The sequence below is a fragment of the Zootoca vivipara genome, chromosome 7 (genome assembly GCF_963506605.1).
Source record: "Zootoca vivipara chromosome 7, rZooViv1.1, whole genome shotgun sequence".
Lineage (NCBI taxonomy): Eukaryota > Metazoa > Chordata > Lepidosauria > Squamata > Lacertidae > Zootoca > Zootoca vivipara.
In genome coordinates, this window is record NC_083282.1 from 53,669,714 (window position 1) to 53,740,949 (window position 71,236).

The window sequence follows — 71,236 nt, forward strand, 5'->3', positions numbered from 1 at the left end:
AAACTTTCCTTGCCACAAAAGTCCATTTTTTTTGAAGCAGGCTTGTGCAAGAGCACCAAATACACTTTAATTGTGCTATTTGAATTTACCCAGTATGCAACTGAATTCCACCCACAAGATAGTGATAGCCTGTTAGTGTTGTATCTGATGGATTTTTACTTGGAATGCTATATCCCACTGCAGTTTAGGCATGGGAAATTATTTCAGCTACTTGCACAAAACAGCTGTGTTTCAGGATCCATGACAGTAAAGAAAGAATTAACATATAATGTGATCAAGCTAGTTGACAACGATGACATTTTAGCAACCAAAACCACAATTTCTCTGAGGAAGACTGTATATAGTTTTAGGCAGTGCTCCCCCCCTAAAAATGTTCAGGGGTACTCTCATTGTCCTACTCATATTGAAATACTGCCACTCAATGAAGCCAAACTTAGATTCACAAAATGTTTAGGGGTATGCGTACCCCCGTGTCCTCCCAGAAAAAAAGCACTGGTTGTAGAGATGGGGGTGAAATTCTATTGAGCTTGCATTTAAAAATGAACCTAATGCATTTGCACTTTCCGAAACAATATGAAAACTGAAAAACTGCCATCCTGCAAAATTCACACTTAGCGGAATTCTGTGCTGCAGTTATTCAACAAATGTTTCCAAGAGTGCACATACTAGGGGAAAATGGGCATGAAAGTAACATAAAAAATGCATTATATTAAGAGAAATTCTTGCAAAAATGTGTGCATGACTCAAAGCTTACATGGTTATTAGGAGAAAGTGGACGCGCGGATTCCCCACAAAAACCCCGGGAAGAGTATCCCGGGGGCTTAGAGCCCAGCGGAGCTCTAATTAGCGATTCCTCCGCTGCCCGGAGACTCAGTAGAGTCAGCCGAGAGCCAGCGGAGTGGAGTCGCGGGAGCCATTTTGGGCACCACCGTCACCTCCAAGAAGCGAAGCCCCGAGTCTTCTACCAGCAAGCGGCAGATTCTTCCCAAGAAACAAAGATTTGGACAAAGTAAGTGAAATCTTTAATTCGAACTTTGGAAATCCAATTGGAACTATAGGAAGAGATTCCAAAAAATCGGAAGTCGATCTCTTCCTACTGTGGATTATAGAGGCGCGAAAATATCCCAAAGCCGAAAGGGAAATTGACTGCCTTATAACTCCAAAGAAAGAAGCCTATTTTAACCCCTTCTTGACCCTGGAGCTGGCACCCCACGAGGCTCAGCAAGGTCAATAAGAAATAAATTTGACAGCTGTCAAAAAGGGAAAGAAGGAATTTTTTTTGCTAAGGACATTATTTGATATAAGAAGATGTAAAAGACTTTGAAAAATGGATAGCCAAGATGGAGGTCACCATGTCTAAGGAAGGAAATTTCCAATGTCTACTGTCTTCTAATCTTCATTCCGCTTGTGGTTAAGAAAGAATGTCAACACCCTATTCAGCAGCCTTCCGGCAGACTGTATTAAACTACTTGGAAATTCTGGGAGGAATGAGAGATCTCTTAAAGGGACAGGAACAATTTAGTTCACCATTGACGAGTACAGTGGATTACGGTCAGGACCAAGATGACATTTCTGAAAAGGAAAGGGATCTCAAAAATCAAGAAGAGGATGATGCTCAACAAAAGGGGGGAAAAGAAGAAGATGAAGAGAAGAGCACCAACACTAGCAGTTTTGGGAACTTAAGTGAGAAAGCAATCTTTGTGGAGAAGCATCACCCCCAATGGATAATGATCTTTGAAAATGGGGAGACTGGGGATAATGGAAAAGAGAGAAGTGAGACTGAGGGGTGGGAAAAGCAGAAGGAGGGGAGGACAGAGACTGGAAGTTCGATTTGGGAAAACTTGGCGTGGGATGAAAAAACGGGTAAATTGGTAATTAGGTTGGCTGAAAAACAGTTCTGAAATCTTGGCTGGATGAAGGAAATGCTGGACCAAATGGGGGAAAGACTCCGGGGGGGGGGGGAAGAAGAGGGTGTTTAAGAGAATAATGTTAAGATGTTTGGTTAGAGAGATTAATAATATGTAATAATTGACATTTCTTGTGGGGGTGGAGGAAGGGCTGGGGGAAGAAATTTTAGATTTGTGGAGTAGCAATGCTATGTTTAGACAGGTAGTTGGGTGGATAGCCACCTATCTTCCTCCCTATCGACCTGAAGCCTCTGGTGGCAGGGGGGGCTTTGGGAGGGGGAGGGAGGGGTGGAAGGAAACCCAATTACAAATTAGACCTCCCATGGATGGTCGCACCTCATGGGTGCCTCTTGTGGCAGGAGGGGGCCTGTGGGGAGGTGGCACGAAGAAGGAGGGAAATAATGTTGAGCTTCAAGAATTAGAATTGGAATTAAGAATAAGAAACCTGCCATAATTATATTTAAGAACTATGAAAATCAGGAAGAAGGGATCTGAGGAAGTCACAAATACAATGTTTAACAAAGTAAGAATTTGAAATTTTTTATTGTTTGTTTGTTTGTCTATTATGCTGGAAGATATAAATGGTTGGGGGGTTCCCTATCCCAATCTCTCCTTATGTCTCGGGGCCTCCTGGTGGCAGGAGGGGGTTCAGGAGCTAGGGAGAGGGGGGTGAGGACAAACCCAGCTTTAAAATGGACTACCTTCGACTCTCAACACCCGCAGGATCCACTTGTGGCAGAAGGGGACTTGTGGGGGGAGGGGGGGAAGGTGGGCAGAAATGTTTTTCTTTGTCTTGTCTTTTTGTGTTGTTATATAAAACTAATAAAATTATTTTTTTTAAAAAAAGGAGAAAGTGGAACAAAAATGCTGAAGGATTTTCTTGAGGATCTTTTTAAAACCACAAATTTCTGCAGAAAAGTGGAGGACTAAATTGAAGATTGGGGAAAATGGGAAATGGAGAGATCCTTCCATTCCTAATGCTTGAAATGTGTTCATGTTGGAGTTGGAAAGTTTTTGTAGATTTTCTTTCTTTCTTGTTGTTTTCCTGTGTGTTGGTGGTGGCGGCAACTGCTCTGCACTCCACTCATTGCCCCAAAGGAGGAAATACATTATCAACAAAAAGGACAGAAGATTACACAGATCGGCATAAAACTGGCAAATGTTGATTTGTATGGATAGGTACATCTCAGCATAGTGCAGAAGAACATGACTGGGTGACCTGGGTGCCTGCTCAGTCCACTGTCCAGGTGCTGACTTCAAGGCCCCTGCTCTCCCTTCTTACTGTTCTTTGTCATTAAACCAGACTTGGGTTGGAAGAGCCTTCAGATGGAGGATATATTGTCTTCTCTCTGACAGCCCTTCAAATAAAAGTCTGCCCTCTGGATAGCAGGACACATGGCCACACTAAGCCTGAATTCATTAAAGGTTGCTGCTAATTGAAGTCTTTATAAGTTGTAGTGGCAGTCAAGAAAAGCATTGAGGGCTGGGGGAAGTTAGAGGGAATAAACGATTTAATTGCATTTGGTCAGCCAATTGCTACAATCCCAGAAATAGCATTCAAATGGATAGCCGTGTACATACTATGCCTTTAAAGCACATTTGAATAACATTCTTTCCCTCAAAGAATTCTGGGCGTTGTAGATTGTTAAGGGTTGCTGAGAGTTGTAGCTTTCTGAGGAGTAAACTGCACTCCCCATAATTCTTTAAGGAAAAGAATGTGCTTTAAAGAGTTAGTACTGTATATACACAGCCTTACTATGCCTGTTGTAAAGAATGCTGTAGCACCTTTTTATAGTTTGTGGAGTGTGTGAATAGAGGATTTTCCCTCAGTGTAGGAAAATAGTGATCTTCAGACTCCAACAAGAACCCTATGCTGCTACATTTATTTCCCTATATCTAACTAAATATTTACATGAGAGCTCCGAACATTGTCTCAGAATTGTAATCTTTGTCATGATTTTCTCTTGCAGCATGTTTTATATTCCTGTATCGACAGTTTTCTTGCATGCTTCATTAGACATTTTTGGGATGGTAAAAATGATCAATATATTTTCAAAGCAAACGAATAAATTAAATAAATCACACATTTGATCTAGTATGGGTTTTTTTTTACAGCACTGCAAGAAAATGTAATTGAAGTACTCAATTCAACGGGAAGAGATACTGAATTTGTGCAGAAGAAACCACAGACTATGATTTGAATGCAATGCATCTTTATTTATCATGCTGAATTCTTTCCTTGCTGTTTATTGCAGTGGAAGGTGTGTGTGTACTACTCTGTGGCTGTTCTCTTCACGCCCAGTTGCAGCAGGAGCAGCTGGCATCAAATACAAGGCCACTCTGGCAATATTGTTGGTAGGTCTTCCCATTCACGCAATGGTAGAAGCTATTCTTGTCAGTGGGATCTGGGTAGAGGCCACTGGCTTTTCCATTGCAGAAGTTGCCCCCGCTGCCACCAGAGCTTCCACTTCCACCAGAGCTTCCACCACCAGATGGGGCTGCTGTTGTAGCCTGGGCAGGCTGATTAGCATTAGTGCCAAGGGTTGTTGCAGGCACCTTACAGTCTGAAAGGGAGATGAGAATGGTGTTAGAACTTTAGGAACACAGATGGCTGCCTTAAACCGAGTCAGACCATTGGGAATATCTTTCAATATTGCCTGCACTAGGAGTGAGGGACAAAAGTCTCATAATCACAAACCTCATTCAAGGGGAATTGAAAATTTAACGGCGTGTGGCAAAAGAAGCCCTGGCAAGGCTAGACATGACATTAATCTTTGCATCTTTGCAAAAATATAACCAGCAGAGAATGTATGTAGGATAATGACTGGGGCTGCAGCCCATGTAGAGGGGGAAATGTAACCTTTCACTCCATTGTGAAAATTCAGCTAGTATTTGCATTGAGAGGAAGGCGTCCAAAGTAAGGACTTCAGATTTTCCTAAGGACCATAGCAGAAGATGAAAGGGTTAAATTCTGCCTCCCACCTGCTGAAATCTAGGTAATTATCATCACACGCAGTGGCTTTTTCAGTAGTGGACCAGCCATACTGCCTCAAAAGAAATGAGTCAAAGAGGGCAGAGATGAACACACAATAGGAGTCAGTAGCACTATTTCACATATAGACAAAACGAAGATTTCTGGGCATGCCAGGAATTTTGTTCTGTTCTACCAACAGCAGTATGCTACTCACTTGGTGTGGTGACTCCCAATCCAGATTTCAAGGCATTCATCAGAGGGTATTTGCCTTCCCCGCAGAATGTGCCAGTGAAGTCATCCAAGTCAATAGCCCAGACCATGGCTCCTCCGAAGTTGTTCTCCAACAGCCACTTAGCCTGTGAGTTAGACGGTTAAGCATTATGTAGTAAATGAGAACCAGAGCTATCTTTCCCTTGAGTTGCTAAGATAGAGAGAGGGCATAAACGGCCTGACTCTACACTCCAGAGTTGTGGTCTAACTTTTAAAGCTGCAGTTACAGGAAATAGGTTAAGGAATTACATAAATCCTAAACAGATAGTCTGAAATCTTAACCATATTTGGAGAAAAAAATCCAGCTGAACTATATGGAGTTTACTTATATATATAAAAAACCAAACAGACTTGCATTTGCACTGTTAGAGGCATGAAACTCAGTTAATCAAGTTTTTATTTAGGGGGAAAATACTATAGAGTTGTTCCACTAGCCCCAGTTTTCTTGGGTGTGTGTACTCAGATTGCTTTCTATATGGTCATGGGAGACTTAAGGTGTTGTGTAATATTTTCATATTCTTTACAAATATATAGGCAGAGCATAAATACACAGGTGGAACATAATGGACACTACTTCCCCATTAGGCTTCTAAAAGGGAGGGTGGGGGGGAGCTTGTTCCTCCTGAGCTCTCTAGAAATCCTTCTGCTCTGACCTTTCAGACTCAACACAGTCTAAACCTGCAGTTTCTTCAAAGGCAGCTCGATGGCATCACCCTCCACAGGAATGGGGAAGGTGGGAGAAGAAAGGCAAGATGCCTTCCAGGAGAAGCCTCTGGCTATTTTTGAAGAGTGATGAATAAGGGCAGAATAGGAGACAATAAACAGGCTTACCTTGATACCAAAACTCTTAGGGTTATCATAGCCAATCCACTGATTTCCTTTATAGGCATAAGGGACTTCCTGGGGAGCATTCCACACAACAGTGGCACCCTCCTTCAAGAAGGTACAGACCTGTGGAGACAGTATCTTGGATTAAGCAAATGAAAGTGTTTGATCTAGTTACCCAAGGCTAGCTAAACTATGCTGGGTTATCTCTACTTTACACCCATTTCCAGAAATGATATGAGTGTTCGTTAGCTGTGAGCAGGAGAGGAATGTGGAAATCATAGTTGGCCATAGAATTTTATTAGGGAAACAAGGCAGATGCACAAAATTTCCTTTCTTCAAACCACGCCAGCTCCAACAGTGCAAAGAGTGGCTTGCACGTTGCAGGCTGGTGGGAGTTTTAGTCCAAAACATCTGGAGGGCACCAGGATGGCAGATGCTGCCTTAAAAACAGCACATTTTCTGAATCCGAGATCTGCCCATTTTGCTCCTTGGCACAGAAAGCAGCAAATAAACACCCATTCAAAAAACAGGAACATGAAGCTATACAGAAATAAACTGAAACTATAACTATACTGGCTCACAAGTGCAATGTCCAGATGCAAAACTGCACCAGTAGTGCATAAAAAGCTATAATTAAACAAATGAAAATGCAGGACATCATGATAACTAACAAATGTTCAGGACCACTGCAAGAACTATGACAGTTTTACCTCAAAATAGGCCAGCGTCCCAGCTGCTTGGGTGTAGGCCCCACCTCTCCCTGGCCCAGAGGTTGGTGCATCCAGGCCATGGTTAGAAGGGTTGCTCAGGGTGAAGGTGCGAGCATAGGCTCCAAATCCCACCATCAGCTTCTCAGCTGGTGCACCATTCTTCTTCCAGTAGTTCATAGCATAGTCCTAGTGGAGAGAACATTGAGGAGGCAATCAGAAGGCAAATCATGGGACAATTCTGAACTACATATTCAGCAGCTGCATATGTAGGATATTATTGATGGTAAAGAAAACTTCATTTTTGTTGAGTCACTCACCACATTGAAGTCCTTATAGGAGCCTTGGTCTTCAGGGCCTGCATACAGAGGGCTGTTCTCACCAGTGAAACCTTCCCAGGATCCTCTGAGGTCATAAGTCATTACATTGATCAGATCCATGTACCTTGGAGGGACGTGAGGGAAGCAAATAGGCAAATATATCAGTCCAGAAATTTATTTTCCTCTAAGGAAAATTTTGGACCCTTTCCTCATTTGTGTTTACTCTGTTAACTAAGCATTGCCAGTTCTATCAGAAAAGGGGAGAATCATGACTGTTACACTTTTCTATATATCAGTTTCAGTGTATTCAACATTACAATTCATTTAAATTTAGACAAATTAAAAACCGGCCATTTGGCATGCATTGATGCTGCCCCCCCAAAATGTATCAGATTTCAGTTGGTTAGGATTCTAGCCAGGAGGCATTATTATAGGCACCCCCAAACTTCAGCCCTCCAGATGTTTTGGACTATAATTCCCATCTGGTCATGTTAGCTAGGGATCATGGGAGTTGTAGGCTAAAACATCTGGAGGGCCGCAGTTTGGGGATGTCTGCATTATTATATTATATCCTCAGCCATCTCTGGTGATCCTCAGGTCCCTATCTCATTTGGTCTCTTGATTTAAATCGATTAGTAAGAAGGCAAAGTGTCTTGCTTCTGCAATAGAGTTCAATTGTTAATATTAATACAATGTAGATATTGCCAAGTTCCCAATCACTGAGCACGGGGCAGCCTCTTTGTGAGATAGATGTGCAGGGGATAGGTGCAATACACACAAGATCCGCACAGAGACTTTCATTAATCACTTCAGCATTACTGCTAATGTTTGTTTTTGTCACTGGTGAACACAATAATATGCTCCAATGTACACATTAATAAGCTGCTATGTATCTACTTCAGACCATACTAAAGGATATAAAGAATTCTGTGCTGAAACATAATTTGGCCTGTGCATGTCCTCTGACATACAAGTCACATTCTTTCCTCTTTCCTGAACTGACAAGTATAGGCACGATCCCAGGCAGATACAGTAGATGGAGAGAGGCAGGTACTCTCTGTTTAATCTCTGCTGCTCTTGTTATTTCACATTTCACTGAAGTGCTGAGCCATAGACATCACCACTGCTTGCCTGATATGTGACCAGGAAACCAGCCATCATATTCTGGATGTTTTTTTTATTGGTGTTTGGCAAAGTGAGGAGGCACCCACTCCAAACCAAGAAGTTATCAGCTTTTACCATAGTGGGTGATCACTGCAGCAGAAGTCCTAAGCCAGGGGTCCCCAGACTTACCGGCGTTTGGGCCGGTTCCCACCGCGCCAATCGCGTGTCGGGCCGGAGGGCGGGGGAGCGTGCGCCTGTGCGGGCCGGCGGGCGGGGGCGCGGCGCTTCCAGGGGCGGAAAAGCGCCAAAAATCCGTTGTGCGCATGCGCGTGGGCCTCCCCCGACCCGGAAGTGCACCAGAAATGACTTCTTCCGGGTCGGGAGAGGCCCATACGCATGCGCAGAAAGGATTTTCGGCGCTTTTTTCCCAACCCGGAAGAGCGCTGCCGCGCTGCGCGCCGCGAGAGCGGGCAGCGGCGGGTGGCGGGGGTCGTCGCGGGCCGGATTGGCAGGCTAATTGGGCCGCATCCGGCCCCCGGGCTGTAGTCTGGGGACCCCTGTCCTAAGCTATGGTGCGATTGCCATAATGACCAATCTACCCCAAATGCCAGTGTCTTTCCACTGTGTACGCCTGTCTCCTCTTAGGAACATAGGAAACTGCCTCATATTTATACTCCTTCTTTGGAGGTCTTTAAGCAGAGGCTTGACAGCCATATGTCAGGAATGCTTTGATGGTGTTTCCTGCTTGGCTTCCAACTCTATGGTTCTATGAAACCATTGGGCCAGCTACCTCGGTATTGTCTATGGCAGCTCACGATGAGCCAAGATCTCCACATGCAACTTACTTAGACATCTCTGGGATCTGGTAAGCAGTCTCAATAGTGCCCACACCAGCAGACACAGCTGCAGAGATCAACAGTCTGGGCTTGTTGGTTTGAGAAGCCTCCTGTTCAAAAGCTTCATACATTTCCTGTTATTGGAAGAAGAGAATTGTCACAAGCTACTCCAGGCCTGTTGTGACAGGAGTGCCTGGCGTGCTATGGTCCATGGGGTCACGATGAGTCGGACACGACTAAACGACTAAACAACAACTCCAGGTCTGGATCAAGGGTAGGGGGCAAGAGGGGGCAAGTGCCTCAGGAGATAGGTTGGGATGGCGGAAAAACTACAGACTTGCTTTGCCTGCTCCTGTGTGTGCATGGATGTGTGGGATGGTGGTCAAGGGGAAAATAATTATTTATCCTTTTCAACCTCTCCCCTGCTGCTGGAGTAAGCACACTAGGAGTGATAAAGGGAGCAGCAGTGCAGACTTTTGCTCCTAAGAGAAAATCTGTAGCTCCGGCACTAAGCTACTCTTTTAAGAACACACACACACTCTTATCTGAGTTTTTAAAATCTTCGTTGTCTGGTTGGTAGGGCATGAGACTCTTAATCTCAGGGTTGTGGTTTTAAAAAAATGTTTAAAATGCTTGGCTTTGGGGACATAAGGAAGTGATGTTCCAGAATGTAAGGCACAGGATAACTAAGTACATTGGGTTGTATTCAATATAGCACGAAGTAGCTCCTTGCATAAGCAGAATGCCTTCCACTTGATGGAACTTCCTCCGCTTCCTGTATCCCCCCCATCTGTTCTGGTCCCCCGTCCAACTTTCCTGAATAGAGATGGGGATGCACAGGGGGTGGGGGGAGTGGGCACAAGCAGAAGTCATTCCACTCATGCAATTATTTAATCAAAAACTGCAATCACAGTCTCACTTCCCTTATATATCCACTTCTGGAGCTCTCTACCCACCATTTGCCTTAAACTATGAGCATCACAAAAGCTGTTAACATTTCTGAGCTGAAGATTATTGGGAACACGAACAGGGTACTCAGCTATATTAGTAAAGAAAAAGTGTTTTATATTTCCCATAATAAAGTTCACAACACATTTTCCTGAAACAGTTTTTTTTGATGTGTCTAGATCCAGCCCAGGAAGGAATGAGAAAAAAGGTAGGCCCTATTCTACCCTAAAGACATGGAGGTGATATTATATCTGTTTTAGCAATTGCGTTGCCTAGACAAATAGCACTGGGTAACATTCCAGAACAAACCTCCTTTCGTTGCTATATTAGTCACCTAGATACAGAGAGAGCACATTGTCAAAGCCAACCTTGAGCAAGACTGTGAAAAGTTGTTGGGTATCAGCGGGGCTGCCTCTGTTGCCAGGGTACTCCCAGTCAATATCCAACCCATCAAAGCCGTACTTGCGCAGGAAGGAGATGGCAGACTGAATGAAAGTCTGGCGGTTCTGAGCAGAGGAAACCATGTCAGAAAACCTGCAAAGAGAAAGGTCAGAATTATCAGTTCCACAAATCCAAAACCATAGAGCTTAACTAGATCTGCTGGTGGTGGTCTGAGCTAGCTTTCACCAACCTAGTGCTCTCCAGATACTTTGGATATTGCAAACAGCATAGCCTTTTGAGATTGTTAAGTTTTGAATTCCGCAGACTTCAGGAGAGATGGGGAACCTTCAGCTCTCCAGATGTTGCTGGTCTCCACCTCTGTCACCCCTGACTATTGCCCATGCTGACTGTTGTTGATGGGAGTTTTGGAGTCCAACAGCAGCTGCAGCGTCATAGGTTTCCCTCCCTGAACTAGAGGTTTTGATTTCCTGTTCCATAATACTATCCCTGGTTTAGATAGGAAGGGGATATCTTCAGTCACTTAACCTTAAAATCCAACTATTTATTCTTTCCTGATAATATTCCTCACATCTCTAAAGGCATGCTAATTTCCCACATGTATGGTATACAAAGATGTTAAGTGTGATATTAACTGAGTTATCTCGTTATATTTCCTCAAAAACCCTGCAAGATAGGTTAGGCTGGGTGACAGTGACTTGCCCAAGGCCACCCAGTGAATTCCATAGCTGAGCAAGGATTTGAACCCAAGTCTCTCCAGTCCAAGTCCAATCGCATTGGCTGTGAACCGGAGTTCCCTCCTTTGTGAGGAACATCTTACATTAATCTTCACTGTTTGGACTTGAAGATACTTTCCTGTTGTTTCTGGCAGCATATCCAACATATGCAGACCCTTTCTTGTGGTAAAAAGGTGTATCTATGGATTTAATCCAGTACAGTGGTACCTCTGGTTAAGAACTTAATTCCTTCCGGAGGTCCGTTCTTAACCTGAAACTGTTCTTAACCTGAAGCACCACTGTAGCTAATGGGGCTTCCTGCTGCCGCCGCGCCGCTTGAGCACGATTTCTGTTCTCATCCTGAAGCAAAGTTCTTAACCTGAGGTACTATTTTTGGGTTAGCAGAGTTTGTAACCTGAAGTGTTTGTAACCCGAGGTACCACTGTATAGAGATGTATGTATGTATCTTGTGAGATGAAAGTTGCCCCCTGCCCCTGGAAGTTGCTTTTTCTGACTACTTGGAAGCAGAAACATGGAATCTACTTCCAGATGCACACAAGGAGCTGGAAACAAAAAGAGAGATGCAGGGAACATCCTCACAATACACAACTCTCACACACATCTACATACATGTGACTAGATTTGTACATGTAAAAGTGGTCCTTGGCTTCTTTAATCTAGAACCATACTGCACTAGTTAAGGAGCTGGGAGAAGGGAAAACAGTTCTCAGGTGAGCTAGTTTATGGGCCAGGGAAATAGAACAGCTGATGTAGAGCAAGGTTGGAGATGGTGCTAAACAATATGTCCAGGACAGGGCGCCTGCACCTTTAGAAGAGGAAATTCCAGCAGTTGTGGAGGTTCTCTCTTCTGCCCAGCTATTTTTCGCCTGATCATCCTAGTGCTAAATAGGGGAGGGGATCTCCTAGAGGACCTTACTTTTGGGTACCGAAGTTCCAGCCTCCAACAGACAGCAAGGTTTTCAGGTCAGGATTGCTGTAAACACAATATTTGGAAGGTCATTAAAGAGACTCTGAACCATATGCAAACAGTTACAAGCGGGCTGTCTTTAAAAAGAAATAATTGAAATACCAACATAAACTTTAAAAGTAGGGATAGATCCAAAGAGAATTCCTGTGCCCTTTAAGAATTGCATAGATTGTTAATATAAAAATGCAACAGATGGTGAGATCTAATTGGACATTTGCTTCTCATTCCTCTCTACACCCCCTCAGAATCTGGGGAGTAGTGAGAGTTTTGAAGCAAATTTAGGGGGGAGCCTGTCCCGGGCTGCAAGAAACCAGAAAGCAAATTGTAAAAGTGTGCTTCTGTTGTGAAAGTGGGCAGAAAGTTGCCTGGAGAAAGGAGCACACACACCCATTTATTACTTTCTTTTACCTTCTGCATCAAAAATGTCTGATTTTTTTCTAATATGAAAGACAGGTGTATTATTGAAACAGAATAGGAAATGCCAAAATTAGGCGTAACCCATAGAAAAACATGGACCTAAAGTTGCATGGAAGTTCATGGGATTTAAATTTAATACTCAATCCCCATTTATTTCACTGGAAATTAATTCTCTTGATTCTGCACCTTGTGTTGAACGTTGTATGTAAACCGGCTGAATCTTACTAGGTTTTGAGTCCATTGATGCCACCGTAGAGAGCCACATCATTGTACTCGATGGTCTGGATCTGGTTGTTTGCCATGCCCGCGAAAGCATAGATGACATGAGTACATAGGCATGGGTCAAGATCTTCGGGCATGTAACGTGCAATACCAGGTCTATACTGGCACCAGTTGGTGAAGTAGCAGACAATATTGGTAGATGCACCTGCAGTTTGAAAGATTAAAGTCAACCAACGCATTCAAATTTCTTACTAGAGGAGAAGCTTATTTTAGGTATTGCTTTTTATGGAATACAATAAAATAAAATAAAAATAAATTTGATACAACTTACCCAGCTGCACATGCAGCAGGAGAGCCAGACCTATGAAAGAAAAGTGCCATTGTTAGTCAAACACCAAAGCTAGTCATGAGTATTTCTTAGTTCACCCCAACTACAAGTCAGTGAACAGATCTACACTACAAACTTGCATTGTCTGCATCAGTGTCATGGCTTCCCCCAACAGAATCATGGGAAGTGTAGTTTGTTAAGGGTGCTGATCAATTGAGAATACTTTGTTATATATCCCTAGGCTTTCTCACTGAAGTGCAGCCCAGCATTACTCCTAAGCCTGTTTAAGTCAATGGTGTTCTCATGAGGTGGCTTTGCTGTATAGATCTCTGAAGCTTTAGAAGCTAGCCATGGGTTTATCCTGATATATTGCAAGCAATTTTACTGACTTGATGAGACAGACAATTCAGTTTGTTACTGTATATGTTATGGTCCTGTCATAGATGTATGGAAAATAAATACTTGGATTCTGGGATCCTCTTCATAATGGCATAGATATAATGGGTGGAAATTCACATTTATGAGAAAAACATGAGGTTCCCCCAAACCTGTTTCCTAAATAAGGCAGCAGTGGGGAACAATTCCAGATGTTACTGGACAGCAGCTCCCATCAGTCCCAGCCATCATTGCCAATGGTCATGGATGATGGGAGTTGTAGCCCAGCAATCTGCCCCACCAGTCCACCTCTGTCCCACTCCTTCAAGTGTCCTCCCTCCACATTGATGTTATCTCAGCAAATGCAGGATTGGGAATATGTGGTTGCTGAGATACTGTGTAGCTTTGCCCTGACTCATTTGTTGCTGTAAAAAGATATTGTGCGTCACCTACCCCAGTTCCACACATTTAAAAAAATGTTGAGACTTAAGCGACCTCCTGAGAGATTTCCCTCAGTTTCTTAAAACTCTAGAGAAAGGAATTCCAAAACTTATTCTAATCGATGCCTGTCTTTACTGTTGGAAGCATTTCTTGTCATCCAACCTAAAAGCATCTGTTATAATTTGTCTTTATTCTCATGTTTTTACTAAGAGACCTATTTTTTCCTAAGCCATCACATTTTCTAGTCAATTTATGAACATTTTCTAGAATGGCCATCAAATTACTATAGCTAGGTAGTCTTTAGATGTACGTGGACAGAAGGACTACCTGAAAGTAAGCTAGGTCAGACTAGAATAGTGTGTTGACGAAGGCAGAGAACAACAAAAAGAGAGAGATTAACAGAGAGAAACTTTTGCCAGCTCAATGGTAAGTTGAGCCTGTTCTACTCACCAGTCAGAAGGAGTAGTTTGCCCATTTTGATACCTGTGTACTAGGTTGTTACATCTTCTGTTTCCTTTTTATAAGAAATATTCAGTTCCCACCTCCTTCTGAACACATGTGACTTCAGATGCCCTCACCCCCCAAAATTAAATAGAAAGTTAATATGTAATCATTGGTTGTTCTTTTAGTCGTTTAGTCGTGTCCGACTCTTCGTGACCCCATGGACCAGAGCACGCCAGGCAGGCAAGGTGATGTCTCTGCTTTTTAAGATGTTGTCTAGGTTTGTCACACTACTAAAGTAAGTTACTATACGGGCAGCCATCTTCACCTAGGAATATTATCTTTCATCCCAATCTTCTGAAGTTTGGGATTAAGTAGGCATGCATTGAAAGAGGAAGGTTATTTTTGCATCCCAGATCCTAAATCAATGTTATACCCTTCCACTCAAAATTTACCAAAGATATTGGGTATTGGATAAGGAAGGCAAACATATGTATCAGTAAGATATGCTTATGTAATTACAGTGTTGAAAATGGACCGCTTAATTGCAGAGAAATGACATTGGAAACAAACCCATGAGCCCTTAGTGAGGCATGAGAGATAACAGCTATTGGGGAAGCAAATTAATTATTGGTTCAGGCCAGTTTCTAATCAACTGCCACCAATAATTAAAGTACTATGGCTGTGCATAGGCACGCATGTACAAATTCCGTTCACCCCAAAAGCATATCATCCTCAGTAATACATATTTTCCCCAATTTTAATTAGAATATAAATTTAAAATAAGCATTTATACATACTCAAAATCAACTCCAAGCCATAAGATTTCCAAGTGGAATAATTTGATTCAATAACACATTACAATCGGATATAAAAAGATTCCAACTTTCAATATTATTTAACCTAATCCTATTTCTTCTTTCCTCTCAAATCTAACTAAAGGAATAAATTTCAACACATGCAGAGTAGTTTCAATTATCTTAGTCTATTTTTAAATCAAGGTTGTAATTCTGTAGTTCCTTACCTGGGAGTAAGTCCCATTTAACTAATATGGAGTCTTATCTCTGAGCCGATGTGTCAAGGCGGGTTGCACTGTTTAGAACCATTTGATGCTTTCCATTTATATGTTACTTCAGTTCCAGCCATTATTAAATTAGCAGCCAACACTCCTCATGGTGCAGTGTCTGCCACGGAGAACCCCTCTGGCAATTGTCACTCCGTGAGAGAAACAGGGTCTCCTAACAAGTCTCAGCACATTTAACAAACTATACAGTTATTCTGGCCCCTGGGACCGGGTATCTCATTTCTTCCTCTCCCTTTTCTGGCAGTAGAAATACAAATAAACAATGCATTAGCTGACAGTCCACTGCCCTTTCACCACACCCCAAATCATCTGCCTGAGCTAGTGTGTTACTCTGCTTAATGGTAGGGCTAGTGCTGCTGCATTCACGTTGACAGTGACGGAGTGTTTACAGTGTTGCATCTCATATTTTATTTGCTGGTCTCTAATTTGTAGCTAAGCTGATGTTGTGAAGGGCCGTAGTTCAGAGGTAGAGCATCTGCTCTTCATGCAGTAGGTCCCAAGTTCAATCCCAGACAGGTTTGATCCTCAGATGGAAGAGACTCCTATCTGAAATCCTGGAGAACCACTTCCAGTCAATACAGACAATATTGAGTCAAATGGGCCAATGGTGTGATTTAGTATAAGGCAACTTTCTATGTTCCATTGCGGCACTTGAATAATGTCTTACATCCCCTGCCATCAGAGGTTGCTTAAATAATGGGAGTTGTCAGACAGAGGGATAAAAAGGCTCCCTGAACATGCTGCTCACAGTCACCTGCTGCCATTGTGTCATTCTCCCTCCCCACCCCAACTCATCCTTCTTCTTCCTGCTGTTACTACACCCTTGTGCAAATTAATTGAAACAAACAATGAATTTAGTAGTTTGTTGTACAAAACTCACATATGCATGTACAAAACTCTAATAATAATAATAATAATAATAATAATAATAATAATAATAATAATAATATAATTTATACCCCGCCCATCTGGCTGGGTTCCCCCAGCCACTCTGGGCGGCTTCCAACAAAACATTAAAATACAGAAATATACGTACATTAGTAACGGATATGACCTCCGCTATTTTTAAGCAGCATTTGAACACGGTTTGGCATGTTGTCTACTAGTTTCGAACAGTCACTGTTGCTTTTCGGATCCCTGTACCACACTTGAATCAGCGCCTCAATGAGCTTCTCCATAATCGTACAGTCTACAGCACAGAGGCGACTTTTGCATATAGCCCACAAATTCTCAATGGGATTAATGTCCAGGGAATTCCCTGGCCAATCAAGTACCTGTATTTGCTGCTCTGTCATGAATTTCTTCACCACTTTTGATGTGTGACAGGGGGCTAGGTCTGCTGCAATATCCCAGTACCATCAGGGTTGTTTTTTCCAGCTCTGGAATAACTCTCTTTTGCAGAACCTCAGTATATTGTGGCGAGCGCATCATTCCTTCTATTGGCTACAAGCTTCTGACACCATAACGATCAACTGACTTTTTGTGTTTGTTTTGAGTACAGGATTACGAGTAAGATAGAAAACATGCTATGTTTCAATTAATTTGCACAAGAGTATATGTAGCCAATCAGATTTTTCTACACAATTACATCGCTGAAATTGAATGAAGTCAGTTCAAAGTGAGTGCAATGCTTCCTGAATTACATTGCTTTCACTCTGAATGTACGAACACTTGTACTGCTTTGAACCCCATAAAATTACTAGCCTGGGCCAATTTTGCAGAGTATGGAAGAATTAATAAGAAGCTAAACTACTTGATTGCTGACTACATGCCTTACAAATTGGATCTACATTTCTGATGCAGGGCAAACCTAGCACATTTACAGGTAGGTAGCCATGTTGGTCTGATGCAGTCAAAACAAAAATAAAATAAAATCCTTCCAGTAGCACCTTAGAGACCAACTAAGTTTGTCATAGGTATGAGCTTTCGTGTACATGCACACTTCTTCAAATACATTTAAAATGCCTCAAAGCTGTATAACATTGCTCATCGTGTACTTGATTATCTTTGCTGGAAACAACATATGCTGTAAACATTGCTTCGAAGGTGCTTCTTTCAGAATTTGACTTTTTTCAAAAATGCTTTGAAGCTAACAACAGCAACAAAACTAAACAAAACAAAAACCCTTACACCTGGACTGCTGAAATAGATACTTTAGCAGTACTTTAGCAATAGATAAATGAAATAGATACTTTAGCAAGGGACAGTTGCCAAAAACACCCAGCTGCAAAAAAAATCTACCAGCCAGCTTTGAAAAATGCTTTCATTCTATACAATGGACTTAATGCATATTGAATCAAGTCAAATAGCTTCTTTGGTCCTCAAACCAGGAGGGAGAAAGGTTGTTTTCTGCTGCTCCAGAGAAGTGGACACGGAGCAATGGATTCAAACTACAAGAAAGAAGATTCCACCTAAACATTAGGAAGAGCTTCCTGAGAGTGAGAGCTGTTCGGCAGTGGAATTTGCTGCCAAGGAGTGTGGTGGAGTCTCCTTCTTTGGAGGTCTTTAAGCAGAGGCTTGACAGCCATCTGTCAGGAATGCTTTGATGGTGTTTCCTGCTTGGCAGGGGGTTGGACTGGATGGCCCTTGTGGTCTCTTCCAACTCTATGATTCTATGATTTTATGATTCTATGAAAATGTGATCCTCCAGATGTTGTTGACTTCCAGTTCACACCAGCCCCAGTCAGCATGTCCAGTGATTAAGGATGATGGGAGCTGCAATCCCGCAATATCTGCAAGACTACAGGCTCCCCATCTCTGCCTTGAAAGAAAGAGGCAAATGGAATTGACCAGGGCCTTTGAAGGAATCACACCTTAGAAAGCAAACATAACATTAAGCATTTGTCCTTGGAATAAAAACATTTACTGGGGGAAAATTAAGATAAGATATAATGTTATTTAGGACCTTGGCAAGTTTTGGTAATTGGCATAGTGCTGAAATAACCCCAACTTGTACAGAGAACATAAATAGGGATTGGACAAATTATAATGATAATTGCTTAAACCCTTAACAAATGTCTGGATACAGAACTGCACTTGACTGCAGTTGAATACTGAAGATAGCAACAAATTCTCTCATCCAGATTGCATACTTGGGAGAGAGGTTGCATGCACATAGACTTAAAGTACATCTAAAGCAACCCTGTCCCCAAGAAACCTGGGAAATATAAACTACAATTCCCAGGTTTCGTTGCGGTAAAATGTGCCTGAAATGTATGGTGTTGTCCTCTTGGTATGGTGCTGTCCTTCTTGGTAACAAAAATAGCACTGTGTGGCATGGTTGCAATGTTATGCACACTTACCTAAATGCAAATGTGGCACATTTGCAATAGATTAAGTCCTGCAGGTGTTTTGTGCAAATGATTTTGCTTGATTGTGTGGAAAGGACCTGAGAGGCAATTTCAGCCTCCATGGGTGGTATTCAACTGGATTTTACTCAGAATAGATCCATTGAAATTAATAGATATGACTCAGGTTGCTTAATTTCAGTGGATCTACTCTGAGTAAATACCAGTTGAATACAAATATGTGTGCAAAATGCTTGTTTGTGAGTGTGTTTTTTTTTAAAAAAAATTGTAGGGGGAAATAAATTACATTTACACATTGAACATATTTTAAATCAGATTAATGGCACAACTTTGATAGCTCATTTGGTTAGAGTGTTGTTCTGATAATGCCAAGGTTGCAGGTTCGATCCCCATAAGGAACAGCTGCATATTCCTGCATTGCAAAGGTTTGGAGCAGATCCTCATGGTCCCTTCCAACTCTATGATTTTATGAATCTGTATGCCACACCTCCTCACCCAATACATCATTACAAGACATACACGCACAAACACAATTTCCAAGATAACTATTTTGCGGGATAAGAAAAGAAAGCTTTCCCTGAAAAAAGACAGGAGAGTTTTTTATTGAATGCATTATTTATATATTTGGAAAGCAATGAAAGCACCACCATTACAACGGTGAGTTCATTTTTAAGACAGCTAAGAATAGAATTAACTAGTAATGTCATACACCCTTCGTCCAGGGACGAAGTGATGAAAGACTGCAGAAGCACAGAGTGATGAAAGACTGCAGAAGCACAGAGTGGGATGTGGAGATGTCTTCACTTCATAGCAGTACAGCAAATTTGGAAGTAACATTAACAATGGAATAATAGAAAACTTGCTATGGACGTCTACATTATAGCACTTTAGCATGCATTTAACAACCAAATAAACTTCCTGACATTTCCCACATAGTAAATGGATCATCTGCATTCATGTCTAGAAGAAACAGATAAGCCTTCACACAGTTCTCCTGATAGTCAAGATTATCTTTTTGCAAAAACTGGAGCTTATTTACCCAGTGCTTTCTTAATAGCACCAACTAGTGGGTATTTTCCTTGGTTGCAGAAGGAACCTGAAAAATCATCCTGCTCAAGTGTCCAAACCATAATACCTCCCAATTGATTATCCTTCATGTATTGAACCTAAGGAAGATTAAAAAAGAAAGGAAGAAAAATAATAATTAAGAAACCAAAAACAAATTTCATATCAAATGTAAAATTTTATGTAAAACTTTTGCATACCACACATGGATTTTGTTCACACATCATGGCACACCATACAACATGACTTACATGCATGAACCAAACACAGCTGCTTTGTTCCATCTTGCTAGCTTGGGGAAAAAACAAATCACCCCCTTTCTTAACATTACATCCAAACCAGTCTGTAGTACTTTGTGTTCTCCATACTCAAAGCAGAAAAGAACAAAGCAACCCACAGCAAACCATTAATTATGGTTTACCATGGTGTGCAAACTGGGCTGTGGGAGCGTCTTAGTCTATGCTGTGGTGCAGATGTGTAAAACAGGCTACTGCTGTCATTTCTTCAATATAGACACATCTGTCTGTCAAGCAGCTGGAAGGCCATCATACCACACATGCACATCTTTGACAAACATATCTTCCAGGATGGTATCAGCCACCTCTATAGGTCTTCTGTTAGGGCTGGATTCCCACATGGCATTCAAATGCACATGCATCCACACTCACAGCACAGAGCATTAACAGCATCATTGCACAACAAATTCCCATATGATCCCAAAATGCACACATGTATTCTGTGACAGCTCATAGATGTAAAGCAGCAAAATGATATTCTGCTGGGATATTTTTTTTATGCACCTCTGTATTCTCTGATGTTGGCAGCCTGATAAGAGAACAGAATTGTGAGCAGGCCTGCACATTCCTTAGCCGTATAGCAACCCAAGCTACAATCTCGTACCTAGCAGCCACACAGCTTTGTACAATGGCTTGCCACCTAGTTTGAGTATCATTGCCCAGTGAAATAGAAAATTAGATTGAAACCAAGCCAGTAGTCAAATCTTTGTAAAAACCTGTACAGGCAGGCCCCCACTTATGCAGGAGCTACGTTCCAGAGCCCCATGTGCACAAATGAAATCTCGTAAAGTGGAGAGTACCCTCTCAATACCTTTTAAACACCCTCTCTGCTGCTCTCTCTTCACCCATACCAAAAATACTGTATCCAAAAATACCTACAACTAGAATTGAAACTCTGGGGCTGGCAGGAGATTGGAAAAGTGGCTGCTGCTGCTGCTGCTGCTGCTGCTGCTGCTGCACTACCCCATATATCAGCTGCTAGGTGGGGAGGCTCAGCAGCCTAAACAAAGCCCTGCTGTGCCTCCAGTCTGTTTGGGGCTTCCTCCTCCCTCACTGATATCATCTTTGGGCTCTGGAAAGGGTCTCCTTGTGAACCACAAGTGCTCTCCAGCGCTCTCCTCCCATTTCTGTGTTTGAATTGAATTATTGAATGGTTACCGAATAGATTATACATAAGTGGGAGGGCCATCTGTACTGTCCGTCAGTTTTTCTTTTATTCTGTTTCTTGCCACTAAATTTGCTTGTTCATGTAGATACCGGTATGGTTTGTGTAGGCAGCTGAGATCATCCAGCTCTTATCCTGATGTACATCTTTGATGGAAACAAGATTTGCCCTCTAAATGAAATTGAATGGTAGCATCTCTCTATATGACATTCAGGTGCTCAGCCACTATGGCCTATTTGAAGAATAAAAGGACCTATCCTCACACAATTTCATAACTTTCCTTACCAATACCTGTAGATCATGCAACTTAATGGACAAAGGGAATAGACATTTGCCAGTATTTACCTTGGTCCGAACACTTGTCACATCTTCATATCCAACCCACTGGTTCCCTTTATAGGAGTAGGGGACTTTTTGTTCCTGAATCCATTCCTTCTTGGCACCGGAATTAAAGCCACAGATCTGACAGGAATAAATCGAAAGCCATAAACATGAATGTCGATGTCAGGAGATTGTCTATTACTGCAGGACAGGACCGGCCACCATTTTGTCCTGACATCTCCCTTTTGCCTGTCAATGATGGAGAGGCTTTTCACCGACAATGGAAAGTGCTGGAGTCAGCTCCACAGCTGGTGACGTATTGCTTGGGGAGTCTGATCTCATAGAAGTGGGTCTCTCCTCTAATAGGCCTCTAGACCCTTCCCTTTTGTCCAGATCTCCACCTACCAACCTGCTAAGACCTTCCGCCAGGTTAGTTCTCCAAGGTCCTCCCATTTATCCTCTTTCCACAATGTTTCCACAGCACTCATGACACTATAATAATATATGTGAGCTATATGCAGTTATAAAAAGTAGGTGAAAGTTTGACCACAACACATGTTTTTGAAAAAAACTACTCTTTGCTCTCTGCTCCGCTTCCCCCTTTTTCCTCAGAGCCAGCATCTCATGTGGGCCTGGCCCTCGGCAGCAGCAGCTTCTCCTCCTCACCTGCTCTCTAACAGCAGCTATGAGCTGCCCAAGGGAGGAGGTAGGCAGCGGCAGCCATGGAGAGGCCATGAGATGCTCCCTCATTGCCACTGATGCTCAGGACAAGTGTTAGCTCCTCCTTGAGCTCAGCGGTGGCAGCATGGGTGGGGAAAATAGGGACATTCTGGGATCAAATCAGAAGCTAGGGTGGCTTTCATAATTCTGGGTTGGTCCTTGGACACTCGGAGGGTATGGGAGTGGGGAAATGCTTGGATTGCATGACATTCTCTCCCTCCCTCTCCCTCTCCCTCTCTTCCTCTCTTTCCACACACCCCCTATGTGATGTCTGGGTTGTCTATGAGCCACACATACCTAATTATGTACCATTTCTAAGACAGAGCATGAGATAACCTCATCTTAAATTTCTCCTGTCTTCTTCCCATCCTAATTCTGATTTGAATCCAACTCCTTGAGATTGACGAGACAGAAGGGAATTGGGGTTTCCATAGGCTAAATGGGAACTGAAATGAAATCCTCCCTACCTCATAATAGGCCAGTATCCCGGGTTCTTTAGTGAAAGGACCAGGTGTCCCAGCACCAGATGCTGGGGCTTCAACTCCAGTCTGCTTGGAAGAAAGGGTATAAGACCGGCCATAAGTGGGGATTCCCATGATGATCTTCTGAGCTGGGGCACCTCTGCTGCGTAGATACTTCACAGCGTAGTCCTGAAGAAGGAAGAGTAGACTAGTTACTGCATATATTAGGAAGGACACTGAATGTTAGTTCTAAACTTATTTATTTATTATTTCAATTTCTATCCCAGCCTTCATTCATGGTCCCGGTGTGGTTAACAACATAACACACCATTAAAACAATTAACAACTCAGATAAAATATACAAAATGACAACATGTCCTGCACATACCCAGACCTATGATGATGTTATTTATTTATTTATTTGCAAAGCCCTCAGTTATGCCAGCTCCTAAGTTGCAAGGGATATACACACCACTCCCCGCTAACTAGCTCTCTAGGCAATCTATCTCTGCAGACCTGTGCTCCCTCTTGGACATTTGAGCAACAGCATAGCCACGCCTCTTCCTGCTTTCTTAAATGCCCTTGTCCGACATGGCTGACACAAGCACCCAATGGCTTCTCCTCAATGACAGCTCCAGCGTCTCCTGTCACTTCAAGTCCCTCCTTGTGTATGGAGACAGTGGCAGGGAAGGATGGAGGCGATTCCAAAGGCTCCACTCTCTCTGGACCCATCACAGGCTCTTCAGCTTCCAAGACCTCCTCCAGCTCCCCACAGATCCCTTCCCCTGGATCTTCCTCCTCCCTGCTTGCCTCCTCTGCCCACACATTCCCTCAACCCTCATGCTCCTGCCCATCCCTGACCCAAAACGTAATGCAGCACCATGATCAGTTTCTACGTGACCAAGTAAAGTATTCCCAGCAAAAGCTTGGCTGAAGAAGTGTGCTTTTAGCCACTGCTGAAAAGGAAGCACTGGTGGCACCAACCACACTTTGAGGGAGAACCAATGTGTTATCACAGAACAGGCCCTCTCTTCAAGCTTCACCAATTGACAGAGTAAGAAGAACCTGACTGAACCACTCAAGATTCTAGCAGCTGTGTTTTCCCTTAGCTTGAGCTTCCAAACTATCTTCAAGGGTAGCCCCATGAAGACCATATTACAGTAATCTACCAAGAGGTTACCAGAGCATCGATCACTGTGTCGGGGCTCTTATGATCCAGAAATGGCCATAGCTTACCAGACATAGCTGGAAAAGGACACTTTGAACCACTGATGTCATTTAGACCTCCAAAGACAATGCTGGATCAAGGAGTAGTCCTTAAGCTATGAAATGTTTCCTTCAAGTGAGGTTCTCCCCCATGCTGAACAGGCCACATTTCTGATTCCTAGACCTGGCTGTTCAGCATATGTTGCGGATCTGTTGCACAATGTATCTATGGGCTACATGTGCCTTGGAAAAAGGCAGGATCCTGAATACCAGGCTGTTTTAATACCAGGCTGCTTTATTTGGGAAATCTGTCCCCTATCCATCTGCTTGAGTTAATCATCTGTTTAATGGGGGTAGTGGTGAATCTATCTTGTGCCGATCATTAATTCAATGGATGGAGGGGGCAAAGTAATCAGAGCTCTACCGCTGATATTTGGTTCAGAACCTTGTCCACCAGGCTCGCTTTACTATCACTACAGTAAGGAAAACGTGTGGCTTAAAAAAGAAAGAAAGAAAAAGCTTATGGAAAAGCCCTTTGAAATATTTAACAAAGTCCTTACAACATTGTAGTAGGATGCAGATCCACTGTCAGCTCTGCTCTTCTGAAGGGGGCTTAAATGGCCCGTGAAAGTTTCCCAGGCGCCGTGAAAATCAAAGCTCAGGAAGTTAATGAAATCAACAGATCTAGAGAAAGAAGAACAAGTGGTCACCCGAGACCCTTGGGGAACAACTACAGTTATCTTCAGTTCCTGTTAGGTTTAATAAACGTCATCCACACTAGCCTTCCAGAACGGAAATCTATTTGTAGTTACCATTTTGGAGCAAAACTGTGAGCTGACATTTTTTGGTCTCACCTCTACCTTACAACTGAAAAAAGGCACTTTATGTTGAGGATTTTAAATTACTGTTATTTAATGTGGGGGGCAGGGGGCACTGGGTGCATTGCACCACACTTCTTGGCAACTCTCCAAAGCTGTTGCCATGAGCACCGGACACCTGTTTTTAAGATAAAGTTTGGGCTTAATTAGCAGGCATGCTCTGAAGTAGGGGAGATAAAGTACTCTGCTAACTGATTCAGCCACTGGGTGCCAAGGATTCAACCTGGAGAAGGACTTCCATTGCAACTACAGTATGTTGGGGAGGTGAGCCTCCATTACTTCCTTTTGATATATTTTGCATTTGCTGTTTTATTTAGCAAATCCATCTTTCAGCAAGTGAAATAAGCAAGTGGGACTGAAAGAGTATCTTGCTATCGTCATTGTTATGGTTTAACTACAAAATTGACTGTGTGAAATTTGGACTATGATTCTGGCAAAGACCTTTAACTGAATGATAAAAAGAATTTATGATGGGAGCTGCGGCATTTTTTACAGAAACATCAACTCGTTAGCAGCTGGGAAAAGATTACAGGAGGGAATTTTAGATATCTGCCCAGCGCTAATGGTGAAAAGGCGACATGTCCTCCGGTCTCGGCTGTGACGCAGTAAGAAATGCAGAAAGTGAAAGTGGATGAGAGTGTTAGATTACAGGACAATATTTCACACAGATTTACAAAGAACTAACCCACTTGTCTAAACGAACTCAGAGGCTGTTAAAAATAAACAAAGGATCAACATTGGAAATGTTTATCGGGACTATCTGACTAATTAAGGAATGCAGTAATAACATTAGATCATCACTCCCTGAACTCCAGAGCATGGGAAGTCACCCAAAGATTTATAATTTGGCATGATTATTTGGCTGTTTTGTTGTATTATAATTTGGAATGATTTAATGTGGTTTTTACTGGATTGTTAAATTGGAAAACTTAATAAATATGATTTATGAAAGTAAATTACTGTTATTTATTGAAATTGTATACCACCCTTCTCAGAGTACACAAAGCAAGTTAAGCCCCAAATCATCATCATGGCATCTCTTTGCTTGCCTGAACCATTTAAACTGGAACTAAATAAATGTACTGCTTGCTTACTGTAATTGCCCCAGCCAGTATGCTGTTTAATGTAGATTTTTTTTAAAGTACTTACTGTGAGATTGTCTGAATATCATAACCTTTGTCAATGGCTTCCCTTCCAGCAGGTATTGCAACACTCAGTAAGAGTCTTTTCTGACCCCGCCTCCGAAATGCTGCAGACAGATCCTAATGGGTGATGAGGAGGATTAATGCAGCTTCTACTACTGTAAATCTTTACCCCTCCTTCACTATAAAATTCCAGGGCATTTTTGTTATTAAAACAGAATAACCACACACACACACACACACACACACACACACACACACACACACCAATTAGGTTAATTGCTAGTTTTCAAGTAGGTCACAAAAATAATTTTTGCATGTCAAAAGCAAAGAGGTGCCTTCTCAGCTGAATAATGAAGTTGTTAAATTCACTTGTGTAGGGAGGGAGTTTTACAATTTGGGGGCTACCACAGAGAAACCTCTCTCCTGGCCTGCCACTCCTCAAACATCTGAGGGCCATAGCTGCCAAGTTATCCCTTTTTTAAAGGGATTTTCCATTATGCTGAATAGGCTTCCTCGCGAGAAAAGGGGAAACTTGGCAGCTACCGGTATGCTGAGGGCTTATCTACAGTTATCTTCTACCCCACAGGTCCACACTTTCCCATTCTGTATCCAAGTGTTCCCCCCTTTGCCCCACATCTTCCCCCAGAAAAACCTGATCTGTAAAGCTGAATTGAAGCAAATGGCATTTTGTTTTTTCTCTAGATTGCTGTTTGTGCCAATTCAGTGGTAAAGAGCGGGGCTTTGCAGAGAAAGTAGGTGGAGCAAAAACAAAACAAAGACATAGTCAGAACAGAAATAATAAGTTATTATTTGTAATTCCTTCCCGTCACTGTCTTTTGAATCCATTTCTTTGCATAAAGATGATTTGTATTTTGATGTACCTTAACCAGGTTAGTCAAACGGCTTTTATCAGACGTTTCTGCTAAGGGCCAAGAAAGGTCAAAGCCATCAAAGTTATTTGTCCGAAGCAACTGCAACACAGACATCACAAATTCTGAGCGGGTGGCAGGAGATGCAGTTATTCTTCTAAAGCTATTACAGACAGGAGACAAAAACGTAGAGGGATTCTTGATGACTTTGTATTGTTCATAGAAATAAAATGAAGGCCCCCCCCTTTTTTTTACAGTAGGTGGTTGAAGTATTCCACAATAACTGGAAAAAAGTTTCCACTGGCAGGGAAGTATTCATATTGAAAGTATCACTCCCTCCATCAGAAAACTCAGTACACCATGCCAACAGAAATGGACCACTGGAAAACAAAAGGGAGCCAATAGAAGGGTTGGAAAAATTGTTGATGACCAGGGCTGTCTTTACCCAGGGGTGCAAGGGGTGCGGGGCACCTGGGCGCCGAATTCCGGGGGGCACCAAATGTATACCTCCTGTATACCGTTCCCTCTTGATCGTCAGCAGTGAAAAGCCTCTGTCGCTCTGTTACTCCGTAGCATCAAATACTCCGGCGAGTCAGGAAACAAAAGCAGTTTATTCCGCTGCGTCATTGTTACAGGTAAGTCATTTCCCCCCTTAAAAAAGGTCAGCAACTTTGGCTTTCCCCCTCCCCAAAAAGCTCAATAAAAGTTAATTTGGGGGTGCTGGGCGGATCTTTGGATCCCGGCAGCGCATATGCTAAAGACAGCCCTGGTGATGACTATGGACCACAGAATGTTTTTCAGTTGGAAAAGAAAAACAAGAAAGCAAACTGGAAAGGTGAATTGGCCTGTGTTGGTCCTTTTGCAGTTCATAGTATATATCGGAGGGCTTGACTGGCTGGAGCGCTGGAAAGCAGCACTCTTGTTAAAGAAAGAAGATACACATTTTGTTGCAGGTCCCACTTGCTGAGATGAACTGTAATCTAAAATCCAAGAGAAGAATGGTTCACTGTGCATCTTTATACAGCAGGGTTTGCCCATGCTCACCCTCCCACTGGAGGTGTCAAGAAGCAGTAGGTTGTCTCACAGTGAGGCAGGGAGAAATGTGGAAATAGCCAGACTCTGACCATCACCAGGCATGCTCAGAGATACAGCAAGGTGTCAACCCCCCTGATGGGAGCGTATACTTTTAAATATTAGTATTCACTGAGAGTTCAAAATAGAGCTAGAATAATGAATCGCCACTTGGGGCCAGGCAGAGTGATCCGGGAGACTTGGAAAGAGCAACCAGTCCATAGCTCAATGATTACTTTACACACAATATATTGGTTTATGAAGCACCTGTCCTCACAAAAGTAAGGCAATAACAAAACATGGCACCAGAAATGAACACAAGAGATTTTGTATTAATTGAAGATATGGAAGAGTTTGAAAGATGGACTCTTGCCCAATTCAGGCTTTCAGTTGGTATGGCACATGCTTGCTGCCAAACCTCACCCGCCCACCCCGCCCCCCGAAGTACATCACCTTTGGTGTGTTTATAGCCCTCTATGAGTAGGAAGGCCAACTTTTGGAGCAAGGGGGATTCTGTACTTGTGAACGCCCTATGCAAGATTTTTACTCTTGATGTTGGGTTCATATATTCAGCTCCACAATTCTGGTAATTGCCCATATGATCTGAAGCCTCCATGTCAATGTCTGATTGCATTCTGAGAGAGAAACACTGAACAACCAGTAACAGTTTGCATGAAGGTCACAGCTCACATTGACAGTTATCTGCATGTTGGAGAGGAGAAGCTACTCTGAAAGTAACTAAGAAACAGGAGTTGGGAATCTAGTAGGAGGTGGGTTAAGTTCAATATTTTCCAGATGTTCTTTTAAAAACATGTGTGAGGGGTGTGTGTATGTTTAGAAAAGATCAGCACAACATAATAACCTACCTTGAGTAAGGGCCAAACTACATGTTTCATTAAATACAGTAGTTTGCCATTGTTGTTGTTGTTGTGTGTGGTTTTTTTTTTTATAAAAAAAGCAAATCAAAAAACAGCAGCTGTGTGTTACAGGTAGGTAGCCGTGTTGGTCTGAGTCGAAACAAAATTTAAAAAATCCTTCAGTAGCACCTTAAAGACCAACTAAGTTTTTATTTTGGTATGAGCTTTCGTGTGCATGCACACTTCATCAGATGTGCACACAATTAGGATTGAGACTGTGGTGCATGGCAAGTGGGATAATTAACTCTTTTCCACACACTGTGAGCCCAATAAAAATTGCTATACTGAAAGGACAGTCCACTTTGGAAGAGAAACCTTTGACTTTTTTCACTTATGATTTTTACTGGCAAAAGCAAAAAATTAAGTACAGTGGTACCTCAGAAGTTGAATGGAATCTGTTCCAGAAGTCTGTTCGACTTCCAAAATGTTCAGAAACCAAGGCGCAGCTTCCAATTGGCTGCAGGAAGCTCCTGCAGCCAATTGGAAGCTGCAGAAGTTGTGTCCAATGCTCAGGTTCCAAAGAACGTTTGCAAACCGGAGCACTCACTTCTGTGTTTGCTGCTTTCGGGAGCCAAAACATTCAACTTGCAAGGCGTTTGGGATCCAAAGTACAACTGTTAACAGATAGCTCTAGACTTACGGTTGAGGTCCCATGAGAGCTCCACCAACCGAGAGAAGGGTCTTTAAGTTGCGATTTCTAAAGAAGAAAAGAGCGAATAAAGAAAAGATTAGGATATTTTTTAAAAAAGATTTCAGCAAGACAGAAGTCAACTTTGGGATTTTTATGGCGTAGAACGTCATCCAGAGTGTTACATGTGCACAGTTAATTAATTTTCTCTGGATTGTGCAGAGGGGGAGGGGAGACTGGCCCTAGGCCAAGCATTCTGAGTAATAGGCTGTATGGAATAATCAGAGCATTTGATACACTTGGAAGTAGCATATTTTTCACTATCCCTTATTTAGTACTGCCAAAGCAGTGATGAGTACTTTAAATAATTGTTTCAGCTGATGAACAGCTGGAGAGGTTAGAGTAAAGTTGTGTCCCTTGATACACTCTTCTTCTGCTCAGAAACAACCTGCCAGAGGCTGCTTCGAGGTTTTTGCTTTAAAAAAAAGTTTAAGAATAATACAACTCAACATAATGTGATATTTGAACCCCAAATACCCATCAACCTGTGAAGTTAGTTAAGAAAATGAGGCCTCTCCTTCCACAGTGGTTTAATTATCAGCATTACTGGTTCCATTGTTGGTGGAAAGTGCAGTGGCTTGCACTGAGGAAACAGTCAAAGGCACTTGGTGTCTTGCAAGAGATAGAGTCTGGGGGTCCACACTGCATGCTACACTACATAACACTTGGGTTTTACCCTTCTGAAAACAGTGAACACTAGCTACTGCTGGGGAGGCAATCAGGACTGGAATCATGGTGGATATGATATAACCTACATGCCATGGTTATACCAAAAACTGCCCCAAAGCTTTCATTTTTGAGGATGAAAGTTCCCATTGGCTCCAATAAGAGCTTCATTTTAGATACAAAATCAGAGGTTGATTATCACTGGGACCATGGTGGAGGGGAAGGGTTAAACAAGCCTTGCCCAAGCACACACCATCATGTTCCTGATCACCTTCCCCGGTGACTATTTATTATTGTAAAACATACATATGAGGTTAAGTTCCATCTTAATCCCATACGTAGTTTGACCCAAGGCCCAGTGTGGGCTGTATCAACAATAGAGGATGCTGTGGAGGTAGGCTCCCCTTTGTGTTTCATGTTTTGTTTGTGCCTTCTTATGTTACCTACCTTTTAAGTTGATTGAGAGTCCCATACGTAGTGGCATCATTCCATTCACCGGGAACGAGCCGGTTGCCACTTATATTGGCGAAAGCATAAATGACATGGGTGCAGAGATTTGGATCAATCTGATCAGCGACAAAACGCCCTGAAGTTTCCCGGTACTGGGACCAGCTGGTAAAATAGCAAACCAGCTTAGAGGTAGACACTGTTAAGATAATTAGGAGAGATTTTTTTTTTTTAAAAAAAAGGAGTTAGTTCCCTTCCAGATAGAGATGTAAGAAAGCATCGCTTTCCGCTGCCAACTGTGTCCATTGCATGCAGGGCTCCTTCCATTCCTCTGTTCTTGGGCTTCTTCTGATGAAACTTACATTATTTGTCTTGCTGTCTACTGTGGTGGAATTCCACATCATTAATTACATTGTCCATACCATTCAACTCAATGCAAAGGCAGTGCAATACAAACTGGGGTGGAGAGTAATCAGTTATGTATTGTTTGCAGACTGAAGACAACAGTGAATACTGATTCTGTTCACAACCGGTAAATCGATTCTGTTCTGGGCATTGGATGAACAAGCAAACACCAGCAGTTTCCACTGGCATTTCCACCAGAATTCTCCAACATCCATACTTCAAGATGACCTTTTCATTCACCCTGACAGTGGTGGACATTAGGTTCTCAAATCTCAGCAGCACCCCGTGTGACGCTAAAATTCAGTGCTCCCCACCTCTCACTCTCCATTCTACAGCATTGTTGTGGCACTCCCTGCAGTGCCACTGACCTGGTCACACCACCCCAAAACCGCCTCTGGTCCTGATTTGTTTGCATAAAGTTTGTGGGGAGGTTAGAGGATGTCAGCTCTTCCTTGAGCATCCATACTGATTTGTTTGCAGGGATATTATATGATATTGCATCAAGCAGTTGTTATCTCACGATCTTCGGGGAATTTCCCTTTCACAGAGAGTCCCTTTTTGAGGTAGAGTCAGTGCACCAAACCAACTTTAATTGTGCAACTTGCATTTGTCTGAATGCGCTTGAATCCCACCCATAATTAATGACAGTCTGGGCACACGGTTAGACAAATAAAAACTGGCAGTGATCTACCCCCTTTTGGGGGGTTCATGTCAAAGTTGCTAAGCTTTTATTAGGGAGGAGGAAAGCCCTGTTTTTAGGGGTTCAGGTCAGAGTTGTTGAGCTTTTCTGAGGTTGGAGGAATGCCCTGTTTTTGGGGGGGTGAGGGCTAAAATGTTGAGCATTTTTAGGGGACCCAAAGTTGTTGAGCTTCTTTGGGGGGAGCCAGTGATCTACCAGTGATCTACCACAGACATCCAGTGATCTACCAGTAGATCACGATCTACCTGCTGGACATGCGTGTTCTATACCTTTGATTCTATACCCTTCCAGGGGAGGGGGGAAGTGTTGGGGCACTTTCAGACATCCTAGGATGCCTGTTCAGTGGCCAAAGCCCCATCATGGAGAGCTTCCCTCATTACCAACTCTTGTAGAATGATTGAAATGAGGGAATGTGAGCATATTAGAACCCTAGTAGAGACTGACACAAGGAATTTCCAACCCCAGAGTGATTTCCAAAAGCCAAGAAAGGAGGAAAAAATAACTTACCGGACTGCAGAAAAATCAGCGCAGTGATGCTTACTGCAAAAAGTCAAGAGGATAAAATCATATTATGACAAGACTAGACCTGCTATAAATGCCATATGATCACTACCTATTTCAAATTCTTGAATGTTCAAAGTCATGCACTTGGATTAATAAAACTACTCAAATCAATGAGCATGATTACCCTAGGCAGAGAGGGATTTCAAACTTGTTTAGATGGTTAGTTACATGGTATTTCCCCCCACAGGGATATGGGTTTTTTTCCTGTATTGCCCATGAAAATTTAAAAGGTACATAACAATAAACGTTCAAAATAGCATTCAGTTACCCTCTCCATATCTTGTACCCAATTAGCAACATCAACAACACGCAATGGGTCACTGTTGTCCTGCCAAAGCAAATCCTTGGAACTCCAGCTGGAGAAAGCCCAGGATAGTCTCCTATCCTAATCTTCAATCACATTGCCAAACTCACCAGCCCACACGGAAGCCTGACCCATCCTGGCTGCTGTATCACAATGACAACGCTGCTTTCTTTACAATTGTGCTTCCACACTGCTGCTCCCAACCTTTTAAAAATACGATTAGAAAAGGAAGTGAAAGCATGTAACAAGTGTGTGGCTTTCACACACTTGAGTGAAATGACCACATTTCTGTTCCTGGAATGATTGTGCAATTGTCTAGCCAGGAAGTGTTGCAATCAGGACTGTGGAATTTTTATTTTTCTGGTTGAAGCTGACATAATGGGGAAACCAAACAAAACAAGTTTAATATCCTTTCCTATCTGTTCCAGATTGCTTGATTAGCACATTTTAAATCTTGATATGGGACCAGGTTTATCCAAAATACTACAGCCCTGTTCGCTTGTTACAGTTCACATGTTCAATCAACGTGTGGGTGGAAAGTGGACTGTGCCAGCTAGTTCCACTGCCACCACTCGCCGGACCAACCATGCCCCTGACACCTGCATGTTGACATGGGCATCAGCAAAGGGGACACATGTGTGCTATACATTGTTTAGCTACATGTATGAAGGTGTTCAGGTGATGGGTTCCAAATTGTGTGGAAGCCTTTGCATACACAACTGTACACACGAAGCTTTCCCCTTTGCAAATGTCTGTGGCTAACATAGTGTTAGATGCCCCCCTATCTCCGAATGATGTGAGATTCCAGGGGTTTGTGTTTCCTTCCGAAATTGGGCACAGCAAAGACTGTGATGTATTTATGATATATGGCTTTGTTGGTGTTTTGTTTTACATATATACAACCTGCACCTAGTTGGAGGGATTGCAGAGCATCCTGGCTTCCCTCTTAAGGGCAGGGCCGGTACTAGGGCTTTTTGCACCCTAGGCAAAAACACCTTCTGGCGCCCCCCCCCGCGCATGCGTCATGACACACGCACAACACCGCTGATGCCCCTGCGTCCCCTCCATTGGCGGGAGGAGCGCGGGCCAAGGGGGGAGCTTGGCGCCCTCCCGCCTGTGGAGGGGACGCTTTGAGCTCCTCAGCGGCGGCTGCAGCGAGTGAGCGGCGGCGGCAGCAGCGCCCATAGCTGAAGGCTTCAGCTGCGGGCGCTGCCACCGCTTGCTCACTGCAGCCGCTGGGGAGCTCATAGCGTCCCCTCCATAGCTCTCCTTTTGGCTCACGCTCCTCCCGCCTAAGGAGGGGAGGCTGTGAGCTCCTCGGTGAGCGGGCGGGCGGCGGCGGCAGCAGCAGCACCCATAGCTGAAGGCTTTGGCTGCGGGCGCCTGCCACCGCTACCGTCGCCGCTCGCTCGCTGCAGCCACTGCTGGGGGGCTCTCAGCGTCCCCTCCATAGGTGGGAGGGCGCTGAGCTCTCCTTTTGGCTCGCGCTCCTCCCACCTATGGAGGGGACGCTGTGAGCTCCTCGGTGAGCGGGTGGGCGGGTGGCGGTGGCAGCGCCCATAGCTGAAGGCTTCGGCTGCGGGCGCTTGCCGCCGCTACTGCCGCCGCTGGCTCGCTGCAGCCACCGCCGCTGGGGAGCTCTCGGCGTCCCCTCCATAGGCGGGAGGGCGCTGAGCTCTCCTTTTGGCTCGCACTCCTCCTGCCTGTGGAGGGGACACTGGGGGCTCCCCGGCGGCAGCGGCAAGTGAGCGGTGGCGGCAGCGCCAGCACCTGTAGCTGAAGCCTTCAGCTACGGGCACTGCCACCGCCACCGTTCGCTCGCTGCAGCCGCTGAGAAGCTTGCGGCGTCCCCTCCATGGGCGGGAGGAGCGCGAGCAAGCGCCTTGGGAGGGCGGCGGTGGCGCGGGGGTTTTGCGGGGCAGGCTCGCCAGCACCCCCTCCATTTTCGCGCCCTAGGCAATTTCCTAGTCTGCCTAAATGGACGCACCGGCCCTGCTTAAGGGCAGCATTGGATTCAAAGAACAGCAAAAAGCCACCCTCTGTGTCTCTTAGTCCCAGCCTGTCAGCCTCAGCTCACATGGAGTTTTGCCCCTCCTTCTCCTTCTTGCTGCTAACTGACTCCAAGGACCTCCTCACAGCCTGCTTCATTCAAAGCTGAAACCCTAAACCTGGCCTTTGCTTCTGCCCACTAGCACCCAGCATAGGAGGAGTCCCACTACTCTTTGCCTGGCTGTCTTGCCCTCTGGTGGTTTCCTTGCTAGGGGACCATCCAGCTAGCTCTCCTGAGCTGGCTTGGCTTGTTAGCATAACTAAATCCAGGGGATTCTCTGTTTGGCAAAGTTTAACCAAACCTTTATTCAATCAAACTTTTACTAAATCCAGGCACAAACCCATAACACATCATGGAGTTCAAGGTCAAAGCTGGGGGCGGGGGAGAGAGTGCAGTGGCAGGGGTGTCTCTAGGTGTAAGAAGCACCCACACTTGCATGGATTGAACATTTGAGCACTAATAAGTGAACTGGGGCTATAGTTACACATTGATTTATAGAGCATTCAGATATCCATTTCTCGTGCTGATCAGCTTAACACACCAAAAGCACTGATCAAGCACACTTGGATCTAATCACAAAAAAGAGCACACCAAATAGTTTTGAAGACTACGCTCCATTTTGGTTTGCTGTGATGTGTGAGCTAGGCATGTGCTGTATATATGACCAACCTGTGCTGTTATCATTCCTGGTATTCGTAGCAGAACTGTACAGTACCCCAGCAATATGGTACAATTACTTCCTAAAAGGTGCTGTATTTGCAGGTGCATGCTGGGATCAAAGTATTAATTAGGGGCCCTTTTATGACAGGATAAATAAGTTTCTTGTTATAGGAATGGTAATATATTGTTTTCATTGAATTAATATGGACCTTAATAGCAGGCCATATGATAGATAGATAGATAGATAGATGATAGAGTATTGCCAGATATATCTTTGAAAAAGATCCTAACAGTCCAACAAGCTGATGGGAAATGGAGCCCAACAACATCTGGAAGGGGTTCAAAACTTCCTTCTCATAGATCTAATCCAGCCACCAAGAGATGTAAGGGAAGAGAATCAAATATTCTGAAAGGAAGGAAATTTGTGTACTGAACTGTGTTTTCTCTCATTTTACTCTTTTGCCCTTTAAGTGACTTGCAAGTACGCACTGTGCTGTAGAAATTCTCAGACAGAAGCTGTTTTACTGGGTAATTAAACATTTTCCTACTTCAGCAAATTCAAGTACCAGAGTGATTAACAGTTGGTATGAGAGTCTACCTTTGCATTGTTTTTTGATGTGGAATCTAGCCTACCGTGAAAGCTCTTTGCAGAAGTGAAAGTGATATAGGAAATGTTGTTCCTAATTCATAGACAGCTTTCTAAGACTCTGTAACTAATTCAGGGAATATTAGCAGCAATTGAGAATTATTATTTTTTTAGGTCAGAACCTTTCAGATGAACTCAGCTTAAAAAGTGAGTCAGTATTGGTCCTATATACATATTTAGGGATCATTTTGAATGAAACTGATTTGACCTATGATGTAGTTGCAGATGAAGTAATTGTAGTTTCAACATCAGACATGGGGGGATACAGGGCCTAATACTCACTCCATGCTGGATAACTATAACCAGAAAACCAATGATGCTAGTTATGAATGAACAAATAATCCATCAAAGAAGAATAGCAGAGGAACTTGGTTAAGTGACCAGGACAATAATTAATCCATAGTTGCTTCTTTTAGTTAAGTAAATAAAGGAGCAAGAGGTCTTGCAGTCTATATCAATAGACTTAGTAGATTCACACAGTAAACGCAGTGGTAAAATAATAAATCTGAATCGAGTTAAACTGTATGTATATATGCTTCATTGCTTCTTACTGATGATGGATACTGAGTGCTTGCAACAGCTCTGATAATTGGGAATTTTTCTCTAAATTGCTTACATGAAATGAGAATCAATTGCTTAGAATTCCAAAATTATAGCTGCAATCTTAAACATCCAAGGGAGCTAGCACGATTGAATAGAATGGTCTTATGTCTAAGTAAACATTGCAAAGGATGGTTCATTGTCAAGAGAGACGAATCCTTGGAGATGATGAAGATGACTGGACCTGTGGCTTTGGCAAGACAGGACAGCCAGCTTTCTGATCATGACTCCTTTTTAACCTGCTCTCTGTTCATGAGTCCATGAAGACCTCAGTGACTCAAACAGAATCTATTGTTTTCTAACCTTTCATCTTAGTTATACAGACTTAAGATGGCTAACTTTTTTTTCTTCCTATGCTCCTAACTGTGATTAATTTATAGGCATTTAAAAACTGAAATGCCACCTCAATAAAACCTGTATTTTCTCCCCTGCAGCTATGAAAGCAGACTCAAGGCTGTATTTCGGTTCAGAAATGAAATCAAACCATCTTTGGGAGGCTAATCACAGTTCTTCTGTGCCACATGTGTATTTCATCCCTAGTGGAAACAATGAATACAAAATAGCTGTACATTTATATATGATTTATCTATGATTTATTTATTATTTATTATGATTGATTATGATTTATATATATTTGGGTTTAATTTTTGTCTCCTTAATTTTCTGTTTGTACTCTGTAATTATTATTTCATTATTATGTTATTTGGTTAATCAATATTATTTATCATTAGTGTGGGGGGCAAGGGATATCGCGAAGCCCCTCCCCTCCTGAGTTCCAGCCCAGACCCGAGCGAGGCTGAAAAGAAGGAAAGCTCCAGCTCAAGTGGGGAAACAGGAAGTGGGTTCCAAGGCTCTGGCAGGGAAAGAGAGCCATCGTCCCAGGTGGGACAGGAAGGGGAAAGGAAGGGGGGCAGGCCAGTCCCCCCAACTCCGGAACTTCGCAAAAGGCGTCGGGGGAAGAGGATGGGTCTCCCCAAGTTATTATGCTGGCGCAAAACGCGCCAAAAGCCACTTGGAGGTTCTGATTCAAGCTGAACAGATGTGTCTCTGTAAATAGCACTGCCATTAGCACTGTAAATACTTAGCACCAATAAAACCATAAAATGCAGAGCTGTGTAGAGTCGTTACTCTGAAGTAGCCTTCTCCAGCCACCGTGACAATTAGTGTTTCGTTAGTGTTGTTTTGTTTAATGTTTTATTTTGTTTAGGTGTTTAGATTTTGTATATGCATTTTAATCTCAATAAAGTTTATTTTTAAAAAAAGAAAAAGAAAAAAGAAAAAGAAAAAAAAGAATACAAAATAGCTGTAAGTTTAAATTCAAGAACATGGTTGATAAACTCAGATAAAAGGAACAACCGTCTGATAAAATATAGAACAGTATTTTGTAAGAGAAGTGTAGAGTGCCATCTATTGGCAGAAATGCTGGGCACAGCTACCGGAAATGTTTCCAATCATAGCTGCCAAGTTATCCCTTTTTTAAAGGGATTTTCCCTTATGCTGAATAGGCTTCCTCGCGAGAAAAGGGAAAACTTGGCAGCTATGTTTCCAATGCCATTACATAGAGCCAAGAATTGCAAAGTTATTAGATACTAAAGCAAAAGCAGAAATGTCATTCTTTTGGATCTTAAATTTGTTCCTTGTTTTTTTAATGAACCAAACAGAGATAATGTTTAAACACATGTTTTAGTACCAGTCATTATTAAAATGAATTCATAGAGCTGGTTGCCTGCTAGGTATGCAACAAAACGAGCCTCTAATAACTTTTAGTTGAAATGAGTTTATTTTCTTTTGCTAAAATTATCAGAAATAGGGAGCAAGTGGTTACAAATTGTGCAAGCAAACTATTATGAAGTGCTCATATATTGCTGGCTGGTGCGTCGTTCTTTGGTGCAAAGCAGAAGCAGATTATACAACATTATTTGTTAAAGACGGAGAAATATGCAGATGAACATATTGGAAGTATAGGCAGTTTTACAGGGACAGCAAAGTACTTAGCTCTGAAGACAACGGAATGTCATCTTTGGGGTTTGCCTATATTAGAAGCCCTTTATTGAGGATAATTGCAACATTTGCACTGGTTGTTAAAAGTTAGCCCTGGTGGGCAAGGCATGCTGAAAGTCCTTTTGTGGGTGCACATATAATACTTTGTGGCATCTTGCAAATCAGCATGGATCCCATCCTCCTTGTCAAGGCAAAAGGTGTCTGCTGTAGGTGGATCACGTTGTGGCGCATCAGGTTGTGGCGCATCAGGTTGTGGCGCATCAGGTTGTGGTAGATCAGGTCTTGAAGGTTCAGCAGGAACTGGAGGCCTGGGGTTTGGTGCCAGGGCTGCTAGAAGAATAACATAGATAGTTTAGCCATTTTTAAAGCAATTTTTTAAAAATAAAAATACTGTATACATCTGGAGCCGATGCTCAAAAATAGCTCCAGCAATGCAACTGCCTCTTCTGCTGACTTCTTGTTTCTGGTACCGCATGCAAGGGTCCTGTGCACATGGACTTTTAGGATGCTGTGGCAAATTTAAGCTTGTACTGTGAGGTATGCCTTTGATTGTGCTCTATCAAGGAAATGTGGTCTTCACATGTTCCAAATTAATGAAAGAAATTAAACGGTGCTGAAATCAAAGTTGAAATTTAATGGGGATGGGGTAAAATTAGTCACACACAAAGAGAACTGTAAGGGGGCGGAGTTACAGAGAACAGCCCCCCCCATCATAAAGTCCACCTCCTCAACCAGTCAGAGCTCCAGCAGCGGGTCCAGTCAAGGGCAGGAGGAAGTGAGCAGGTCGGTACAGGCCAGCGGAGAAGCATCGGACAGGCGCCCTTTCCCCCCAACACCTGATCTGAGGCATGCCGGCTCCCGTAGGAGCAAGGGGTGGCGCTTTGCTGGGCGCATAGCCGGAAAGTGCCATTGTGAGATTCTGATGAAGACTGAACAGTCATGTTTCTCTTATCTCTTGCACTGTAAATAAGTATGCACCAGTAAAAGTCTTAAAGACACGATGGTGTGGAGCGTCGTTACTCGAGGGTAACCACCAGCATCCCTGACAAGAACCTTTCAATATCAGTAGAAAAGGAATCAGGGAAAGTGCTGTTTGGTGCAGAGAAGTGGTGTGTGGGAAATGTTCATAAAACAGAAGGCAGGGTGTGGAGAAAATGTTTTTCTCCTTCCTTCATAATACTAGAACCTGGAGTCACCCAATGAAGGGTAGGAAATTCAGAAATGGTTAGCTGGTTAAATGATGTGATTTCTTGCTCCCACAAGAAATGGTGATGACCATATTAGATGGATTTCAAGGTAGGGAGTAGATGAAATAATGGAGGCTAAGGCTACCCATGGCTGCTAGTCATGGGGAGAATATGCTGCCTCCAAGATCAGAGGCAGCATCCCACAGTTGCTGGGGGGAGGGGGACAGTAGGAGAGACCTAGTGCTCTCACGTCCTGCTTGTGTGCATTTCAGAAGCATGTGGTTGGCCACTGTAAGAGGATACTGGAATAGGTAGGCTTTTGGACTGATCCAGCTGGGCTCTTATGTGCTTACACAGCCTTCATCGTTCATTCCCTGGTGTGTTGCATGAAGAGGAGGAGAAATTTACAGCCTAAGAGAGCTGTTTTAGGTTAAACAAGTTTATTTAAGCACAGCCAGAGGCCTAAAGGGAGACAAGAAACTCCCCTTTTCACAGAGATCTTTCTTCTTCTTCTTATATCATGGGTGCAACTACCTATTGCTATATAACAGGAAGCCAGAATGAAGTAAGAGTGTTGGGTAAATATTTAGTTCTTTACAGGCCTTGTGACTGAGGATTTCAAGAAAAACAAATATTATAACAAAGGATTAACCTGTGGTGCCAAGTTCTCTCTTCAGAGTCTGGAGGAGTGGGTATGCTCCTTGGCCACAGAAAGAACCACTGAAGTCATCCAGATCCATGGCCCATACCATGGCACCTCCCAGATTGTTTTGCTTCAGATAATTGACCTGAGAGAAACAGAAAACAAGGATTCAAAGGCTTATGGGAGTAATAATAATGGTGAGAACCACTCTAAGGCAATGAATATGGCTCCTGTTTAAGAAGGAAATTAGAATATTCAGAGGCCTGTAGGTATGCTGCCTTTAACAGTAAAGTCCAAGACAAAAGTAAATCATCATGACAACTGACAATTTCAATACGAGCAGTTGCTGGAGTCGTGGGACAGAGTTGACCTCCAGAGACTAGCATCACTGCAGTTTATGGCTGGAGCCAATCCAGCACTTCCATCAGGGCATCCATGCAATCCAGACCTCACCACTGCCTCGCCCCACCCTACCCATATAAGCGACAGTGATGTCAGTATTGGGAGAGCAGCTCTGCAACACCACCCCATCACTCCCTGCTACTGTTCAACATTAAGCATTTTGTCCTTGGGAAAGCATGGTGAACCATAGCTACCCACTGCATGTGTTTCTATTGATTGATTACATTTATATCCCACCTTTCCTCCAAGAAACTCAAAGTGGTGTACATGGTTCTACCTCTCCCACATTTTATTCTCACAACAGCACTGTGAGGAAGGTTGGGCTGAGAGATGGTGACTGGCCCAGAATCACCCAGTGAGGCTTATCACTGAGTGGGAATTAGAACCATGGTCTCCCAGGTCCAACACCCTAATCAGTATGTGCAGTGTAAACCTCAGCTTATGTTAGGCTTTGGGGGATCAGATCTCTCCCCCGGTGGCAGTAATAAACAGATCAAATGAAAGGAGCATTCTTACCAGTTAGTTTCTTTAATAATCACAGAGAAAGACAAAGGAGTGCATATCTCTCTAGAAATGGTGATGCTCCCAGTAAAGGTTTACCTACATTGGGTAATCTGAGCTTGTTGCCGTTGAGCTTTCTGTTCTATCACTCTCAAAGCCCGTCAAGTCTTAGGCGAAAGGGTTCGGGTCGGGTCAGGAATACTGCTCAAGGACACTGAATCTGCCAGCTGTCTCTCTCTTGGTGTTTCCTCTTCTAGTTGTTCCTCACCCAGTATTTCCCAGCTTCTCCCCTCTGGACTATGCCCCTCTGCAAACCACTGTTCTAAATCAATACTGCCCTCCTGCCCTTGGGAAGGTTCGGGGAAAGGGGGGGGGGCAGCTCCCTCCATTCCTCCTCAGTGCAGCCCCATACACCTTGATTCCTGTTGGAAATTGCATTCTACACAGAAAAGTAGTCCTTAAACAACCTAGTATCTTTCCTATCTAGTAATTATGTAGCTTGCTAGCATGTTTACTAGGTAACGATTTTGAAGCATAACATTGACTGAGCTCCACTAAATGTTTTGTAAGGATAAAAGCAAATATATGTATAATTGTTACCTTAGTTTTAATGCTGTCCACATTGTCGTATCCTACCCACTGGTTTCCCTTGAAGGAATAGGGAGCATTCCCCCCTGGAATCACTGCTGTGGTAGCACCTTTATTAAAGTTGCAGATCTGAAACAAAATAGATTAGAGCATGGGCGTGTTACCACATGGTTGAATCGAGACACTTGAGGTTAGAAAACTTCCCCATTACAGAGGTGTAGAAATCAGAGCCTGTTGCAATTGCAAGAAGGGCAGGTCAAAATGACCAAGGAGATGGAGCAAGTTTCCTCGTATGAGGAATGGTTTCAGCATTTGGGGGCATTTAGTTTAGAGAAAAGATGACATGACAGAAGTTTATAAAATTATGCACGACACGGTGAAAGTGGATAGAGAAATGTTCTTTTCCCTTTCTCATGCAGTAGAATTCATGGAGATTCAATGAAGCTGAATGGTGAAAGATTTAGGACAGATTAAAGAAAGCACTTCTTTGCACAGCACATAGTAAAACTATGGAATGTGATCCCTCACCAACCAGTGATGGCCACCAAGTTGGATGGTTTTCAGAGAGACAAATTCATGGAGGACAAGTCTACCAATGGCTACTAGCCACAATGGCTATCTTCCACCTCCACTGTCAGAGGCATTGTGTCTCTGAATAATAGGTAGGTGGTGGAAATTGCAGGTGGCCATGCTCAGCTTGCAGGTCTCAAAGAGGCATATTGGTGGCCACTATGAGAACAGGATGCTGGACTGGATGAGCCATTGGCCTGATGCAACAGGCTTCTCTTAAAGCTGTCTGTATCAGGTGCCTTAACCCTTAAAATAAGTAAAGCAAAATAGGAGTTTTAACGCTACTCCAGGAAGTTTTGGAAAGATATTATATGACAGAGAATGGTTGTTGACCTGAGGAGGGACCATAGCTCAGTGGTAGGGCACATGCACACGACAGGTGTTGGGAAAGACTTCTGCTGGGGACCTTGAAGAGTCTCCATCAGCCACAGTACAGTGTTAATGCTGCCAAGTGTTGTTAAAGGGTAAAGGGACCCCTGACCATTAGGTCCAGTCGTGACCGACTCTGGGGTTGCGGCACTCATCTTGCGTTATTGGCCGAGGGAGCCGGCGTACAGCTTCCAGATCATGTGGCCAGCATGACAAAGCCGCTTCTGGCGAACCAGAGCAGCACACGGAAACGCCGTTTACCTTCCCGCTGTAGCGGTACCTATTTATCTACTTGCACTTTGATGTGCTTTCGAACGTGTTGTTAGGAGACCCCTATTCCCCTCACAGAGCTAAAATTCCCGGAGCCCCTTGGAAAAGAAATTGGCTGTTAAACCACTCTGAGAATTGTGGCTCTGTGAGAGGAATAAGAGTTTTCTAACAACTCTCAGCCCCCTTAGGAAACTACATTTCCCATCATTCTTTGGCAGGGAGGAAGCCATGAGTCTTTAAAGAGGTATGATGCTTTAAATGTATAGTGCAGATGATGATGATGAGGATGAGGATGATTTATTGAATTTATACAGTGGTACCTTGGTTCACAAGCATAATCCGTTCCGCAGGTCTGGTTGCAAACCAAAACAGGTTGTAACTCAAGGCAAACTTTCGCCAATGGCGCCTCTCCCCAAAAATTGGTTGCAATCCCCCCAAAATGGGTTGTAATCCAAAAAAAAAGGGACACGCACTTCCGGGTTTGACGTGGTTGTAATCCAAAACGGTTGTAATCCAAAGCAGTTGCAAACCAAGGTACCACTGTATACTACCCTATACCCGGGGGCCTCAGGGCTGTTCACAGAATGAAATCAATATATAAAACCACAAAATCCCTAATAAAAACAGAAACAACAACCCAATAACCCCCCTTGGGACCTTCATGGATTGTGTGTTCTCAGCCCTGTCCTGAAGTTTGCCCACAACTTTCTCAACAAACCTGAGGATGTGTGTGGCATGAAAAGCAGAACAGAAAAGGGAAGTATGTGTCCATAAGTTTGAGGAAATTAGTTAATTGGGGTGGGGAGAAGTAAAGGCAGTGGGTTTACCATGATCAAAACACAGTAGCAGATGCTCTTAATTCTAGATAAGAAAATGAATTCTTATTAAGACCTGCTCAGGAGGGGCGGCAGCTGGAAGTCCTATCTCCACACTGGAGCCAGAGGGGACCACGTGGTGGGAAAGGAAGGGCTTCCATCTGTTCCAGCCTCCCCACCCTCTATTTCTCCTCACTTTCCTCCAGATTCTGCCATCCCAGTGCCCGGCCCAACAGTGCAGAGGGAGACATGGCAATTAACTGATTAACTGATTTCACCCACAAGAAAGTAACTGGGAATAAAGTAACTACAAATGGCCCTGCAAAAGTATTAGGAATGGGATTTTTTCATTACAGCACTAGATGTGTTCCCATGAGAACAAAATGTTGGACAGCTAGTTTTTTTTAATAATGGACCACACTGGGGAAGTGGCATATGTTGCTCCTTCAGCCGAGGATGATGTAACATAGGTCTACAAGAAGAAAGGGAGAGCGAAATAGAGGTGAGTTTTGGGGGCTCTGGAGATCTGATGTGGCAACTTTCTTTTGCAGTATTTAAGTGCCTCCACCTATACACAACCTATACACAAACTAAAAACAAACCCCTGGCAACAACCCAGTATTGCAAAACACAAACTTTCATAAGCACTCTACTCCTGGAACATCTCACCACTTAGAGAAGTGGGGCAAGTCTAACAATATATATATTTAAGCATCTTTCCTACCTCATAATAAGACAAGAATCCAGCCTCTTTGGTGAAAGTGCCAGCTGTCCCTGGTCCTGAGGCTGGCGCATTAACCCCATTTTGTGTGGAAGAAAGGGTAAAGGTTCGTCCATAGAGAGGAACTCCCAGGACAAGCTTTTCAGCTGGTGCTCCTTTGCCCTTCCAGTACTCCACAGCATTGTCCTTGATGAGGCAATGAGATAGAAAGCATGATATCAATGCACGTTGCCCAGTTTTACTATTCAGATCTCTGGTTGCTCCACAGACCTGTAGTTTCCCACCAGCCATGACTCAATGGACTATGGATGGAGACATAAGTCTTTTCCCAGTCTGTATCAAATTCTCATATATCCATTCACTAGTTTATTCTACCCCATTTCCACATTATTCAATGATGAATATTTTTAAAACTATGCAAAACCATAACAATGGCATTTAAGCATGCATTATATCACAATATATACTGTATCTCAATGTTCATATATTGTATCTCAATATGTATTGAATCTGTTTTTGTACATTTTTTCAGCCAATAACTTTATCCCAGTTCCATATTGGAAACCTTTCACAGAATGAAGAGCTTTTTAAAGGCTGATCTAGAGGACCAAGAGATAGTGGGTTTGCTTTGTATCATTGGACATTTTCTTTACTTTCAATTAGAATGAGAGGCTACAATTTGCTAGGAAATATTTAACACTTACAGTGTCAGGGTACAAAGGGCTGACATGTCCTGTAACGCGTTCCCAAGATCCATGAAAGTCGTATGTCATCAGGTTAATGAAGTCCAGAGACCTGCAAGGGGAACTCCAATATGTTTATTCCATCTCTAGCATAAGAATCCTGAGTGGGTGCGTTGTGGGCAATTATGTGCCCACTGGCATGATTTGTCAACCATGATTTGAAATTATTGGACTAAACTGGTTCTCAAGTATCCAATGCAAGTTGCCTGTGAGTTGCCACCATTAATTTCCCTTCATGGTTCATACTCACTGGGAAATTCTGTCCACTTCATAGCCATTGTCAATGGTTTCCCTCCCAGCTGCCACAGCAGCAGACAGCAGCAGCCTTTCCTTTCCTGTCTGTTGTGCTTCTGCCTGGAATTCTTTCACCATTTCCTAAGGCAAATAGTTGAGTAATTACATTTGCTTTTGTCCTTCTCTTAAAGCTCAAGGATGTGGAGGAGATGGAAGCACCCCCATTTCCACACTGTTTAGCTTCTTGGCCCACCCCACACCTCCTGCTTCACCCCTGCTGGCCGATGCCCTCTGCTTCATGCCTTCCATGGACACCAAGACTGAGACACAGCTCTGAGCCATTGGGTACAAGCTCATCCAGGCCTTCAGGATCCTGCTGAGGTTCTCACAGCATGTTTATCATGGCCTCTCCCTCCTGCCTGATGGACTCAACCAGCCACCCCCCTCATTACCCTCAGCAGCCTCCTCCTTCTCTGCCACCAGGTTGGCCAAGATGCAGCTGAAGAAGCTGGACCAGGGACAGGCTCATCTTAGATTTCCTTATTACTGAGAGTGATGTGGGTGATTTCCTCATCAACGGTACCTGGGCAGGCTACCTGGAGTCAATACCTACCTTACCACTGGCAGTAGGCCTGAGAGCCCCACTGTCTCCTCCATCACCCACTACATGAGGACCCTAGCTAGTACAGCATTTGGTTGAGCTGACGTGTATTATGTGTATTTTATGTTTATTTTAATGAACCAAATAGAGTGAAAGATTATGAGTTATGAGAGTGTGCATGAACTTAACAGTGCTTAGCTTTTTTAAAAGCTGCTATTTTGTTAAGTTGTTAATATTGTTTTATAGATTATAAATGCCGTATTGATTTGTTAATCATATAATATGACTTCTGTTGTAATTGTGATGTTTGCTTTATTTTTCAGTTGCTGTTTTATAGATTGTAATTGTTTCATTGATGATTTGTTAATTATTTTATACGATTTATGCTATATTTGTGATGTTCTATTATGGTTTATCATGTTGTCATTTATTGTTTGTAAGCTGCTTTGGGATTCATTTGAATGAAAAGCTGCATAGAAATACAGTAAATCAAATTAAAATCAATCAATAAAAAGGGAAATCTAAATTGAATCAAAGCAGAAGAGGTTTCTCAGTAAAGAGCGGAAGTGTAGGTAGGGACCTACTGATTCAATCACTTTTCCTCAGAACTACTTGAAAACTCCTTTTGATTACATTTACATCCCACACCTTTCTTCTGTTCTGGAACCCAAGGCAGAGTACATGTAGTTCTCAGGTGGGTACCCATTCAGGCAGATGACCAGATCCAAACCTGTTTAGTTGCAGCAAGGTGGTAGCCTCATGTACCTTCAGACCATACTGTAGGGCTAGCTTATAGAATATTAATACTTTATCTTGCCTGTATGTTATAGGTTCCACCTATTAGCTCACTACTTGAGCCACAGGAACCTATCTTTAAGCCCCTTGTTCCATATTGTCTCAAAAAACATTCCAGATGTGTCTGGTGATTTATACACAGGCCTTCACATTTCACATAATTTAGTTTTGCTGGTCTAGGGCTCTATTTGTATACACAGTTCTGATATCTTGAATGGTTCGTCAACTTCCCTTGCATAACCGAGACAAAGGCAAATCTAGGGGTTGGTCTCTGGACAACACCTTGGCTCAGTCTGGGATCTGACACTGAGTGCTCACTGGAAGGACAGATCCTGAAGCTGAGGCTCCAATACTTGGGCCACCTCATCAGAAGAGAACACTCCCTGGAAAAGTCCCTGATGTTGGGAAAGATTGAGGGCACAAGGAGAAGAGGGCGACAGAGGGCGAGATGGTTGGACAGTGTTCTCAAAGCCACTAACATGAGTCTGACCAAACTGCGGGAGGCAGTGGAAGACAGGAGTGCCTGGCGTGCTCTGGTCTATGGGGTCACAAAGAGTCAGACACGACTAAACGACTAAACAACAACAACAACAACAACTGAATCTTGTGACTTGATTCCATCCTTTCACTGAGAAAACAATAATTCATATTGTCTCTTTGCAGCACTCCCTGGTACTCCTATTAAATTCATTGCCTGTTGTGCACAGAAGTTGCCCCTGGAATCTGCAGCCAGACAGTAGAATTGGTTGGTGGTGATCTGCTGGTTGATGGTGATTTGCTGAGTTTTACTGTACCTGAACCAAGGAAGTGAAACGCATTTTATCATGTGCAGGACTGCCTCTGGCGCCAGGATATTCCCAGTCTAGGTCCAGGCCGTTGAAATCATACTTTCGCAGAAATTGTATCACAGAATTAATAAATGTCTTACGTGTTTCAGGAGTAGCTACCATAGCAGAGAACCTAGAATGGAAGCAATTCAAGTAAAAAAGATACACATCATGGCTGTTTTGTTTGGCACCCAAGAGACAGTGATGGCGCTAAAAATACAAAATATCCTCCCTGTGGTTATCCACTGGACCCTTGTCTTTTAGTTTTCTGGTGGTTGCTGAAGAAGACTTTCCCCACCCACAAGCGTTTACTGTTTGATTTTAGTCTTTCAACATGCTGCTGTTTGCTTCACTGCAAGGTCACTATGTCCTGGTGTCCTGGTTCAGTTCTGCTCAGACCTCAAACCTGGAGTCTCCTCAGAAGAAAATTAGGAAGAGCAGGGCCCACAGCAGATCTCTGCACTACCAGTGACCCTGAGGAGCCATCAGATCTGGACATCCCCACCCCAAGACTGGAGGTTACATCACCCATCACCTGGGCTCATGGCTGGCTCTTGTAGCACCTCTCATCACTCCCAAAGCCACAAAGATGCTTGTGTAGGGTTAAATGATCAGCAGTACATGTTGGAAGTCTCCACTCCACCCCTAATAGTCCCCTGCCAATGCAAAAAATAAATAAATCTAATTTTTCAGCACCCGCGATAGGTAGAGAATACAGTCATCAAGACCAAATTTGCCTAGTTATTTCTTACAGTTTATGGCTGCGATAGTCCAATGCATGGAAGATGTGGTCCAAAACATTCAGAAGGCACCAGAAGGGTGAAGGCTACCACACTGGCTAGCTGCATAAGCACACACACTCTGGTGTACTGGTAGTTGTTAATGTTGGAAAAGCATAACTGGTGCTTACAGTATTTCTGCTGCCAACCAACAATGCCATCTTATGAAGAACAGGTCTACAACTGGAGACGGGGCAAATCAGGCAGTGTCCCTGTAGAATATGTAACACAGGAACAGACTTTCCTTTTATTCCATCATGCCATGGGAGGAACTTCATTGCTCAATCTGTTTTTGCTTTGCTTCCATAAAGCATGTCCCTGACCTGATTTGTCTCCAAAGAATGGACTTGGGAGTTAAACCACAGTGTGTGATTATTCTGAGAACATATGCTTCTCAGAGTTAATGTTCCAACTGTAATGCCTTTGTTAGATGAATATGAAGGACTGGCTTCAGTGGGCATTTTCAGCACTGTAGTTAACATGAGATGGAAGATTTACATTAATCTGCATAGTTCTCAGTATTTCAATTTCATGGTCCTGTGACCTTTAAATTATTCTGAAGCTATTGGCCTCAGTATTTGGGGGGGGGGGGGAATGAGGCATGTTTACCTTCTTCCAGTTTTTTTTTAAAAAAAATCTTAACATTGCCACCCAATTAAAAATAATAATATTTGCCTTCGTGAAAATTGGCAACTTAACTTTAAATACCAGCTTAGGCTGGTGTGCCAACTATGAACCTACATGGATGGAGTAGAATTTTGGGTTTCTGTTATTCAGGCCTTATTCAAATTACGGTAATTCAGAGGTAGGCAATGTGCTTCTTCCAGATGTTGCTCGAGTACAACTCCCATCATCTTTGATAACTGGCAACACTGGCTGGGACTAATGGAAGTTGTAGTTCAATAATAGTTGGAGGGCACCATGTTGGCTATCTGTGTATTGCATTGGAAATGGGGCTCATTTTAAATACAGTCTATAAATCGAGAGTAGGAAGGGAAATGGCTGCAAGTACTGGCTGGGACTCTGCCTCTGAGCGTATTATGGTAATACATCATCTTCCAGCCCAAATCACAAAGTGTTGATTTTGACCTTTAAAACCCCATCACAGTTTGATGCTACAATATTGGTATGACTACCATTCCCTGTATGTTCCTGCAAATGCTCAGAGATCATTTATGAAGACACTCCTCTAAGTGCTTCCACCATCCAGAATATGATGGGTGGCTACTAAAGAAATGACCTTCTTATAAACGTTCGCCTAATGAACTTAACACCTTTTGGTGTCAGACAAACCCTTTCTAATGCTTACTTTTAAATCTGATATTTTAACCTTCATTTGCTTTATGAAAACAAATGAAGCTGAAAACATGCATTGTTGTTACCAGCTTTGATTTTTAAGCTTCCTTTTAGTGCTGTTATCATTTGCATTTTAGTTATCTGTTATTTTTATTTATTTTGGAATTCCTTACACACTAGCCAGAACATACACATTATTGGGCATCTAGTAAATGCAATACAATGCAAAATGAATGAATGAATAACTGTAATAGAAAGATGACGTTCTAGGATTCCAACAGGAAACTTTCATGATGCATATTATTATTGAGAAGGGAGAGGGAATGGGATATGCTACAGAGTGGCACAGAACACAAGATTTGGTTTGGACCTTGATTTGGGAATTTGGAAATGCCTGATGTAATTTGAATCACTTCATAGGGACGTCACTTCACTGTGGACTTCTCCCAAATCTCTCTGAAGCAGCCACAGTATTTCAGTTCCGCATTCAGGATTTGACTGAAGCAAACACCCATCTTTATTACATATTGCCTACTCACGATGAAGTTCCTCTTTTAGAAATCCCATGCCCAAGTCTTACTTTTGACTTCCAAATGTCCATCCGCCAATAGCTAAAAGTGTTTTCAGTCTTGAATTCCTAGATAGGAGGGGAAGAGAGGAACAGAGTTCAGGTTTTTTTTTTCTTGCACAGCTGAGCATACAAATATCTCTGATCATTCCCAATGAAGTTCATTTGTGCTGTTCATGGAAGCTAGCTTTTCTGCATATATTTCCCAGCTGCATGGAAAACAGTGTACACAAACAGATCATGCATATGTGGTTTTCTTTCGAAGTCCCAACATGGGTTTGAGGGTATGGAGCACAGGAAATTGCTTTTAAACCTTACTAGCAAGCATAGGGCTAGTTAGTACATGAAGAGGTTAAGATCACAGAGTTAGATTCTCAGACTCAGCTAGGTCTCACCCCCTTTTACCTCCATGGGGAAGTGTCATTCCTTAGAAACAGTGAATGACACAGCGTTATATAATGGTGTTGGCTTGACCAATTTTCCACCTTCAAATCTCATTAACCAAACTCTATACAATTCTTAAGCCCAGAATTCCCTATTATCAGAAAATGGGAGCACTCATATAAGTTCTAGGAAATTCAAAAAAATCATCTTTCCTCCCCGGCCCCCTCCATACTTTTGTTTGAGATTCTGGAAATCCCTGTAGAGTGTTTCATCGTTCCATTCCAACGTTTTGATTTTGTTCTCTGACATTCCCGCAAATGCATAAATGAGGTGAGTGCACAGATTAGGATCAATGTTCTGAGGGAGGAATTTCCCTTCACCTTGTCTGTACTGAGCCCAGTTGGTGAAATAGCAAACCAGTTTGAAAGCAGAGCCTGCAAAGATGAAAGTGCATGTAAGAATTACCTGGAATTATTGACAAAATAATTTACCTGGAGCTAATATTCTGTTAACTCTGCATTCCTACAGCTCCTGGGAGTTTGTACTGAGGCATACTATCTCCCCCTCCCCAATCTCTCTCTCTTTCAAGTTTGAGAATGAACCCCACTCTTGGTGAGGGAGTCCCAAGGTCAGATCTGCCCTCCCTTCTTCCACAGAAACATCCACCCATCCTGGCCTTACTGATGATGGAGGTCCAATGTGGGGACATAACACCTTAAGGTTACAGCCTTGCTCTCATCAACCTTTCTCAATCAATAATGCGGCTGAATTTGTTCCATTACTATATTTGCCTACCCATATTTGTAGATAAGTGGAGAGGAAATAGATAAACAAGTTGTTTACAGTTTTAGAATTTAGATATGCCTTTCATATATGGGAGGGACAAAGTTTGAAACTGATCCTATTATTAAATAAATAAATAAATTTATTTACTGCCAAGGATCACAAGGCAGTTTACAATACAAAAACCCAAAAGTCTGCACTATAGTAGCAAACAATACCCCCCTTTAAAAAGCCATGGATTGTTTAATTAGCCAAAGGCCTGGGAGAAGAGGAATGTTTTTGCCATTCCTCTTCTCCCTATGTGACAAAGACACCAGGTGAGTCACTGCAGAGGGAGCCACTACAGAAAAGGCCCATTCCGGGGGGGGGGGAGCCACTTCAGGAAAGGCTCAGTCTCATGTTGCCACCCTCCAGTCTTCTGACGGAAGGGACGCACAAAGAAGGGCCTCAGATGATGATTGTGGGGAGAGGGAGTCTTTAAGGCATTGTGGTCCTGAGCTGTTTAAGGCTTTATAGGTCAAAACCAGCACTTTGATTTGGGCCTGGAAACTAATTGGTAGCCAGTGCTGTTGGGCCAGGATTGGCATTATATGTATGTTCAAACTATCATGCCCAGGTGACCAATGCCAGGTGTTCGTGCTAGGCATAGCTGCCAAGTTATCCCTTTTTTAAAGGGATTTTCCCTTATGCTGAATAGGCTTCCTCGCGAGAAAAGGGAAAACTTGGCAGCTATGGTGCTAGGTGCTGACACCTGGCTCTGTCTAACTGGCTCCATCATGCATGACATGCAGTAGACTATTCTAAAACAGGAAATGTCTTAACGAAGCCCAACAAATCCAAGCTTTACTCTGTCTGATTTTCACTTGGCTTTTTCTGAGTAACAACTCTTGGAAGGGTTACTTACTGCAGTGAAAAACCAGCAAGATGGCAAAACCTAGAGAAAAATGAAAACGGAAGACATTAGACAGGTAGCTGGATTCTTTGGAACCTTTCAGTAAGTTGATTCTGTTATAATAAATAATAATAATAATAATAATAATAATAATAATTTATTTATACCCCGCCCATCTGGCTGGGTTTCCCCAGCCACTCTGGGCAGCTTCCAACAGAAAAATAAAACATAGTGATCTATTAAACATTAAAAGCCTCCCTAAACAGGGCTGCCTTCAGATGTCTTCTAAAAGTCTGGTAGTTGTTTTTCTCTTTGACATCTGATGGGAGGGCGTTCCACAGGGTGAGCGCCACTACGGAGAAGGACCTCTGTCTAATAATAATAGCATTATTATTAGCACTAATAGCATTTCCCGTACATGAATTCAAAATGGTTTATAGACTAAAACACCAAGTTGAATTGTCCTAATGATTAAAACACCAATATCAAATAACCACATGCCTGAACATCATAGTGTGTTCCTTTACAATAGGTCCAGCCATGTATTGTAAAATACTGTAGGCTACCAATGGTACTTAATCCCTCAATAGAATATACAAAATGAAGGACAAATGATATCATTTTGGCTACATGTCCTGTAACCCATAAATCTCAAGCTTGCCCCTCTTCAATAACATTTAATTTCCTGTGCTATTGAAAGAGCTTGAGGACTAGTCTCTCACCCATCCAACGCTAACCCAATAACCAACAACTAAAATGATTGTGAATGTTATGAAGGTTTTTGAGGTCATTCAGATAAAGATTAGAGTGTGATGGATGGTATATTTTCCCAAACAGTGTTAGGATGTCTTTGCTTTTTATCACATGACTAGAAGCAAAAGAAGGCACTGCTTCTGGTCTCAAGCTTTAATAGTTGTGATGAAGGAGAAATTTCAACCAGTGTGCCTCTTAACCCTTTGCACCATTAACCGAAGTCCCCTTTTTGACACAGTCTAATGGTGGTTTATTCTTAAAGTAATTCATGGACCTGGTGGAGTGCCCCAATTCTCCTTGAGACTTTTGTGTGTAGTATAACATTTGAATTTACAATTAAACTTCACTTAGAAAGCCAAGAAATGCAGATCCTCTCTCTCTCTCTCATTCCCCCATCTGCTTTTCTTTCAGAATTCACTTAATACAAACCTTCTGCCACACCATGAGAAAGTTGTCTATGGCTGTGGAATAGTACCTTAGAATATAATTCAAATAATGGGGTCTAATCTTGAAGCCCAAATCAGTCAGCACAAGCAAACGTAGCACCTGTAATTGAATCTTTTTGGATTCAATCCAAATCAGTTTGTGATTTTAAGTCCTTATGAAAACTCAACAGAATTTTAGTACAAATTTCTCCAAATATACACATTCTTGCAAAGCAATTTTCCCCAGGATAATGCATTTTTATATTATTTTCACAAATACTGTATATGCATTTATGTGCACACTTTACCTGAGAATTTGCATGCTTTGTACAATCTATTTTACTGGAGAACTGCATTGCAAAATTCAGATAGGCACACATTTTGAAGGATGCCTATGTTTTGGTCTACCTATTGCAGGCATAGGCAAACTCAGCCCTCCAGATGTTTTGGGACTGCAACTCCCATCATCCCTGACCACTGGTCCTGTTAGCTAGGGATGATAGGAGTTGTAGTCCCAAAACATCTGGAGGGCTAAGTTTGCCTGTGCCTGACCTATTGTTTTGGGAAGTGCAAATTAAATATGCTCACTTTTTCAGTATGAACTGGATCAAAGTTCTCCTCCGTTCCTAATAAGAGCACAGTAGCATATCTTAATGAGTGAAATCTAGTAAAACAACAACATCCAACATACACATGCTATTGAAGCCAAACTTACACGCCAGAATGAATGCTCGGCCCATGCTGAGTACAGATTCAGCACAGCCCTTCTGTTCTTAAGAAAGCTGGTGGTTGCTCCTCAGAATTTCTCACAGCTCACTTTGCCTGTGGCATTTATAGCTACTCGCACCCAAAAAGATTGATTGTGAAATCAAAAGAGAATTTCCCCTATGTGTGTGTGACGAAGGCATGCTACAATCAGGTGGTGATGAACACAAGGGCTGAGCCAACAACTACTCTGTCTCAGAAATTATCTTCCTCTTGGAAATAGGCTTCTATTTTTCTTCCTCATTCTGAGTTCACATCAGAATTCCTTTAAAAGTTGATGTTTCCTTATTGTTGGGAACAGACAACTGAGGGTGGTATGTGGTTTTCTCTCTTTCTCCACTGCAGCATTTCTGCACTGCTGTCTCTGCAGCCTCCCCAACTTGTCCACATTTACTGAACTGAAAAAGCCCCGGGGGAGTTTTTTCTTTATTTTGTTTAAAATATATATGGTTCCATTTTCATTCAATATCACAAGGTGGTTCACTACAAAACACACACATTTAAATATGACTAAAACATGTTTAGCTGCATAACAAGACAGGGAACACATAGAATTAATCAGAAACACCTCAATCTGGCACCAAAAGCCTCAGAGACAGGGCCGTCCTTTCCATTTGGCTTAGTGGCGCGGTGCGCCAGGGCGCCTCCCCATCAGGGCGCTGGGCTGGGGCACCCAGCAGCCCCGCGCGCTGCTCATGTTCAGGGCGGCGGGAGCAGCACATGAAAGGGCTCCTTTCGGTGCACTGTTCCCGCCACATCCCCTCGCAACAGCAGGCTTGCTAGCCACTGTTCCAATGGTGCCTAGCAAGTGGGGGGGCGGAGGTATTTCGCACCACGGCGCTGGATATCCTTAAGACGGCCCTGCTCAGAGAGCAGATATCATGAACTGGCAGGACAAGGGGAAGAGGAAGAAGACCCCACTGAGGGGTGTGGCTAGGACTGGGACACACTGGGGCAAGCTGGGGATGGGAAATGAGAGGTTGATATAAGAAGCACTCATGGGGTGATGGAGGATGATGAGGGGATACAGGTCAAGTCCACAGGAACCAAAGCAGCAGGACCCATCAACAGAGCCATAATGATTCTCACACGTTGGGCTCTGAGGCATAGGAAGCAGTGGGTGGGGAGCTCCAGGAGGCTGAGGCAGGCAAGAGTCCACAGCCCAGCTCTCTAGCTGGCCAGGTGGGGTTTGCTAGCTCTGGGAGGAGGGATGTGATTCCTCAGCTGGAGTAAGATTGGAACAGGTGAGGGTCACATGCCTCATTAAGCCCAGGTGTTGCAGTCAGCATGCAAAGTACACAAGGGAAGCAGAGTTAAGATGCTGTGTCTTCTCAACTGCCCATGTTGATGGACCTCAGTTTGGATGCTCCAGGATCTCTGTCAGATGGTGCTTCGATTTGGACTTTGGACACGTGGCTTGACCTTGGACTAAGGACTTGACATACTGACTTGCCGCCAGGTAGGCCTGGGGCTCAGGACAGCAGATGGGCCACTAAAAGAAATAAAGAAAATCTGAAATCCAAGAAAGTAGAGGCTTACATGTATCACTAAAATATAGCCCTAACCCTAAGACTCCACTCCTGTGTTAATTAATAGCAAAAGTCAGATGTAAGTCGAAACAAAATAAAAAAATTCCTTCCAGCAGCACCTTAGAGACCAACTAAGTTTGTCATGGGTATGAGCTTTCGTGTGCATGCACACTTCTTCAGATACCAACCTGTAGTCAAATATAAGGATTGCAACTGGTAATGAGTCTACTCATGAACACCAGAATTTGCATTGCCCAACTGTGGGAAAACAAGGAAACCCCCACAGTGAGGCTCCTTTGTCATGTCCAAATCATCCAAATATGTTGATTCATGGTGATTTCACTTCAGTGCATGAAATAACAGCCACAAGTTGCAGCTTCTTTCCAGTTTTGAGATTGTGAGCTTAAGTGGCAATGATTGGTGCACGAGATATATGGGAGGCAGATAGGTTTGAAGACTATCTTTGCTATTATTAGGCTGGTGACACAGAAAAAGCGCACCTATATCCTCATGTGAATGTCCCAAGACTATATGTACTTGTGTACCAGCAAAAACAAAGAGATTCATTGTCAGAGAGTGTGAAAACAAAATGCCAGTTGAAGCCAGGGGAAGATGCATCTATTTCCAGCAATAAATGTAAATGGTTTTTTAGAGAAGCATGTGGAGCTTCAGTTAGAAGGTTGCTTTTGTTGCTTTCAGACACATGTCCTGAGACAACTCTGAGCCAAGCAGTGCTATTTTTCTAGAAAAAGAGGCGCTGGAACTCACCACGAACACTTCCCTTGTTCTCTTAGATGCCAATGGTACCCACCTGAGAGGTGCCAGAACTGAGTTCCAGTGATTGCGGCTGAAAAACCTTGGTGCCAAGAATATGTGTGTGATACAAAATGTGACAATAGCTTCACTCATAGAAAAGAGCGGAGCTTGCTCGTTACAATTTCTGCTACTCAGTGTAATATCCTGGATTTGTTGCCAAAGACAACTTTTTGTTTGGTGATTAATGAATGGATGTTCTTGTCTTCAGGAAGTTTATGCAAAAACAACCACCTTAATCTAAGGTGAAATTAGGTGACCACCTTAATCTAAGGTGAAGTTTATGCAAAAACAACCACCTTAATCTAAGGTGAAATTAAGACAATGAGCCAATACTGTTACCTTTAACAATGAATAATAAAGAAATTGTCTCAATGACAGTTTATGAAGGATATGGGGCAATTTTAAACTTTGTATCACCCTATACTGACGCCAAACAAGATGTTACTTTAGTTGCAAATTAGCAACCATTTCTGGGTGTTGTTGTTTTTTTAAAAAAATGTATCACCACCAGGTACTAGGGTCCTGGTTTTCATTGAGATCACATCAGGAAGGGGGAGGTTTGGTTATTTGCTCCCTAGCTGCAATCTGGGCAACCACCAAAATGGCAGCCAGTGATATGGAGGGAAAGCTCCCACTAGCACCATTGGGCTTATTTGTTGTTGTTGTTGTTTAGTCATTTAGTCGTGTCCGACTCTTCGTGACCCCATGGACCATAGCACGCCAGGCACTCCTGTCTTGCACTGCCTCCCGCAGTTTGGTCAAACTCATGTTTGTAGCTTCGAGAACACTGTCCAACCATCTCGTCCTCTGTCGTCCCCTTCTCCTAGTGCCCTCAATCTTTCCCAACATCAGGGTCTTTTCCAAGGATTCTTCTCTTCTCATGAGGTGGCCAAAGTATTGGAGCCTCAGCTTCACGATCTGTCCTTCCAGTGAGCACTCAGGGCTGATTTCCTTCAGAATGGATAGGTTTGATCTTCTTGCAGTCCATGGGAGTCTCCTCCAGCACCATAATTCAAAAGCATCAATTCTTCGGCGATCAGCCTTCTTTATGGTCCAGCTCTCACTTCCGTACATCACTACTGGGAAAACCATAGCTTTAACTATACAGACCTTTGTAGGCAAGGTGATGTCTCTGCTTTTTAAGATGCTGTCTAGGTTTGTCATTGCTTTTCTCCCAAGAAGATTGGGCTTATAGTCCTTGGCATTTGGTATTCAATTAAGTTTACAAACATTAAGAATGTGTGTATGTAGTGTGTGAGAGAAATATGCATGTGTGCCTGTGGTCTGTATGTGTCTGGGGAGTGCATGTGTGTGCTGCATGTGCAAGAGCTGCTATGTTACACCAGACTTGGCAGGGGGTTGGACTGGATGGCCCTTGTGGTCTCTTCCAACTCTATGATTCTATGACAATAATTAGTTGATTTTTGGATTATAGTAAGAAATAAAGTAGATAATGTAAACCTGCTCTTGGGGTAGGCAAATCTGAGCTAGATGGACCAATGACATGAGTCCATGGAAGGTGCTTCTCATGTTCTTAAGCTGTGTTCACACCCCATTTACTCTACACTCACTGCATATACAGTGCTGGGTTTCTAATCTGTGTTCACACGACCTTGTCCAAGATGCATATGCATCCTTTACATCCCTACCCCCATTAATTCCCCCTGGTATGTACACAAACAGAAACCAATTGAAACCATGTGGGCGGCTAGGGGTGAAAGAGCTGTGAAACGCAGAGGGAGGAGAGGAAACAACTTCACTTTGCTCTAAGGTGGTTATGTAAACACACACATACACACACACACACACACACACACACACACACACACACACGTGTGAATTAGCATTCTGGAATAAGTGTGATGCAAATCGCATGAAACTATGCCCCAGCAGATGAAGACAAAGAGAGCTACCAGTGTAGATTAGTCCCAAATCTGTAGTTAAGGGAAAATGGCCAAGAAAAGAAAATGATTGAAGGGAGAAAGAAAAACAGATAATATTCTTTTCTTGCTTGCTTTCTCATGATGCAATGGTGCTATCTATTGGTCTTAACAACAGAAGAAGTACTGTGCTTTTAAAAAAAATATGTTTATTGATTTTTGAAAATGCAGATGTAAAAAGTCCATAGGGTATACAGAACAATAAGAGAATTTTTTTTTAAAAAAAACAACCCACCTGTAACTGTGACGGAGTGAAGTACAGAGCTTGTTTACAAGATGGCCAATATTAAGAAGTAGATATGGAGTGATGTGAGGGAGGTGCCATCTAGAGGCTTGGAGAGTGTGCAGCAGCTTAGGATTTCCATGGGGTTTCTTTGAGGTTTTGCATGTTTTGAGATGGCGCTCTTCCAGATGACTTATTGAGCATTCATCCTGGCCACAGGTCTCTCTTCTGGCTGGTGTTTATTTGCGGGTGAGTTCTGTAACAAGTCACTGATGCAATAATAGCGTATTAGTGGTGGGTTTACATAACATTTGTGGACTTGGAAGAAAACCAGGATAGTGAATACTGCTTGCACTTGCGTGTGTGATCTCCACTCCTGACCTCTGTTGAACATACAAGTTGCAGCAATTTCCACTCCTCTTTCAAGTTTTGATGGATTCTCCAGCATCTCTACTCACACCACTCATCTATGCAGATGCAACAGTGGCACAGAAGTGTGATTCCTTTTTTAAGGGTTTGTTTGTTTTCTTTTCTGCTACCATGGAAAAGTGGTAGGCACTAAAAATGAACTCTACCCTCTGCTTGGTTGGATCCACCATGTTTTTCTCCAACATTGCTCAAGATGATGTGTTCCTGCCATTCATAGGTGTCAATGCCCTGGGTGCCTGAGCACCCACAAAATTCCCTATGAAGGGGCTCGGCACCCACAAATTTCAGTGCCAGGACCATACATGTTGCATGGCACCCACGTCCCCAGGCACTCATGGTCATGGGGACAAGTTGGCACTCCTCCTGCCATTTCACAACCCTTGGGTCTGTAGAAAACCAAGTTGTTGATTGGGCTGCTACTGGCAGGGGAGAATTCTTGGAGTAATTGTGTCAATGACACACTTCCCTGTTTTTAAGAGATCATTCAGGCCTTTGACAGAACTTCCAGTCATGGCCATGGGGAACCTCCCAGTGAGTCAGCAGCACCCACCAGTCTTTTTCTAGGACAGCATCAAAGGAAGGATACAAACCTTCTCCCTCCACTATGACAGGTGCAGTTTTCAAGCTTCAAAAGCATGGGCAGCACATGGATCCCTTTGCTAGAAAGATGTGTGTGTGTCATTCCCCCCTTTAACATGTGGGGGATGGACTAGATGCCCCTTGGGGGTCCCTTCCAACTCTACAATTCTATGATTCTAAGGGCAAAGGTATAAATCACTCCTGTAGCACCACCAGTGTCCACATATTAAGACAAAGAACTATTTCATTTAGTTCGGCAATGAGAAAGCCTGAACATGCTTTGTTCTTTTCTTTTAAAGGGTGATGGCTTGTGGTATTACAGATCCAGTCGTCGTCATCGTCCCCGTCCCCCCGGATAAACTGGTTTTGTAATTCTCTGAAACCCCACAAAACCTATTTGACCAGAAGTAACACTGGGACAAAAGAAAAAAAGCATGTATATACCCAAAGCCTGGAAGCCTCTCGCCATACCCTTTTCCACTGCCTTTAAAATTATTATCTTTCTCCAGCAAAGACAGGAGGGTCACAAAAGGTTAACAACAGTATACCGTGGATGGCTTAGTTGCTTTCATTATTTTGAGGAGAAACTTCAGTTTTCACGAGTAGAGGGTGTGTTTGCTATTGAAACAAATGAAGGGGTGCTTGAGAACACTTGAGCATAGTGCATCATGGGAACTGAACTCTTCAACACTCTTGTTCTGGACATGGACCAAAAAAATGCAGAACAAGATGCCATGAACGCATATTCCATCACCATGAATTGTCAAGTTATTCATTTTAAATCTGCCTGAGAGATAGCCATGAGTGGGTGTGTTGTTACTGGGGGTGGGGGTGGGGCACCAAGATCCACATATGTGAAAGAGACGGTCTCAGTGCTTTAGTTAATTTTGAATATAACAGATCCCAAGTGAAAAGTTAACCAGGAAGGGAGCAGCCCTGATACCCCTTTCCGCTGCTGTTCATCCATTTGAACGATGTTGCTATAGTTACTCATTGCAAACATAAACTTATTTGTTCAACCTCCACTGTGAGAGTAAGCGACCTTGGAACTGCTAGGAGCAGGGCGTTGGTGCTTCAAAGACGCCCATTTGAGGGAGATAAACAGAGCAGCTATATCAGCAGACTTGCCATTTTGGGAATGCAGAGGTGCTTCTCTTCCTCTTCTTCCACTTTGTTAAGGGAGCTTTTAGGTAGAGGCTTTTTGCCAGAGAGTGCGTTGAACCTGTGTACCTGTGACCCACCCAAGAATTGATCTCATCCCTGAATCAGAACTGTGATCTGAAGGGAATGACAGGAGCTCATTGTCCTCAGTCTATATAGCCCCTTTCCTCTTCTTGCCATCCCCAGATCTGTGAATTGAATCTGTCACTTTATTTGCTCTTGGGCAGTAAAACATAATGCAAAGAGCTAGCAACATATTGCAGCCACAGTGATCAGTCACCTTCCCTCCTTTTGCAGGTGTGGTGCAGCAAAACTAGAATCTGGTTCCCCATATGTTGTTGGACTATAGCTCCCATCAGCCCTGACCTGTATGCTCCAATGGTCAGGGATGGGCCATAGCTCAGTGGCACACAACATCTGATTTGCATGTAGATGGTCTAAGGTTCGATCCCTGGCATCTCCAGGTAGGGCTGGGAGAGCCTGAAACCCTGGAGAATTGCTGCCAATCAGTGTAGACAGCATTGAACTAGATGGACCATTGGTCTGACTCCATATCAACAGTTCCCTATATTCCCTACAATGATGAAAAGTGTAGTCCAACAACATCTGTGGACCCAAGCTTGAGAAAGGCTGAACTAGACTATGTTTTCAGTGTGGGCTGGCGTAAGGAGTCTCCCTCCTGCTGCTGGTTACTCTCCTCGCTTGCTTGCAAGGGATAGAAAGTTGGCAAACCCATCTGCATTTTTCAGGCATTCCTTGCAAGCAAGCACTCTGAAGGAATGCTCACAAATCCTATCTGGGCTTGTGAGTTGTGTATGATGGTGTTCATCCATCCCTAATTTGTTGAGGAAATCTCTGGATGGTGTCTGGTCCCATTCTTCTCCAAGCAAGGCAACAAGAATGATTCTTGGCATTTTATGAAAGCAATCTCAACCCCACTTGACTCATGACCTTCAAACTGAGTGCTTTGCTCTAGTGCTCAAGAGACCAAAGACAAGCCCCTGGTGCCTACTCTTGGAAGTGATTACACTTCAGTGATTACTGAGATGTGCATAGAGTACCTTTCTGCAATCTGGTATCCTCCAGATATTGTGGACTACAACTCCCATCATCCCTGACCATGCTGGGTTGGGACTTTTGGAAGATGTAGCCCACAGTATATTGGAGGTACCAGGCTTGTGAAGATTGGCACAGAGGTGCAGCCTCAGTTGTTGCATGGTGGATTTTCCTCCTTGCAATATTCAACCTTGGACGCTTTGTTGTGTGCCATGCCTGCTGGTGGGTCAGTTGAGGAGGCAGGTGACAACAAGCAGCCAGTGAGCAGCACAGAGCTGCCCTCCCAACAGCTTTGCTGCCATGGAAAAGTCAGGGCTTTGCGAGCTCAATGGCAGAACCCGTCTAGGGCCCCCATTAATGTGCCCATGCAGCCCTGACCTCAGTGTCACCTTGTCCTACTTCACTGACCTCAATGCCACCAGTTGCTCCAATGACAGAAAAGGACATTGCTTCCCACCAAGGTTGTCTTCTTTCTTCTCTTCACATTTTGTCCCAGCTGCTGCCTAGTCTTAGTAAAAGAGAAACTGGAAGTTCTCCCTTGCAGGGTTCATGCCTGGATGTTTTGGCCCTCTCTACCCTGGAGCAGAAAGAGGGCTTTGCTGTGCTTGCAGGTGGATCAGCAGATGAGGAAGCCAGTAGAGCAAAACACCAACTCCTGCCAAGATCATATCCCATCTCCTCTCCAGAATAACAGCATTTTCTGACACTGTAATAGTATACACTGCGTGGGAAGGTGACAGCTGAAACTCCCATCCAGCTGCCCAACAACTGCATGACAGAGGCACTAGTTCAGTTCTCTTCTGTGTCTCAAATTTACTCTTAAAACAGGATCACCATAGTGAACAATGCACAAACCTGAGAATGTGTGCATCACCAGCACCTACTATGACTCCTGAGACAATTTTGGAGTCACCCCATTCTTTTAAATAAATAAACAAATTTCTTCAAACCTCAGGCTTCCTTGAAATCTGTTAATATCTCCCTCTTGTGCCTGGGTAGTGTGTTGGTGTTCGGTATATAAGCAACAGCACTCACAGCCTGAACATCAGAAGTAGAAGGGATGATTAGGAGGCTTCCCTGCATTTTGATAAAAAGAAGCTCTGCAGAAAGCTTCCATTGGTTCCTGGGCCTTCAATGGATACATTTTCAAGAGTTTGCCTGTGATTGTGTGCAGGGCAGAAACCTGCTTTTTGAATTAGAAAAGGTGGTGGCTCAGGAACAGGAAGCCAAATTCCTCAACAAATTCCAGATGTTGTGCAGCAAAATTCATGGAACTGTCTGGCAAAGCCATTTGTTTTCTTTCATAACGCTTAATAGCACGCAGTGGCAGGGAATTGCTTGGAGCAGGCGGTGGGGGGATGTGACCCTCCAAATGTTGTTGGTTTCAACTCCCACCAGTTCTAGTTAGCCAGCCTAGGAGGAGTTGTGCAAAGGAAGGGAAGGAAAATGAGGGCCACAGATCCCCCATCCCTGACTTAAGAGGGATTCTGCAGTTAAAGTTCATTTCCGCAACACCAATCTGCAGGGACAAGAGAGAGCTCATTTCTCTTCTTGGAATCTGGTGTTTTATAACAGACTCGAGCTAACTAACAATGTTTCCACCAGATGTTTCAATCACATGCCCCCATGGAATCCTTGCCTTAACCCCCCCCTCGCCTTCTCATAAATGTGCCATGTGATTCCTTTCAGTTTCTTCTGCTTGGGTACAAATGTGGTGGGCTTTATGAGGTGACACACGGGAAAGCTTCCCATGTGCAGAACCACATGCACTGTAACAAACTCAGTGGGGAAGGTAACTTGATGCAAAGCTCAATGAGGTATATAATCACCTCCTTATTTCTATGCTCGGTGGGGCGTTGATCTTCTCCCCTCCCTACAGTGAGCAGCTTTAATTAGGGCCTGGTAAATGCAGACGGCACTTTCCTCCCCCTATTGCAAAACCTCTTTTGCCAGGGTACAATTCTCCATATAAATCTGGCTCCTCTGTGACAGGCAACGCAACGGGCATTCCTAGGAGATCACAACTGCCATGTGGTCTCTGCTGTGCCTGTGACCACAGTGACCCCAATGCCATGGGTTTTTGTGAACTCTGTGCCCTCTCCTCTTGTCTGCCTCTGACATTTTCTCTCTTTGCAGGACTTAAAGCCACGATTTCATTGCCTGGGTTCCTCCTTTTTTTTTTTTTAGGTTGCATATGGACAGTAATTTCTAAGGTGCACAGGAAATAATTTTTGCTTTTCTAGCCTTGGTCTAGATCCATTAGCAGCTGGATCACTATAGAAGACAGAAGGACACTATAGAAGACTATAGGAAGCATAGTTCTCCTGCCTCCATTTTACCCTTACAGCAACCCTGTGAGGTAGGTTAGGGCTGAAAGACCACGAATGGCCCATGGTCGCCCAGTGAACCTCATGGCCAAGTGGGACTAAAATCTTGGTCTCCCAAGTCCTAGTCTGACACTACACCACATTGGCTCTCTCTAGGAGTGAGTTTGGACCATTATGATACCACCCTAAATAGACATGCCTTCCCCAAATGATTTTGGGGCTGTAGTTTGTTAAAGATAATGAGAGTCTATAGAGGAGCTCGGTATGTTTAGGGAGCTGGGTATGCTTAGCCTGAAGAAGAGAAGGTTAAGGGGTGTTCAAATATATAAAAGGATGTTATATAGAGGATGGTGAAAGGTTGTTTTCTGCTGCTCCAGAGAAGCGGACACAGAACAATGGATTCAAACTACAAGAAAGAAGATTCCACCTAAACATTAGGAAGAATTTCCTGACAGTAAGAGCTGTTCGACAGTGGAATTTGCTGTCAAGAAGTGTGGTGAAGTCTCCTTCTTTGGAGGTCTTTAAGCAGAGGCCTGACAGGCATATGTCAAGAATGCTTTGATGGTGTTTCCTGCTTGGCAGGGGGTTGGACTGGATGGCCCTTGTGGTCTCTTCCAACTCTATGATTCTATGATTCTATAGAGAAGAGGGGTTGATTGCTGAAGTACTTTGAGACCTGTAGCTCATTGAAGGGAATATGGGGTTTCCGCCGCACTCTTAACTACACTTCCCATGGTCCTTTGGGGGAAGCCATTACTTTTTAAAGTAGTATCATAGTGCTTTAAATATATGGTGTGAATGTGGTTTTAATGGAGATTTGTATGATGGGCATTGAGACAGCTATGTTATATTCTCTCCACCCCACCCACTCAAGTCTCTGAAAAACCAAAAATCAATTCAAATGTCTCTCTCCCTCTCTCAGTGTGTGTGTGTGTGTGTGTGTGTGTGAGAGAGAGAGAGAGAGAGAGAGAGAGAGAGAGAGAGAGAGAGAGAGATGTAAAACTGACATGTTAGGGAGAAGTGGGGGGGGGAGATTGCTTGTGTAAACTTGAACCCTGGGCTTAGATGCTGCTAAGAAATCCAGTCACCCACACAACCTGTAAAACTCTGGGTCTCTGAAAGAGCAGCTCTGTCGACTTTGCCCCTTGCGCTGAATTATAAGCACGTCAGCAAGAGGGAATGAGGAGAGAGGGTGATAAACAACAGACTTCTATGTTGTGTTTGGACCTCATAAGCCAAAGGAAGAGAGATGCGGAGAAAATTTTGGCTTGGGGGGAAAATTCCAGTTCTGAATAAAGTATCCAGAGATAGAACTCTTCCAAATCTTCTTATTAGTCACCAGTGTCCCTCCCTTTCTGAACTGAAATAACACTCTTCTGATCCTTCCATTATCGCACCATATCTAATTACTTACTTATTAAGCTCTTATCCCACATGGCACCACGGTGCAGCCGGCCAACATCTGCCAGCTTCTAATTAATTCTTGCAGACAAGCTTGGAAACCTTAACCGCCTCTTGAGATAACACATAACAGCTGCCTCCCATCAAACATTTATGACCCGTAAAAAAGAAATGGGTTGCAGCCACAGTGGCTGAAGACACCAGGCTGACCGGGCAGAGGCAGAAAACACCTCTCTGGCCAAGTATAACTCAAGGGGGTGGAATGGATTTACCCAGGGATCAGTTAAAGGTATTCATAGCAGGAAATTTGCCCAGCACTGGAGCATACAATATTAGAAATGATTTTATTTTCTATCACAAATGTGTGTGTGTGTGTGTGTGTGTGTGTGTGTGTGTGTGTACATACAGTAGTTAAAGGAAAGTCTCTTTAGAAAGTTGTCAAAGATCAGATGTCACTTAATGTACTGAGGGCAATTCTTGCGTGGGCTGTGGTAAAAATTCCATTTTTTGCAGTCTTGTCCCTCAGTATTCCTGACTGCGGCAAAGCCTCTGGAGTCCCTAAAAAGAAACAGCTGTCCATTTTAGCAGTCTATTATTTCTGGATGCAACACCCCCCCCTCGCAAAGAACTCTCAGAGAATCAAGAAATACAACATGACACATGACACAGATCACATACTTTGAAATCCCCCTCTTATTATAACATGATGTGCTTGTTTTAACCTCTCTGGCATCTGGCATGGCCTCTCTATGATCACCATGACTTGCGACCGGCAGCCCCATTTTGTGTCATGAAGGGAAACGCCAGATTCCACAGTCATATTATATGTCAACCTTGAGGTGGAAAGGGAGGGACAGATTGCTTCTAGCAAGTATCACTTTACACTGACATAATAAATGAGATCTTGTTTCTTCAGCCGTAAGGACTAAATACATTTGAGTAGCTAAAAGAGTGAAAACTGGGGAAGAAATAGAACTCCAAGGGAGCTGAGATTCTCCTTCTGTGTGAGACACTGATCTGGGTAGCATTTAGGATACTCAGGACATGTCGGTCAACTGGAGACATTTTCTAAACCTTACAGTTTACTGATCACACCTGTATTGTACACCTCTTTAAGGAGCAGAAAGTGTCATACGGGAGATTATCTAACTTTATCCTCAAGTTGAGTGGAGGGTGATTGATCTTCATTGTTGAACAGGGATTTGAACCAAGATCCTCCCAGTCCAAGAGCAGGGATGGGCAAATCTGTCAATTTCAGACCTCTCATTTTCTCTTTTTAAATCTTAAATTCAGTTCTCCACATTTCTGCAGCAATTTGCATTTTTTTAAAAATAAAAATTTGTCAGCATCATTTTTCTCTTGTGCGTGCAGTTTTGACAATATAATGCAAGCAGCTCCCCCAATATAGTGCATATTTATATATCATTTTCACTAATATGTGTTTTATGCATGTTTCCCCTAATATATACAATTTGTACATATTGTTTGGTTGGGGAACTGAATTGCAAAATTCAGAATTTTGAAGGATAGCAGTGTTTTGGTTCCCACATTGGTTTGAGAAGTATGAATTAGTTTCTCATTAAAATGTAAACCAAATGGAATTTCTCCTCCCCATACAGTAGACAACTGTCATTCATATTATCATATTATAGATGGGAGGGGAAAGAGACCTGAGGGAGACAACAGATTGCTTAAAGCCAACTACAAGAGCTTGTGCCTGTAGTGAGGCTTGTACCATGGACTTAATTTTTAGCTCCCTGCTCACTCTCTTAACCATTATGTTGCACTAGTTTAGTGAACTTCAACCTGTCTTCCTATAGCAGGGATGGGAATCTGTAGCCCTCTAGAAGTTTCTAGACTACAATTCCTGTCATCCCTTACTGGCTATGCCAATGGGGATTGGAGTTCAGCATTTGGAGGGCCTATTGGAATGTCTGGGTATCTTACGTAATCAATGAGTTGTGGAATCTGCTTCCTAGAGAGGTTTAGGGTCAGCAAACATGCCGGAAAACAATAATTTTGCTTTGAGGCCAATTGCCAAAAAGGCAAGCTTGTTTTTCCTCTCTTGTGTCCACATTTTTAAAGCAGTGTATATCAGGGGGGGGGGGGGGAAACCTGAGGCCTGTGGACTGAATTCAACCCACCCATCTCCTCTGGATTACCCCTTGGCCACACTCCCTTCCCCTCACTGGCCCCACGTCACATCCTTGAGTGTCAAAGGTATCCCTGACCAATGGCTATGCTAGCTGGGGCTGATAGAATTTGTAGTCCAACAGCATCTGGGTGGGTGGGGGAATACAAGAGTTAGCTACTCTTGTCTTAGGGCAACAGCTTAATTGTGCTGCTCTCAATTCCTGGACCTCTCTAAATTTGCTCTGTCCCCAGGCCTTTTGGAAATAGGAAGCTGCCTCATACCAAGTGAGACCATTGGGCAATCTAACCCAGTATTTCCTTAATAGACTGGCAGATCTTCAGGGGAATGGCGGGGACTGAAACTGAGACCTTCTGCACGCAAAGCAGATGCTTTGCTACTGAGCTACAGCCCTCCCCAAAACCACTGAACTCCACACTCTTGGCTCCACCCCACCCACCAACATCACCACCCACTACTCCCAATAGCAGAATGTGTTATTTCAAGAGATGGTTTGGAAACCAGAAAAAAGCCTTTGCAGGCAAGCTCTGTCTTTATTTTGCTTTAAGAGGATTCTTATGACTTTGATTCTTAAACAGGCTTTAGCTTTGAACGATGTTCTGGGTGGTTTTATAAAATGGTTGGTTTCCACATTTTCAATTTGTATGTTTCATGGTATTTATCTCTTATTTTATTATGGCTTTATCCTGCTTCTCCAAGTAGCTAGAGCTAATGTAGATGATGCCCCCTCCCATTTTATCCTAAAAGTACCTCGTGAGGTAGGTTACACTGAAAACTGGAGAGTGGGCCACTGTCCGCCAGTGAGCTTCAGGACCCAGTCAAAGCCAACATGCTGACCACTTCACCACAGTGGCTGTTCCTGGCCTGAATTGAAAGTCTCGGCTGTAAGGAGGCTATACTTTTTTTTTCTTTTTAAGCAGCAACTCAGCAGACATATAGCAGCAGTGAAACCAAGGCTCATCCTGTTGATAGAATAGATGGCAGGCTTCAGGTTGCTTCACTGATCAGCCACAAGGAGCCGCTGGTGACTAACACTCAGGCACCTTCAGTCTAGTTTACGAACTATTGTTCAGTCTATAATCCCTGTTTACAGAACAGAAATTTGTGAGCTTTTGATTACTAATATACTCTATAGTTGTTGTCATTGAAGAAACTACCACCACAATTTGTGTTGTGTTGTGAATGGTTAAAAATCTATTCTGAACAATACTGTCCTAAGGTAGAGGGACAGAATGGCTTTTTCTTTGTATTAAGAACTATTGGATTAAAACAACACGTGGCTACAATACATTCAACGTTGGGTGAGTCTGTAGGAATTATTAGTGATCTTGCATATTGCTCATATGTTTTAAGCTCAAGTGTGTGTTCTTTATGATTCTTCTGCCCCGGAAAGACTGTTTTATGAAGTCATGTTATCAGAATATCGTAAAGTTCTGTTTTCCTTTCAGGAGGGAAGTAATATTCCACTTGGTGAAGATGGGAACCCTAGAAAATAGGGTCCTATGCAGTTAACATTGTTATGAATGCCCCCATCCCAGTTTGGATCCAGAGAGTCCTTTTTAAAACAATAAACATCAAGCAATACATATTTTGTACAATAGGAAACTTGCTATTTCTGATGAGGAATTTCAAAATAGAGGAGAGCAGTACACATTATCTAGGAGAAGGCATTCAAAAGTTCTTAGACAAGCTCATCTTTCCAGAAAGACAAAAGGAACATGGAGGTCAGGTGTCAGACCCTTATGTGTTTACGTAAGCTACCAGTATAAATGGAAACTGCAATCCAGTGAAGTACTGTGCCATTCCTCTAATCTATTATTACGTCTGAATTCTTCAGCTAAGTTGGTGTTCCAGATTGTCTATCAGCCCTGCAGTGAAAACCCCAATGAAGTCTTCCAGCCCTTGACAAGCTCTATCCTGGCTGCCACCAATATAAACATTACCAGGTCTTTGTTTGGAATGTTTGTTTGTAGCTGTGAATATGGATAGTAATGCTGATAAAGCACCTTCAAAATATTTTGCTGCGTTACTTCAGAGATCTTCCAGAATCATATCCCAGAAGTTTGCTAGAGAGCAGTATGACAGCATATGCAGTAGTGTGTCCCTGCTTACATCCCCTCCAACATTTAGGTGGGAAGGTATTGTTCACACAGTGACAGGTGTAAGGTGCAAGCAATGTATCAGTCTGAGGCTGAGATGGTTCTAAGCAACATCATCAGACAACCATTTTCCTTCCAGAAAGTGAAGACCTTTGCGGTTACTGTGTAGTGAGAATCAAGTGCATTTATGCAGGACTAGCCCTACAATTTGGCGGAGTTAGTATCCTGGCTCAGATGCAGTTCTTGACTTGCAGACAGGGCCGTCTTAAGCATACCTGGCGCCCTGGTGCGACAGATCCCTCCGGCGCTCCCCGCCCCATTTCCCAGCGCAGTGGGCGGGCTGGCGCCGCACGCAGCACAGCTGCCGCCTAGAGGGCCGGTGCCCTGCGCCACCCAGCCTGACCGTAGGGCCGGCCCTGGGTCAGGGGGCACTGCCTGCCCCCTGTTGCAATGCCCCTGCACGCGGCGAAGGCGGCCCCAGGCCCATGCGCCTCCGGAGAGCGGCCTGAAGCCACTGAAACAGCTGAGAGGTGCGCCTGCGCCTGGGGCGGCCTCCATCACGCCTCTCAGTGGGTGCAGCGGGTGCAGCGGCGGCCCTGGTGGCCTGGCGCCCTGGTGCCCCGCGCCACCGGACCTGGGCCTAGAGATGGCCCTGCTTGCAGAAACCCAAAAGCTTTATTCAAGAAATCAGCACTTGGCCTCGGAGTTGGATCAAACTATGGGATACAGCATACATACATCTACAACAGAACTCTAGGATTCACAAGGTGATAGCTAAAATGTTGTCACAACACTTGACACATCCCTCCCATTCTACTTTTAAAGAATAGGCTGGGTCCAATCTCATCCCAAGCAAGAAAACTGAGCTTGCAAGTGTGTGCTCCTGTAGATGAGCTGCGGATGCCAAGCATCCTTAGCAACAGGACCTCAGTCAGTCCCTCCAAGTCCCCTTCTGCCTCTGGTTCAGCCAATTGCCCACCTACCTTCTTGGCTACAGTGGAAACCTCACTCTCCAAAGGCAGGGCAAAAACTGGCCTGCATGGTTCTCCATCCCCTTCTGTGATATCTGGCAATAATGTCTGACCCACCCACCTGTCAAATTTTGTCCACAACGTGGGGCTGGATAAAGCTCTGGCCCCTGGATGAATGCTCAAG

General features: G+C 43.4%; 3 protein-coding genes across 4 annotated transcripts; all 3 read right to left on the reverse strand.

Moving 5' to 3' along the window:
- Nucleotides 1-4,103: 4,103 nt before the first annotated feature.
- Nucleotides 4,104-14,293, reverse strand: LOC118088443 (acidic mammalian chitinase-like). Its single transcript, XM_035122105.2, has 11 exons — nucleotides 14,231-14,293; nucleotides 12,968-12,997; nucleotides 12,640-12,841; nucleotides 11,947-12,003; nucleotides 10,263-10,428; nucleotides 8,956-9,080; nucleotides 7,007-7,130; nucleotides 6,690-6,875; nucleotides 5,983-6,102; nucleotides 5,096-5,237; nucleotides 4,104-4,471 (listed from the first exon to the last, which is right to left on the reverse strand). Exons 1-11 carry the CDS (start codon nucleotides 14,253-14,255, stop codon nucleotides 4,200-4,202), a joined length of 1,449 nt encoding a protein of 482 aa, XP_034977996.1. The 5' UTR covers nucleotides 14,256-14,293; the 3' UTR covers nucleotides 4,104-4,199.
- Nucleotides 14,294-19,181: 4,888 nt separating this feature from the next.
- On the reverse strand, nucleotides 19,182-32,771 carry LOC118088445 (chitinase-3-like protein 1). The gene is made up of 10 exons (XM_035122109.2): nucleotides 32,612-32,771; nucleotides 32,141-32,173; nucleotides 30,529-30,727; nucleotides 29,368-29,424; nucleotides 26,752-26,902; nucleotides 25,875-25,987; nucleotides 24,408-24,531; nucleotides 22,648-22,830; nucleotides 21,485-21,601; nucleotides 19,182-19,779 (listed from the first exon to the last, which is right to left on the reverse strand). Exons 1-10 carry the CDS (start codon nucleotides 32,634-32,636, stop codon nucleotides 19,645-19,647), a joined length of 1,137 nt encoding a protein of 378 aa, XP_034978000.1. The 5' UTR covers nucleotides 32,637-32,771; the 3' UTR covers nucleotides 19,182-19,644.
- A 5,321-nt stretch (nucleotides 32,772-38,092) lies between these two features.
- Nucleotides 38,093-54,446, reverse strand: LOC118088444 (chitotriosidase-1-like). Of its 2 annotated transcripts, none has more exons than XM_035122108.2 (11): nucleotides 54,320-54,446; nucleotides 52,439-52,468; nucleotides 50,984-51,185; nucleotides 50,380-50,436; nucleotides 47,692-47,857; nucleotides 45,518-45,642; nucleotides 45,229-45,319; nucleotides 44,528-44,710; nucleotides 41,792-41,908; nucleotides 40,298-40,433; nucleotides 38,093-38,785 (listed from the first exon to the last, which is right to left on the reverse strand). In XM_035122108.2, exons 1-11 carry the CDS (start codon nucleotides 54,342-54,344, stop codon nucleotides 38,505-38,507), a joined length of 1,413 nt encoding a protein of 470 aa, XP_034977999.2. In that variant the 5' UTR covers nucleotides 54,345-54,446; the 3' UTR covers nucleotides 38,093-38,504. The 2 variants fall into 2 exon arrangements, with proteins under 2 accessions (XP_034977999.2, XP_034977998.2); XM_035122107.2 differs by having other exon boundaries at nucleotides 38,093-38,788.
- Nucleotides 54,447-71,236: the final 16,790 nt, after the last annotated feature.

Coding starts and splice junctions, on each gene's coding strand:
- LOC118088445 (XM_035122109.2), bottom strand. CDS start 32,636: ATGGGTCAGGCTTCCGTGTGGGCTG. Junction 25,988..26,751: donor GTTTGACTAACCTGGTTAAG/GTACATCAAAAT, acceptor ATCACCCATTAG/GATCTGTCTGCAGCATTTCG. Junction 21,602..22,647: donor GGATACTGGCCTATTATGAG/GTAGGGAGGATT, acceptor TATTCCTGTCAG/ATCTGTGGCTTTAATTCCGG.
- LOC118088443 (XM_035122105.2), bottom strand. CDS start 14,255: ATGGGCAAACTACTCCTTCTGACTG. Junction 10,429..11,946: donor TGGAACTTCGGTACCCAAAA/GTAAGGTCCTCT, acceptor TTCTCTTTGCAG/GTTTTCTGACATGGTTTCCT. Junction 6,876..7,006: donor CCTATAAGGACTTCAATGTG/GTGAGTGACTCA, acceptor TCTCTCCACTAG/GACTATGCTATGAACTACTG.
- LOC118088444 (XM_035122107.2), bottom strand. CDS start 54,344: ATGGGCCGAGCATTCATTCTGGCGT. Junction 51,186..52,438: donor CTTGCTGGTTTTTCACTGCA/GTAAGTAACCCT, acceptor TCATCTTTGCAG/GCTCTGCTTTCAAACTGGTT. Junction 45,320..45,517: donor GAAGTGGACAGAATTTCCCA/GTGAGTATGAAC, acceptor TTCCCCTTGCAG/GTCTCTGGACTTCATTAACC.